Genomic DNA, 72,089 nt, shown 5'->3' on the forward strand with positions numbered 1-72,089 from the left:
GCCAGGCCTCTGTCAGGATCCCACCCCTGACAGGGACCCTACCGAATCTTCCCCTGCAACACCCTCTGCCACAAGGTGTTGCCTGGTTCCAACCCAGTCAGCGTTCTCCCTAACTTCCTGCCTGACCCCCAGTTTTACCAGTATGTGAGGAGTGGCCTAATGAATAGTACCCTTAGCTCCCCCTGGAGGCCCGACTGTGAAATGTATTGGTGTATGTGATACCTGGTCAGATGAACTCCTTCAGTGCCATCAGACGTACCATAGCCCCCCTTAGCGGCGGAGCCACAGTACTGCAACGACCAGGTCTCTGGGGCGCTGCATAATGACTGCACATGATGCCCCATACTGTATAATGACTGCACATGATGCTCCATACTGTATAATGACTGCACATGATGCCCCATACTGTATAATGACTGCACATGATGCTCCATACTGTATAATGACTGCACATGATGCCCCATACTGTATAATGACTGCACATGATGCCCCATACTGTATAATGACTGCACATGATGCCCCATACTGTATAATGACTGCACATGATGCTCCATACTGTATAATGACTGCACATGATGCCCCATACTGTATAATGACTGCACATCATGCTCCATACCGTATAATGGCCGCACATGATGCTCCATACTGTATAATGGCCACACATGATGCCCCATACTGTATAATGACTGCACATGATGCTCCATACTGTATAATGACTGCACATCATGCTCCATACTGTATAATGGCCGCACATGATGCTCCATACTGTATAATGGCCACACATGATGCCCCATACTGTATAATGACTGCACATGATGCCCCATACTGTATAATGACCGCACATGATGCTCCATACCGTATAATGGCCGCACATGATGCTCCATACTGTATAATGACCGCACATCATGCTCCATACTGTATAATGACCGCACATGATGCTCCATACCGTATAATGACCGCACATGATGGTCCATACTGTATAATGGCTGCACATGATACTTCGTACCATATAATGGCCACACATAGCTACTCCTACACATGCGGCTGCGCTCCGTACACTTTGCACACGGCTCCGCTCCGTACACACGCGCTCCGCTCCAGACACCTCGTACACACACGGCTCCGCTCCAGACACCTCGCAAACACACACGGCTCCGCTCCGCACACCTCGTACACACACGGCTCCGCTCCAGACACCTCGCGCACACACACGGCTCCGCTCCGCACACCTCGCGCGCACACACACGGCTCCGCTCCGCACACCTCGCGCACACACATGGCTCCGCTCCGCACACCTCGCACACACACGGCTCCGCTCCACACACCTCGCACACACAGGGCTCCGCTCCGCACACCTCGTACACACGCACACCTCGTACACACACGGCTCCGCTCCAGACACCTCACGCACACACACGGCTCCGCTCCGCACACCTCGCGCGCGCACACACACGGCTCCGCTCCGCACACCTCGCGCACACACACGGCTCCGCTCCGCACACCTCGCACACACACGGCTCCGCTCCGCACACCTCGCACACACACGGCTCCGCTCCGCACACCTCGTACACACAGGTCTCCGCTCCGCACACCTCGTACACACACGGCTCCGCTCCGCACACCTCGTACACACACGGCTCCGCTCCGCACACCTCGTACACACATGGCTCCGCTCCGCACACCTCGTACACACATGGCTCCGCTCCGCACACCTCGTACACACTCGGCTCTGCTACATCCACACTGTACACCTCCTGACCCCATACAAGGCATTATTTACGTCCTGCAGGACCATGTGGCAACTGGCAAGGTGGCAGCAACCAGCAAGTCCTGCAATCCACAGAGGTCCCGATCTGCCGATCATGTGACCGCTGACTCCTCCCCTCCTGTGACCTCATCACAGGTCCTGTGCGCAGAAAGCAGGCAGCCATACAGAACTTAGGGTAAGGGCCCGGGGCATGGCTTAACTATACAAGGGGGCGTGTCGGTCCTGCTGTCTGCGCGCGGGATTAGAGTGCCCCGTGCGGGAGTGCGGGGCAGAGGCTGAAAACCGGGACAATCCCGCACAATGAGGGACGGTTGGGAGCTATGAGTATTACCCCCAGACGGGGGCTCCTTCTGTCCCAGACGGGGATCCACTTATGTCACAGATGGGGGCTCCTTCTGTCCAAAGTGGGGACCCACTTATGCCCCAGACGGGGGCTCCTTCTGTCCCAAGCAGGGACACACCTGTGCCCCATATGGGAACACACATCCTGCCTCAGGCAGTCCTGCCTGGGCTCTGACCTGACAGGGACTTCCTGTCTGCTTGGTGGCTGCTGACCCAGCCCATTAACTTAACCCTTTACTAAGCTACAGGCAACATACAGTAATACACAATACATGGGATAAAGTAACATCACAGCGATACAACATCAAGACATGGCAAACACAGCACATAAATTCAGTAGACACATTAATACATATTAACGCATAACCCACCGGCCGGGTGCCGCATGGGGGGACACATACAGGAAAGGAGAGAGGAAGCACTGAGGGTCCCCACCACCTCCTTACACTCCTCCCTCCTAAAATATGGTCGTCCCTGACCATAACGGCTCCTGAAACAAAAGGTGACATAATCTCTTAAAGCGGTCCGGGTGACCCTGATCCCTTTGCTCTGAGGACCTATGAAACAGATATCTTGGCCCGATGGCCACTTAACACAGTTCTCACAGTCCTGATCTGGCTCGCACCTCGGGTCCTCCTGATTATCTTCCCCCCTCCCTCCTTTGACCAGACCATGGGTCCACTAGCATATTTGTGTGCTGCGCTTAACAGGGGAAAACAAAAAGTGCTTGCCCTTAAGAGACGTGGTACAGTCTCTTCACATTTTCCTTAGGTGCAACCGGCACAACACACTTTTTTTTTTTAAAGGGGCAACATCAATTAATGCAGGGTCGCAATCTGGCCTCAGATAACAATAAAAGTATGGCCCAAAGATCCACTGGAGGACGACTCACCACTACTCCTCTGGCTTCTTTCCTCCACCAACGGCTGGCTCAGCAAACTTGGAGCCTCCTGCTCCCATGGCCCGACTGTGGCCACTGCTTCCCTTAAGGGCGCCTCTGCCCTCTGGCTTTCTGTAGGAGGTGCGGTCTGTCATGATCTCTGCAGGCAGAGATCATAGCAAGCCTATAGAGGGACAAGCTCTCGGAAGATGGAACTATACTGACCATGAACTAAGCCTGCCGCGCAACTAGAAATAGCCAGGTAGCATTTCCTATTTATCGCTAGATGCCCAGCTCTGGCCTAAGACCTAAATAGCTAGCAGAGGGAAATATAAGACCTGGCTCACCTCTAGAGAAATATTCCAAAGAAGACAGTAGCCCCCCACATATAATGACGGTGAGTTCAGATGAAACAACAAACGCAGCAGGAAAATAGTCTTAGCAAATTTGAGGTCCGCTTACTAGATAGCAGAAGACAGATAGTATACTTTCATGGTCAGCAGAAAAACACTAACAAAACACCATCCAGAGATTACCTTAAACTCTGGCATTAACTCATAACGCCAGAGTAGCAATCCCTGATCAACGAGAGCTTTCCAGACACAGTAACAAAACTTCAGCTGTGAACTGGAACAAATAGGCAAAACAAAACATGGACAAAAGTCCAACTTATCTAGTAGTAGTCTAGAAGCAGGAACAAGCACTGAGAGGCATCAGATAACATTGTTGACCGGCAAGAAACCACCAGAGAAATGAGCTTAAATAGCGACACCCACTACTGATGGAATCAGGTGAAACAGGAAAGAGGATGACAAGTCCAATTCCACAAGCGGCCACCGGGGGAGCCCAGAATCCAAATTCACAACAGTACCCCCCCCTCAAGGAGGGGGCACCGAACCCTCACCAGATCCACCAGGGCGACCAGGATGAGCCCTATGGAAGGCACGAACAAGATCAGAAGCATGAACATCAGATGCATTGACCCAAGAATTATCCTCCTGGCCGTAACCCTTCCAGTTGACCAGATACTGGAGTTTCCGTCTGGAAACACGAGAGTCCAAAATTTTCTCCACAACGTACTCCAACTCACCCTCAACCAACACCGGAGCAGGAGGCTCAACTGAAGGTACAACAGGTACCTCATACCTGCGCAATAACGACCGATGAAAAACGTTATGAATGGAAAAGGACGCAGGGAGGTCCAAACGGAAAGAAACAGGATTAAGAATCTCCAATATTCTATAAGGGCCGATGAACCGAGGTTTAAACTTAGGAGAAGAGACCCTCATAGGGACAAAACGAGAAGACAACCACACTAAATCTCCAACACAAAGCCGAGAACCAACACGACGATGACGGTTGGCAAAACGCTGAGTCTTCTCCTGGGACAACTTCAAATTGTCCATAACCTGCCCCCAAATGTGATGCAATCTCTCTACCACCGCATCCACTCCAGGACAATCCGAGGATTCCACCTGACCGGAGGAAAATCGAGGGTGAAACCCCGAATTACAGAAAAACGGGGACACCAAGGTGGAAGAACTGGCCCGATTATTGAGGGCGAACTCTGCCAAAGGCAAAAAAGCAACCCAATCATCCTGGTCAGCAGAGACAAAACACCTCAGATATGTCTCAAGGGTCTGATTAGTCCGCTCGGTCTGGCCATTAGTCTGAGGGTGAAAAGCAGACGAAAAAGACAAATCTATGCCCATCCTAGCACAGAATGCCCGCCAAAATCTAGACACAAATTGGGTACCTCTGTCAGAAACAATATTCTCAGGAATACCGTGCAATCGGACAACATTCTGAAAAAACAGAGGAACCAACTCAGAAGAAGAAGGCAACTTGGGCAGAGGAACCAAATGGACCATTTTAGAGAAACGGTCACAGACCACCCAGATGACAGACATCTTCTGGGAAACAGGCAGATCTGAAATAAAATCCATCGAGATGTGTGTCCAAGGCCTCTTAGGAATAGGCAAGGGCAACAGCAGTCCGCTAGCCCGAGAACTACAAGACTTGGCCCGAGCACAAACGTCACATGACTGCACAAAGACTCGCACATCTCGTGACAGAGAAGGCCACCAGAAGGATCTTGCCACCAAATCCCTGGTACCAAAAATTCCGGGATGACCTGCCAATGCAGAAGAATGTACCTCAGAGATGACTCTGCTGGTCCAATCATCCGGAACAAACAGTCTATCAGGCGGACAACGATCCGGTCTATCCGCCTGAAACTCTTGCAAGGACCGCCGCAGATCAGGAGAAACGGCCGACAAAATTACTCCCTCCCTAAGGATACCTGTGGGTTCAGAATTACCAGGAGAGTCCGGGTCAAAACTCCTAGAAAGGGCATCTGCCTTAACATTCTTAGAACCCGGTAGGTATGACACCACAAAATTAAAGCGAGAAAAAAATAAAGACCAGCGCGCCTGTCTAGGATTCAGGCGTCTGGCAGTCTCAAGATAAATCAAATTTTTGTGGTCAGTCAATACCACCACCTGATGTCTAGCCCCCTCGAGCCAATGGCGCCACTCCTCAAACGCCCACTTCATGGCCAAAAGCTCCCGATTCCCAACATCATAATTCCGCTCTGCGGGCGAAAATTTGCGAGAAAAGAAGGCACAAGGCCTAATGACGGAGCAGTCGGAACCTTTCTGCGACAACACTGCCCCAGCTCCGATCTCCGAAGCGTCAACCTCAACCTGAAAAGGCAGATTCACATCAGGCTGACGCAACACAGGGGCAGAGGCAAAACGGCGCTTAAGCTCCTGAAAGGCCTCTACAGCATGAGGGGACCAATTAGCAACATCAGCGCCTTGTCTGGTCAAATCAGTCAGTGGTTTAACGACATCCGAAAAACCAGCAATAAATCGGCGGTAAAAGTTGGCAAAGCCCAAAAATCTCTGAAGACCCTTAAGAGAGGAGGGCTGAGTCCAGTCACAAATAGCTTGCACCTTGACGGGATCCATCTCAATGGAAGAGGGAGAAAAAATATACCCCAAAAAGGAAATTTTCTGGACCCCAAAAACGCACTTAGACCCCTTCACACATAAAGAATTAGACCGCAGAACCTGAAAAACTCTCCTGACCTGCTGGACATGAGAGTCCCAGTCATCAGAAAAAATCAGAATATCATCCAGATATATTATCATAAATTTATCCAGAAAATCGCGGAAAATATCATGCATAAAAGACTGGAAAACTGAAGGGGCATTAGAAAGACCAAAAGGCATGACCAAATACTCAAAGTGGCCCTCGGGCGTATTAAATGCGGTCTTCCACTCATCCCCCTGCCTGATCCGCACCAAATTATACGCCCCACGAAGATCAATTTTAGAGAACCACTTTGCACCCTCTATACGAGCAAACAAATCAGTAAGCAATGGCAATGGGTATTGATACTTAACAGTGATCTTATTCAGAAGCCGATAATCAATACATGGTCTCAAAGAGCCGTCTTTTTTTGAGACAAAGAAAAACCCAGCTCCCAAGGGAGAAGAAGATGGACGAATATGTCCCTTTTCCAAAGACTCCTTTATATATTCCCGCATAGCAACATGTTCCGGCACAGACAAATTAAACAAACGACCCTTTGGATATTTACAACCCGGTATCAAATCTATGGCACAATCGCACTCACGGTGCGGAGGTAACGACCCAAGCTTGGGTTCGTCAAAGACGTCTTGATAATCAGAGAGGAACTCAGGGACTTCAGAGGGAATGGACGACGAAATAGAAACCAAAGGTACGTCCCCATGAATACCCTTACATCCCCAGCTCAACACAGACATTGCTCTCCAGTCCAAGACTGGGTTGTGAGACTGCAACCATGGCAATCCCAGTACCAAATCGTCATGTAAATTATACAGCACCAGGAAACGAATAATCTCCTGGTGATCCGGATTGATACGCATGGTTACTTGTGTCCAGTATTGTGGTTTATTATTAGCCAATGGGGTGGAGTCAATCCCCTTCAGAGGAATAAGAGTCTCCAAAGGCTCTAAATCAAAACCACAACGATTGGCAAAGGACCAATCCATAAGACTCAGAGCGGCGCCAGAGTCAACATAGGCGTCCGTGGCAATGGATGACAAAGAGCAAATCAGGGTTACAGACAAAATAAACTTAGACTGAATGGTGCTAATGGAAACAGACTTATCAAGCTTCTTTGTACGCCTAGAGCATGCTGATATAACATGAGTAGAATCCCCACAATAGAAACACAATCCATTCTTCCGTCTAAAATTCTGTCGCTCGCTCCTGGACAGAATTCTATCACACTGCATACTTTCTGGCGTCTTTTCCATAGACACCGCCAGATGGTGCACCGGTTTGCGCTCCCGCAGACGCCTATCAATCTGAATAGCCATTGTCATGGACTCATTCAGACCTGCAGGCAAAGGGAACCCCACCATAACATCCTTAACGGCATCAGAGAGACCTTCTCTGAAAGTTGCCGCCAAGGCGCACTCATTCCACTGAGTAAGCACAGACCATTTACGGAATTTTTGGCAGAAAACTTCAGCTTCGTCTTGCCCCTGAGATAGTGCCATCAAAGTTTTTTCTGCCTGAAGTTCCAAATGAGGTTCCTCATAAAGCAAGCCCAAGGCCAGAAAAAACGCATCCACATCGCGTAACGCAGGATCCCCTGCTGGCAATGAGAAGGCCCAATCTTGAGGGTCACCCCTGAGCAAGGAAATCACAATCCTAACCTGCTGAGCAGGGTCTCCAGCTGAACGAGACTTCAGGGACAAATAAAGCTTACAATTATTTCGGAAATTCTGGAAGCTAGCTCTATTCCCTGTGAAGAACTCCGGCAAAGGAATTCTCGGCTCAGATACCGGAGCATGTACCACAAAATCTTGTAAATTTTGCACTTTCGTGATGAGATTATTCAAACCCGCAGTTACACTCTGGAGATCCATTATTGTCAGGTGCACACAGAGCATACAGAGATTAGGAGGAGAGAGAGAGAAAAGACTGCAGCAAGGCAGACTGGAGGAAAAAAAAAAAAAAAAAAAAAAAAATTTCAGCAGACTTCTTATAACTCTCCTTTCTCAACCTGGGTCTTTAACACTTTATGGGCCGGTCAAACTGTCATGATCTCTGCAGGCAGAGATCATAGCAAGCCTATAGAGGGACAAGCTCTCGGAAGATGGAACTATACTGACCATGAACTAAGCCTGCCGCGCAACTAGAAATAGCCAGGTAGCATTTCCTATTTATCGCTAGATGCCCAGCTCTGGCCTAAGACCTAAATAGCTAGCAGAGGGAAATATAAGACCTGGCTCACCTCTAGAGAAATATTCCAAAGAAGACAGTAGCCCCCCACATATAATGACGGTGAGTTCAGATGAAACAACAAACGCAGCAGGAAAATAGTCTTAGCAAATTTGAGGTCCGCTTACTAGATAGCAGAAGACAGATAGTATACTTTCATGGTCAGCAGAAAAACACTAACAAAACACCATCCAGAGATTACCTTAAACTCTGGCATTAACTCATAACGCCAGAGTAGCAATCCCTGATCAACGAGAGCTTTCCAGACACAGTAACAAAACTTCAGCTGTGAACTGGAACAAATAGGCAAAACAAAACATGGACAAAAGTCCAACTTATCTAGTAGTAGTCTAGAAGCAGGAACAAGCACTGAGAGGCATCAGATAACATTGTTGACCGGCAAGAAACCACCAGAGAAATGAGCTTAAATAGCGACACCCACTACTGATGGAATCAGGTGAAACAGGAAAGAGGATGACAAGTCCAATTCCACAAGCGGCCACCGGGGGAGCCCAGAATCCAAATTCACAACAGCGGTCGTTGCAAGCGATTGCCGGACACACTGCGCCTCCTGCGCCTGCCTCTCCTCGATGAAGATCACTGTGGCCGCCACAGCATCCGGTCCTCAGGGCAAAATAGGTTCGGGGACTAGGGTGAGGGTAAGCGTCGCACTCACTGTGACTGCATCCGGCCGCGATGGTCCTCCACTGCACACGAACTCAGGATCAGGGCCATGGCAGTCCTTCTTTCCACCGTTTCCGCTTTCTTGACTGCTCCTTTTGACTTAGGCTCCTCTGCATCCGCAGCACTCCGCACTGAGGGTCCCCACCACCTCCTTACACAGGCTACATGTACAGCAGTAAGATAGGGTTGCTGCCCCTTCACTGGCCCAGAGCAGAGCCGTGAAGGTTAGATGTACAGCAGTAAGTTAGTGCTGCGTCTCCTTCACTGATCCAGAGCAGAGCTGTGTAGGCTAGACATACAGACGCCTCTCCATTACTACCGTAAGCCATGGGTTTTATGTGACCAGACAATACAAAGATGAAATCAACCCCACAAATATGAACAGGCATGCGGATTGCTTGCGTTGAGAAACACGTGATGGTGTCTCCGCGGCTTTTCTACATGCATTTGCATATTTCCCTTTAGGGATGGGAGCAGTGTTCTGGATCACTGCGTTGAGAAACTCGTGATGGTGTCTCTGCGGTGTTGGATGTTTTGATCTCCCCGAGGTCATTCATCCTTATGTTTATAGTCCTTTCACTAGGCACTGCTCCTAATAGCCAGTTTCCTACTCCACACTGATGAGGGGCAAATACCCCGAAACAGCTGTATGTGGATGGATACCATGTTTTGGTATAGGTGGTTTTCCTTTATTGGATGCTGCCCTTCCCGTGGGTGTTCCTTCCCGGTGAAAGACCTGGTTATTCATTGCTTGCGTTGAGAAACACGTGATGGTGTCTCCGCGGCTTTTCTACATGCATTTGCATATTTCCCTTTAGGGATGGGGGCAGTGTTCTGGATCATTGCGTTGAGAAACACGTGATGTGTCTCCGCGGTGTTGGATGTTTTGATCTCCCCGAGGTCATTCATCCTTATGTTTATAGTCTTTTCACTAGGCACTGCTCCTAATAGCCAGATTCCTACTCCACACTGATGAGGGGCAAATACCCCGAAACAGCTGTCTGTGGATGGATACCATGTTTTGGCATAGGTGGTTTTCCTTTATTGGATGCTGCCCTTCCCGTGGTTGTTCCTTCCCGGTGAAAGACCTGGCTATTCATTGCTTGTGTTGAGAAACACGTGATGGTGTCTCCGCAGCTTTTCTACATGCATTTGCATATTTCCCTTTAGGGATGGGAGCAGTGTTCTGGATCACTGCATTGAGAAACACGTGATGGTGTCTCTGCGTTGTTGGATGTTTTGATCTCCCCGAGGTCATTCATCCTTATGTTTATAGGCTAGACATAGAGACGCCTCTCCATTACTACCGTAAGCCAAGGGTTTGATGTCACCAAACAATACAAAGATTACATCAACCCCACAAATATGAACCGGCGTGGGGACCCCTCTATTCTTGATAACCAGACTTGCTGAAGCTGACACCTGAGAGTTATGCTACTGTTGCAGACAACTCTTACAGCTAAGTAAGGTTCACGGGTCCCGAATTCGGTATTCTATCAGTCAGAAAAGTTTCTTTCCAGATATTTCATGCAGTTTTCCATGTCACGATGATATATTTTGATGTCAATGGAAGTAAATGGAAGTAAATTCCAAATGACAAATTCAGCTCTGCTATATCTCAATAGGAATGGCAAAAATTAAGACCCTTCAAGGGAAATCCCATTTAAATTGAAGTTTCCACGTCATATAGACAGGTCATTTATAGACACAGTTTCCTTCACCCGGTGTAAAGATTTAAGTTATTGCGCTCTTTTAGCTTCTAAATACCCTGGAATGGTACAGTGAATTGGATGAGTTTGAACCCATAAAAATTTTCCTAAAGAGAAAGGCCACTTTGCTCTATACTAAAGAGCCTGAGCGCCTTTGGTCTTGTGCAGACAGTTTATCACTAAAAGTCTTTTTCCTTGGTGTGTGATTATTATGTCGTAAAGATGTATAATGACTGCACAGATTTACTTCATGTAGCGTTGCCCTTTAAACGGCATTCAGACATTGTGCACATTTGGTTTTGGATCTCACATAGAAGTGACTTTAGAGAGCCACATATGTGCCGTCACCTCCTTTCAGGAGCCCACAAGATAGGGTCCTGTTCTCAAGACGGGACCCACATGGATGTGCCATAAATGTTTGAGATGGAAACCCTTTTATTGCATGAATTCCCCCTCATACCGCCCTACACTTACTATATGACCCCAATGTCTGACATCAATCCATAGTGTTTTATCAAAAAGAGCTGATTTGCAGTTTTATCCTTAAGGAACTGGGAAGACTCCATTGCTTATATCTATGCAAAAGCTGAAATGCCAGTGCTGCATATGACAACAGTGATTTCTGCCATTTGTGATTTGTGTGGCCCAAACTCGCCAACATTTTATGCAACCACTGCTTCATAAATAAGCAAATATAGCAAAATTGCATTGTTAGGCATTTTCTGCTGCCAACCCTCCCCTAATTCTCTAATCATTACCATAAACCTCCTGCGGCCGCACATCACAGCACATGCTAAAGTGAGGATCGCAGACTGGTATCCCAGCGACATCTGGTGGTCATTCCAGCATACTACATAAGCTAGGAACGTGTATACAAATCATTCAAATTATTAGAATTTTCCATCTACAAATCTGGAAATAATGTTAGTAAGGAATCACATTCTTATGAATTCTGCTATTCGGTTGGAACATCGGGTCGTCCATTTTTGCTAACGGATTCACATGACCCCGGTTCCACTGATTTGGGACCCTGACATAGAGTGTCCAAGTTCTTTGCAACACATCAACAGCTCCAGTTCATAAAGTCCTGACCCAGCTCGGACATCGGGTAGTCCATTTCATCCCCTCCCCCTTTTGTGAACAACAGTCCCTTTAAATTGCACAATACTGCCCACATACCAGGCTCACGGTCCATTGGGGCAAACTTCATGGAAAATATAGGGCAGAGTCAAGGAAAAAGGTGACAAAATTCATGAGGGTCATGTGCACAGCCCTTAGGGGCAAAAAGGGTTTGGAACCCTTAAACAGTTCACAATACCTCAATCCAGCAGGGGTATGCGCAAACGTGCGCAAAGCAAACTGGGAGGGGAAAAACACAAAAACTTTGGCCATTCTGGTCAACAGCGGTTCCCAGTTAAAACAGGGCCTTCTGCCCACAGAAACGCAGAACAGTTCAATTTTTTTGTTAGGTGCAACGAGCACCATTGTAGTAGTTCAGGACTGACCTGTTCTCTTCAGTCTTTTCTCGAAAATCAGGTGTGCTGTGAGCGCCGACCACAGCTGCCGGGGATCTGTAACCATAGAGGTCTCAAGGACCTCTATGGTTACAATGGAGAAGCATCGCCAACCTCCGATCATGTGACAGGGGTCGGCGATGCGCTCATATCCGGCCGGATGCGGTAGTTAAACGCCGCTGTCTGCGTTTGACAGCGGCATTTAACTAGTTAATAGCGGCGGGTGAATCGCGATTTCACCCGCCGCTATTGCGGGCACATGTCAGCTGTTCAAAACAGCTGACATGTCCCGGCTTTGATGCGGGCTCACCGCGGAGCCCTGCATCAAAGCAGGGGAGCTGACCTCGGACGTACTATCCCGTCCGAGGTCAGTAAGGGGTTAAGAAATGAAGGTCAGTCAGTCCGAAAAATTGGGAAAACTTTGAAAGTGTCCCAAAGTGCAGTGGCAAAAACCTTCAAGCGCTACAGAGAAACTGGCTCACATGAGGACCGCCCTAGGAAAGGAAGACGAAGAGTCACCTCTGCTTCTGAGGATAAGTTTATCCAAGTCACCAGCCTCAGAAATCGCAGGTTAACAGCAGCTCAGATTAGAGACCAGGTCAATGCCACACAGAGTTCTAGCAGCAGACACATCTCTTTCTGCAGCAGGCCTTCATGGTAAAATAGCCAGACACATCTTTTGCACAGGGGCCCCAGGGTATTTGCTCATATTGTTTTTATCTTGGGTTCTGTCTGTTGCCTCAGTAGTAGCACCAAACAATCTGACTGGCATGGCTGAGCTGTGGTGCTCTGGATCTGTACATCTACTATATAATTGTCTAAGGGTCACTTCCGTCTGTCTGTCTGTCTGTCACGGATATTCATTGGTCGCGGCCTCTGTCTGTCATGGAAATCCAAGTCGCCGATTGGTCGCGGCAAAATGGCCACGACCAATCAGCGACGGGCACAGTCCGGCGGCAAAATGGCTGCTCCTTACTCCCCGCAGTCAGTGCCCAGCGCCTGCTCCATACTCCCCTCCAGTCAGCGCTCACACAGGGTTAATGGCAGCGGTAACAGACCGCGTTATGCCGCGGGTAACGCACTCCGTTACCGCTGCTATTAACCCTGTGTGTCCCCAACTTTTTACTATTGATGCTGCCTATGCTATTCTCACCCTCCGTAGTCCGCCGAGTCGCACGCGGCTGCCGCCATCTTCCATTCCCAGAAATGCATTGCGAAATTACCCAGAAGACTTAGCGGTCTCGCGAGACCGCTAAGTCTTCTGGGTAATTTCGCAATGCATCCTGGGAACGGAAGATGGCGGCAGCTGCGCGCCATCGCCAGAGCTTCAGTGGATCCCGGTGGGTGAGTATATCACTATTTTTTATTTTAATTATTTTTTTTAACAGGGATATGGTGCCCACACTGCTAAATACTGTGTGGGCTGTGTGATATACTGCGTGGGCTGTGCTATATACTACATGGGCAGTGTGATATACTGCGTGGGCTGTGTGATATACTGCGGGGGCTGTGCTATATACTACATGGGCAGTGTGATATACTGCGTGGGTTGTGTGATATACTGCGGGGGCTGTGCTATATACTACATGGGCAGTGTGATATACTGCGTGGGCTGTGATATACTGCGGGGGCTGTGCTATATACTACATGGGCAGTGTGATATACTGCGTGGGCTGTGTGATATACTGCGGAAGCTGTGCTATATACTACATGGGCAGTGTTATATACTGCGTGGGCTGTGTGATATACTGTGGGGGCTGTGCTATATACTATATGGGCAGTGTTATATACTACGTGGGCTGTGTGATATACTGCGGGGGCTGTGCTATATACTACATGGGCAGTGTTATATACTACGTGGCCTGTGTGATATACTGCGGGGGCTGTGCTATATACTACATGGGCAGTGTTATATACTGCGTGGGCTGTGTTATATACTGCGTGGGCTGTGCTATATACTACATCCCCTGTGTTATATACTGCGTGGCCTGTGTTATATACTACGTCGCCTGTGTTATATACTGCGTGGCTGCTATATACTGCGTGAGCTGTGTTATATAGTACGTGGGCTGTGTTATGTACTGCGTGGCCTGTATTAACGCATTGGGTATTCTAGAATATGTATGTATGTATATAGCAGCCACATAGCATATAGTAAAGGCCACGTAGTATTTGTCTGCTATATACTACATGCCTCCTATATACTACGTGGCCTGTGCTATATACTACGTGGCTGCTATATACATACATACATATTCTAGAATACCCGATGCGTTAGAATCAGGCCACCATCTAGTTGTTAATATCTGCCTGCCGCCGGAGCTACTTTCAGCTGATTGTGGAAGTGCTGGACGTCAGACACCTACAGATCTCATATAGATGACCTACCCTGAGCAATGAGTCTCTGCCTCTTAATCTCGACAGCGCTGATGTCACTTCGACAACACTGGATCTAGTAAGTGAGCTCAGCATCTCTGCCTGAGCTGATGACACGAGCTGCTTAGAGCTGCTGAACTCACTCATTGTCTGCAGCGTAGGGGGACAGGGTTTTTTGAAAGCCGTTTAACCGCTTCACCCCAAAGCCTGTTTTCACCTTCCTGACTAGGCCAAATTTTATAATTCTGATCAGTGTCACTTTATATGGTAATAACTCTGGAACGCTTTAACGTATTCCAGTAATTCTAAGATAGTATTTTCGTGACATATTGTACTTCATGATAGTGGTAAAGTTTGTTCGATATAAGTTGCATTTATTTGTAAAAATATCAAAAATTTTATTTAAATTTTATGTCACACAAAGTAGTTGAACCTCTTCAACTGCATTACCGCAAATAGCAATACTAGCACGGTGAACCGATCACGTGGACTCATGCTGAGCGCCGTGGCAATTGGGTTCAGGTGTTAGATGTATGTGAAAGCTGACACCCCGCAGCAATGCCCACCGTCAGATAACTGCTCCTTCACCCCAATCCCACTGCCACCCTCTGTTACCCTCCCTTCCTTTGAGGTGCACTCTGTGCGCATCTACTCCCCCTCCAAATGGCTGTCATTTACCGCCCCCCCAGGGTCAGCCACCACCTTCTTTGACCACTTCACCACCTGGCTACTTAATTTCCTTCCCGCGGACATCCCCACTATCATCATGGGCGACTTCAACATCCCCATTGACACTTCCCTCTCAGCTGCCACTAAACTTCTATCTCTCACTTCCTCCTTCGGCCTCACTCAATGGTCTTCTACAGCCACCCACAAAGATGGTCACACACTGGACCTCATCTTCACCCGCCTCTGCTCCTTATCTAACCTCTCTAACTCACCTCTTCCTCTCTCTGACCACAACCTTCTCACATTCTCTTCCCTCTCCACTCCATGTCTACAATCCCGACCCCACAAAGTTTCACACCCTCGCAGAAATCTTAAACATCTTGACCTACATTCATTCTCTGAATCCCTCCTCCCTCTCACAGATATAAGTTCCTTACACAATGCGGATGACGCTGCCGCTCTATATAACAGTTACCCAATTATACAGACCAACAGATAAAATATGGTGTACAACCAAAATATGATATATACCCAAAAAGGGAAGTACCACTCAAATACGTCAGATATGAAATACTTTATTAATATATTTTCATTAAAAAGAGCAAAGATAATAATAAGTAAATAAATACGATACTCAAAGACAAGAGGGCAAGGCAAAGTAACCAAAGCAATCCAATGCATAGAAGATGGTTATACATCCAAGGTGATGGTATGAAAGTTAAATACACTGTGTCCACCAGCAGGTGTCACTAGAACCACCATCATGGTATAAGGCTAATTCAATAACAATATAAAGACTACTCGTAAGGATAAAGGGTGCCTGTGCATATATTTGCTACATCAGAAAGATATAAAAGTGTCGCTGCATATATGAATCAAGATCTAGATAAGAAGTAAATAAATAGATTCCTAGACGGAATAAAGTGTCTATGCATGTGCGAATCTAGGGATCAGATAGGTCAATACATGAGAACCATAAAGGTATAATATAGCAACAAAATTGTCCTGTGTAAATACCTGCTGGGAGATGGATTGCAGTGGGCGGAAAAACCCCAAAACATCCCCATTGACACTTCCCTCTCAGCTGCCACTAAACTTCTATCTCTCACTTCCTCCTTCGGCCTCACTCAATGGTCTTCTACAGCCACCCACAAAGATGGTCACACACTGGACCTCATCTTCACCCGCCTCTGCTCCTTATCTAACCTCTCTAACTCACCTCTTCCTCTCTCTGACCACAACCTTCTCACATTCTCTTCCCTCTCCACTCCATGTCTACAATCCCGACCCCACAAAGTTTCACACCCTCGCAGAAATCTTAAACATCTTGACCTACATTCATTCTCTGAATCCCTCCTCCCTCTCACAGATATAAGTTCCTTACACAATGCGGATGACGCTGCCGCTCTATATAACACCACAATAGCTGTAGCTTTGGAATCTGCTGTCCTACTTACACATACCAAAGCTCGCAAAATCAACAGACAGCCCTGGCACACCAGCCTCACCAAAGAACTGAGGCGAGCTTCTAGGGCTGCTGAGCGCAGATGGAAAAGATCCCACTCCAACGAGCACTTCATCGCATTCAAACAGTCCCTCACTACTTTCAAGACCACACTCGCCACAGCTAAACAAACCTACTACTCATCTCTCATATCCTCCATCTCACAACCCTAAACAGTTATTCAACACCTTCAATTCTCTCCTCCGTCCCCCAGCACCTCCTCCCTCCCCACTTATCTCAGCTGAAGACTTTGCCTCATTTTTCAAGCAGAAGATTGATAACATCAGAGACAGTTTTGGTCAACAACCCCCAGAGCTCTTCCTCCCGACTTCCCAGCCCTCCACCTCCAAAACCAACTTCTCCACCATTACAGAAGATCAATTCTCCACTCTACTCTCAAGATCGCATCTCACCACCTGTGCACTTGACCCGCTCCCATCCCACTTCATCCCAAACCTCACCAGTTTTCATCCCAACCCTAACCCATCTCTTCAACCTATCGCTAACAACTGGTGTTTTCCCCTCAAGCTTTAAACATGCCTCCATCACACCTATCCTCAAAAAACCTTCTCTTGACCCATCCTCTGTATCTAGCTATCGCCCTATATCACTTCTCCCCTATGCCTCCAAACTACTGGAACAACACGTCTACCTTGAACTGTCCTCCCATCTCTCTTCTTGCTCCCTCTTTGACCGCTTACAATCTGGCTTCCGGTCACACCACTCCACTGAAACTGCCCTAACAAAGGTCACCAATGACCTCTTAACCACCAAGAGCAAGCGACACTACTCTGTCCTCCTCCTCCTCGACCTGTCGACTGCCTTTGACGCAGTGGACCATTCCCTATTATTACAGACCCTCTCATCCCTTGGCATCACAGACTTGACCCTATCCTGGATCTCATCATACCTAACAGACCGGACATTCAGCGTCTCCCACTCACACACCACCTCCTCACCTCGCCCTCTATCTGTCGGAGTCCCACAAGGTTCAGTCCTAGGGCCCCTGCTCTTCTCCATTTACACCTTTAGCCTGGGACAGCTCATAGAATCTCATGGCTTTCAGTATCACCTCTATGCTGATGACACACAGATCTACATCTCTGGACCAGATATCACCTCCCTACTAACCAGAATCCCTTAATGTCTGTCCACTATTTCATCCTTCTTTTCCGCTAGATTTCTGAAACTTAACATGGACAAAACAGAATTCATCATCTTTCCCCCATCTCACGCGACCCCCCCAACGAACCTATCCATTACAATAAATGGCTGCCCACTCTCCCCAGTCCCACAAGCTCGCTGCCTCGGGGTAATCCTTGATGCTGATCTCTCCTTCAAACCACATATCCAAGCCCTTTCCACTTCCTGCCGCCTTCAACTCAAAAATATTTCACAAATCCGTACATTCCTCAACCAAGAATCTGTAAAAACCCTAGTCCATACCCTCATCATCTCTCGCCTTGACTACTGCAACCTCCTGCTCTGTGGCCTCCCCTCTAACACTCTCGCACCCCTCCAATCTATTCTAAACTCTGCTGCCCGACTAATCCACCTGTCCCCCCGCTATTCCCCGGCCTCTCCCCTCTGTCAATCCCTTCACTGGCTCCCCCTTGCCCAGAGACTCCAGTACAAAACCCTAACCATGATGTACAAAGCCATCCACAACCTGTCTCCTCCATACATCTGTGACCTCGTCTCCCGGTACTTACCTAAACGCAACCTCCGATCCTCACAAGATCGCCTTCTCTACTCCCCCTTATCTCCTCTTCCCACAATCGTATACAAGATTTCTCTCGCATATCACCCCTACTCTGGAACCCTCTACCACAACACATCAGACTCTCGCCTACCATCGAAACCTTCAAAAAGAGCCTGAAGACCCACCTCTTCCGATAAGCCTACAACCTGCAGTAACCACCGATCGACCAAACCGCTGCATGACCAGCTCTATCCTCGCCTACCGTATTCTAACCCATCCCTTGTAGATTGTGAGCCTTCGTGGGCAGGGTCCTCTCTCCTCCTGTACCAGTTATGACTTGTATTGTTTAAGATTATTGTACTTGTTTTTATTATGTATACCCCTCCTTACATGTAAAGTGCCATGGAATAAATGGCGCTATAACAATAAATAATAATAATAATTTGACCCCTCTGATGCTGCTGTCAGTAATGAAAGTGACATAGAGGGGCATCATGCATGGAGGGGGCTCCCTGTACATTTCCATCAGGACACTGCATTGAGATCGTGTTGTCCTGATGGTCTCCATGGCAACCCTCAGCCCCAACATGGCTGCGGGGTCCTTCCGGGTCCTGCAGGGATGGTGACTTGTAAGCGCCTGCTGGAAGCATGCCTCCTTCCCTGCCTGTCAGATTCTGATGTAAAAATATATTTTTTTAAATCCCTAAATAAAAAAATAAATAAATATTTGTCCATCCAATAAATACATTTATTTATGTAAATTAAACAATAAAAACAGTAAAAGTACACATATTTTTTATTGCCGCGTCCGTAACAACCCGCTCTGTAAAACTGTCCCTCTAGTTAACCCCTTCAGTGAACACCGCAAAAAAAAAAAAAAATTTAAACTGAGGCAAAAAAACAATACTTTATCATCATACTACCAAACAAAAAGTTCAATAAAACGCTATCAAAAAGACGGATGTAAATAAAAATAGTACCGCTGAAAATGTAATCGTGTCCCGCAGAAAACAAGCCACCATAAAGCTCGATCAGCAGAAAAATAAAAAAGTTTTAGCTTTCAGAATAAAGCGATGCAAAAATTATTTTTTCTATAAAATAGTTTTTATTGTGTAAAAGGGCCAAAACATTAAAAAATTATAAATGAGGTATCGCTGTAATCGTACTGACCAGAAGAATAAAGCAGTCTTACCAATTTTGCCAGACGCAGAATGGTATAAAAAAAAGCAATTCCTGTAATTGCTGGTTTTTGTTCATTCTGTCTCCCAAAAATCAGAATAGAAAGCGATCAAAAAATGTAATGTGCCCGAAAATGCTACCAATAAAAATGCCAGCTCGTCCCGCAAAAAAACAAGCCATAACATGACTCTGTCGACCGAAATATGAAAAAATTATAGCTCTCAAAATATGGTGACGCAAAAACTAGTTTTCACAATAAAAAGCGTTTTTTTGTGTGTGGCAGTTGCCAAATATAAAAACCTGATATACATCTGGTATCGCTGTAATTGCACCGACTCGAAGAATAAAGTCACCTAATCACTTATACCGCACGAGGAACGGCGTAAAAAATAAATAAAACCAATTCTTCACATGCTGATTTTTTCATTCTGCCTCCCACAGATCGCAGTAATGCCCGACGCTCTATGCTGAGCGCTTTCACCGGGGTTTCAGTGTGAATCTCTGAAATACGTGATTCAGACCGCCGGAGCCCACATCAAAGCGTGGGTTCTGACCTCGGGCGTACTATCCCATCCGAGGTCAGAAAGGGGTTAACGGTGTTCATTGAAGGGGTTAACTAGTGGGACAGTTTTATAGGTCAGGTCGTTAGGGGTTTACGGTGTTCACTGAAGGGGTTAACTAGTGGGACAGTTTTATAGGTCAGGTCGTTCTGGACACAGCTATACCAAATATGTGTACTTTTTTTTTTTTACATAAATAAATGTATTATTTGGATTAACATTTTTTTCTTTTTTTTTGTTCGTTATTTTGTGATTTTAAAAAAAATATTTTTACAATTTTTATTAACTTTTTTATTTTACTTTTTTACATTGTCCCAGGATAGGACATCAACTTCACACTGACATATCGCTGACCTAATACTCTGCAATGCTTCTGCACTACAGAACATTAGAGCAGGGTCTGACATACAGGGAGGAGGTGTATGAGCTTGTGCTCTGAGCATGACAGGCCATCATTCGGCTCGGGGTCACCAAGGCAATCATCGGCATAATGCAATTGAATCGTGTTGTGCCGATGGGAGCACAGAGGGAGCTCCCTCCTTCTGCAATGCCCCGTGATGTCGCTGTCACTATTGAATGCGGCATCACAGGGGTTAAACGCCTGCGATCAGTGCTAGCACCGATCATGGGTGTTCCTGCAGGGTTTCAGCTCTCACATAGAGCTGACATCCGCACTCGATCACAGGTGCACTCAGCGTGAGCCCGAGCGATCACGGTGCCGTATATACACGGTGGTCTGCGGGAATGCAGCTCCCGCGGCGCCGTATATAAGCGGAACATGTCTGAAAGGGGTTAAGCTGAATACCCTACTCACTCCTCCGCTTTTATAGACTGAGGCTAAACAGCAGTGAAAAGGGGATTGTCAATACAAAATTCACTCACGGCCGAAAATATTGACACATTGTAATTGTTCCAGAAAATGAAGTATTTCTCCTAGAAAACTATTGCAATTACACGTTTTGTTATACACAAGTTTATTTGCTTTGTGTGTTTTGGAACGACACAAAAAAACAGAGGAAAAAAGGCAAATTGGACATAATTTCACACAAAACTCTAAAAATGTGTCGTACAAAATTGTTTGCACCCTCAGCTTAATATTTGGTTGCACACGCTTTGGAATAAATAACTGCAATCAGTCGCTTCCTATAACCATCAACAAGCTTCTTACACCTCTCTACTGGAATTTTGGACCACTCTTCTCTTGCAAACTTCTCCAGGTCTCTCATATTTGAAGGGTGCAGTCTCCCAACAGCAATTTTAAGCTCTTTCCACAGGTGTTCAATGGGATTTAGACTCATTGCTGACCACTTCCAAACTCTCCAGTGCTTTGTTTCCATCCATTTATGGGTGCTTCTTGAAGAATGTTTGATGTCATTGTCCAACTGAAAGACCCATGACCTAGGTGTTATGATCCCAATGGCAGAGGATCTCTGATATTCCGGCAAGATAGCAAAAATATAAATACTGCTCTAGGGAGGTGGAAACTGGGCTAACCGCATACCTGATCCTGACACAAACAACTAAAAGTAGCCGGTGAACGTGCCTACGTTGGTTCTAGACGTCTCGAGCCAGCCGGAGAACTGACTACCCCTAGAGGGAAAAAATAAGACCTCGCTTGCCTCCAGAGAAATTGAACCCCAAAGATATAGAAAGCCCCCAACAAATAATAACGGTGAGGCAAGAGGAAAACACAAACGTAGAGATGAACTAGATTCAGCAAAGTGAGGCCCAATAGTCTAGATAGCAGAAAATAGATAGTGGACTATGCGGTTAGCAGAAAACCCTACAAAACATCCACGCTGAACATTCAAGAACCCCCACACCGACTGACGGTGTGGAGGGAGAATATCAGCCCCCTAGAGCTTCCAGCGAGTCAAAAATCAAATGTAAAGCAAGCTGGACAAAAACACTGAATAATGCAAACGATCCAAATTGTACAAAAACAGACTTAGCTTTTCTTGCATGAGGCAGACTGAAAGGAATCCGGAGGAGACTAAATAGGTCTGGATACAACGATGCCAGGCAAGAGACTGAGTCCAGAGGAGACTCAAATAGGAAACACCCGCTGCTTAACGACACAGCTGGAGCTCAGGCCTGCAACAAGACATACCTAACACAATATCGTTAGTGACCACCAGAGGGAGCCCAGAAACACAGTTCACAACAGTACCCCCCCCCCCTTGAGGAGGGGTCACCGAACCCTCACCAAGACCCCCAGGGCGATCAGGATGAGCAGCGTGAAAGGCATGAACCAAATCAGCCGCATGAACATCAGAGGCGACAACCCAGGAATTATCCTCCTGACCATAGCCTTTCCACTTAACTAAATACTGGAGTTTCCGTCTAGAGATACGAGAATCCAGAATCTTCACCACGTACTCCAACTCGCCCTCAACCAAAACTGGGGCAGGAGGCTCAACAGCAGGAACCATAGGCACCATGTACCGCCGCAACAAGGACCTATGGAACACATTATGAATAGCAAAAGACGCTGGAAGGTCCAAGCGAAAAGACACCGGGTTAAGGATTTCCAAAATCTTATAAGGACCGATAAAGCGAGGCTTGAACTTAGGAGAGGAGACTTTCAAAGGAACATGCCGAGAAGACAACCAAACCAAATCCCCAACACGAAGTCGGGGACCCACACCGCGGCGGCGGTTGGCAAACCGCTGGGCCTTGTCTTGTGACAATTTCAAATTGTCCACCACATGGTTCCAAATCCGCTGCAACCTATCCACCACAGAATCAACCCCAGGACAGTCAGAAGGCTCAACCTGACCCGAGGAGAAACGAGGATGAAAACCAGAGTTGCAGAAAAAGGGTGAAACCAAGGTGGCAGAACTAGCCCGATTATTAAGGGCAAACTCGGCCAGTGGCAAAAAGGTAACCCAGTCGTCCTGATCAGCAGAAACAAAACATCTCAAATAAGTCTCTAACGTCTGATTAGTTCGCTCGGTCTGGCCATTAGTCTGAGGATGAAAAGCCGACGAAAAAGACAAATCAATACCCATCTTAGCACAAAAGGATCGCCAGAATCTGGACACAAACTGGGATCCTCTGTCAGATACAATATTCTCAGGCCATGCAAACGAACCACATTCTGAAAGAACAAAGGAACCAAATCAGAGGAGGAAGGCAACTTAGGCAAGGGCACCAAATGGACCATTTTAGAAAAACGATCGCACACCACCCAGATGACAGACATCTTCCGAGACACCGGAAGATCCGAAATGAAATCCATGGAAATGTGCGTCCAAGGCCTCTTTGGGATAGGCAAGGGCAAAAGCAACCCGCTGGCATGAGAACAGCAAGGCTTAGCCCGAGCACAAATCCCACAGGACTGCACAAAAGAACGCACATCCCGCGACAAGGAAGGCCACCCAAAGGACCTGGCCACCAAATCTCTGGTACCGAAAATCCCAGGATGTCCCGCCAACACCGAAGAATGAACCTCAGAAATAACTCTGTTGGTCCATCCATCAGGGACAAACAATCTCTCTGGTGGACAACGATCAGGCCTATCAGCCTGAAATGTCTGCAGCCCTCGTCGCAAATCTGGGGAAATGGCAGACAAAATTACTCCCTCTCTGAGAATACCAGCCGGCTCAGAGACTCCCGGAGAATCAGGCACAAAACTCCTAGAAAGTGCATCAGCCTTCACGTTCTTCGAACCAGGCAGGTACGAGACCACAAAGTCAAAACGGGAGAAAAACAACGACCAACGGGCCTGTCTAGGATTCAGGCGCTTGGCAGACTCGAGGTAAATCAGATTTTTATGATCAGTCAAGACCACCACACGATGTCTAGCTCCCTCGAGCCAATGTCGCCACTCCTCAAATGCCCACTTCATGGCCAACAACTCCCGATTACCAACATCGTAGTTCCGCTCAGCAGGCGAAAATTTCCTTGAAAAGAAGGCGCATGGCTTCATCACGGAGCCATCAGAACTTTTTTGCGACTAAACAGCCCCTGCACCAATTTCAGAAGCATCAACTTCAACCTGGAAGGGAAGAGAGACATCCGGCTGGCACAAGACTGGCGCTGAAGTAAACCGACGCTTCAGCTCCCGAAAGGCCTCCACGGCCGCAGGAGACCAATTCGCAACATCAGAACCCTTCTTGGTCATATCCGTCAAAGGTTTAACCACGCTGGAGAAATTAGCGATAAAACGACGGTAAAAATTAGCAAAGCCCAAGAACTTCTGCAGGCTCTTAACAGACGTGGGCTGAGTCCAGTCATGAATGGCATGGACCTTAACTGGGTCCATCTCCACAGTAGAAGGGGAAAAAATAAAACCCAAAAAAGAAACCTTCTGTACCCCAAAGATACATTTTGAGCCCTTCACAAATAGAGCATTCTCCCGCAAAACCTGAAACACCATCCTGACCTGGTTCACATGGGACTCCCAATCATCAGAAAAAACCAAAATATCATCCAGATAAATAATCATAAATTTATCCAGATATTTCCGGAAGATGTCATACATGAAGGACTGAAACACAGAAGGAGCATTAGATAATCCGAAAGGCATCACCAGGTACTCAAAATGACCCTCAGGCGTATTAAATGCCGTTTTCCATTCATCTCCCTGCTTTATGCGCACAAGGTTATACGCACCACGAAGATCTATCTTGGTGAACCAACTGGATCCCTTAATCCGAGCAAACAAATCAGACAACAATGGCAAAGGATACTGAAATTTAACAGTGATCTTATTCAGAAGACGATAATCAATACAAGGTCTCAGAGACCCGTCTTTCTTGCCCACAAAAAAGAATCCTGCACCAAGAGGGGACGAGGATGGGCGAATATGTCCCTTCTCCAAAGACTCCTTTATATAACTCTGCATCGCGGCATGCTCTGGCACAGATAAATTAAAGAGTCGTCCCTTAGGAAACTTACTACCAGGAATCAAATCTATAGCACAATCACAGTCCCTATGAGGAGGAAGGGCACTGGACCTGGCCTCATTAAATACATCCTGAAAGTCTGACAAAAACTCAGGGATCTCAGAAGGAGTAGAAGAAGCAATAGACACCAATGGAGAATCGCCATGAATCCCCTGACACCCCCAACTAGACACAGTCATAGCTTTCCAATCTAAAACTGGATTATGGGCCTGTAACCATGGCAGACCCAAAACGACAACATCATGCATTTTATGCAGTACCAAAAAACGAATCACCTCCTGATGTACAGGAGTCATGCACATGGTCACCTGCGTCCAATACTGAGGTTTATTCTCTGCCAATGGCGTAGAATCAATTCCTCTAAGAGGAATAGGATTTTCCAAAGGCTCCAGGACAAAACCGCAGCGCTTTGCAAACGACAAATCCATCAGACTTAAAGCAGCACCAGAATCCACAAAAGCCATAACTGAGTAAGAAGATAATGAACAAATTAAAGTCACAGACAAAATAAACTTAGGCTGAAAAGTACCAATGGCGACAGGATTAACTTTTTTCTTTAAACGTTTAGAGCATGCTGAGATAACATGTGTTGAATCACCACAGTAGAAACACAACCCATTTTGACGTCTATGATTTTGTCGCTCGGCTCTGGTCAGAATTCTGTCACATTGCATAGAATCAGGTGACCGTTCAGACAGCACCGCCAAAGGATTATCAGATTTGCGCTCCCGCAAACGTCGATCAATTTGAATGGCTAGAGCCATTGAATCATTTAGACCTGTAGGGATAGGAAACCCCACCATCACATCTTTAATGGCTTCAGAAAGACCATTTCTGAAATTTGCGGCCAGTGCGCACTCATTCCATTGAGTAAGCACGGACCATTTCCGAAATTTTTGGCAATATACCTCAGCTTCGTCCTGACCCTGAGAGATAACCAGCAACATTTTTTCAGCCTGATTTTCAAGATTAGGCTCCTCATAAAGCAAACCAAGCGCCAGGAAAAACGCATCAACATTCACCAATGCAGGATCTCCTGGCGCCAGAGAGAAGGCCCAATCCTGAGGGTCGCCGCGCAAGAAGGAAATAACAATCTTAACTTGCTGAGCGGAATCACCACAGGAACGAGGTTTCAGAGACAGAAACAATTTACAATTATTCCTAAAATTCAGGAATTTAGATCTATCTCCAAAAAACGGCTCAGGAATAGGTATTTTTGGTTCAGACATAGGGCTATGGATAACAAAATCCTGAATGCTTTGCACCCTAGCAGCAAGCTGATCCACACTAGAAGTCAAAGTCTGGACATTCATATCAGCAGCAGAGTTTCAGCCACTCAGAGAAAAAGGGGATGGAAGAAGCTAGGCAAACTGCAGCAGCAAAAAAAAAACAAAAAACTCAGAACTTCTTTTTAATCCCGCTTCTGCGATGCATTAAACATTTTCTTTTGGCCTGGCATTCTGTTATGATCCCAATGGCAGAGGATCTCTGATATTCCGGCAAGATAGCAAAAATATAAATACTGCTCTAGGGAGGTGGAAACTGGGCTAACCGCATACCTGATCCTGACACAAACAACTAAAAGTAGCCAGTGAACGTGCCTACGTTAGTTCTAGACGTCTCGAGCCAGCCGGAGAACTGACTACCCCTAGAGGGAAAAAATAAGACCTCGCTTGCCTCCAGAGAAATTGAACCCCAAAGATATAGAAAGCCCCCAACAAATAATAACGGTGAGGCAAGAGGAAAACACAAACGTAGAGATGAACTAGATTCAGCAAAGTGAGGCCCAATAGTCTAGATAGCAGAAAATAGATAGTGGACTATGCGGTTAGCAGAAAACCCTACAAAACATCCACGCTGAACATTCAAGAACCCCCACACCGACTGACGGTGTGGAGGGAGAATATCAGCCCCCTAGAGCTTCCAGCGAGTCAAAAATCAAATGTAAAGCAAGCTGGACAAAAACACTGAATAATGCAAACGATCCAAATTGTACAAAAACAGACTTAGCTTTTCTTACATGAGGCAGACTGAAAGGAATCCGGAGGAGACCAAATAGGTCTGGATACAACGATGCCAGGCAAGAGACTGAGTCCAGAGGAGACTCAAATAGGAAACACCCGCTGCTTAACGACACAGCTGGAGCTCAGGCCTGCAACAAGACATACCTAACACAATACCGTTAGTGACCACCAGAGGGAGCCCAGAAACACAGTTCACAACACTAGGATGCAAACCCAGGTTTCTGACACTGAGCACTACATTTGGACTCAAAATCCTTTGGTGATTTTCAGATATTATGATGCCTTCTACACAGTCAGGAACATCAAAAAACTGACTGTCACATCCAAACACAATCAGTTTTTTGATGTTCATGTGCATTTGCCTTCTGACTGAGCACTCTGCCCCTTAGCCTCAGGCGTTTTTAATTGCAGCAGAATTCTACCCCTCCATTGAGATATAGACTTTAGTCCAGAGAGGATTCATATTTGGTTCTCAGAGAGATGTAGACTAAGTGAGGATTGGCATTAGGTACTGGCAATGAGGATTGCCTTAACGTGGCTGCCAGGTACACATGAATTGGCCAATTTATGTGCTAAGCATTCTCAATTTTTTCATATTTCTAGTGCAGTAATGCACTTCAATTTTCATATTTCATGTTTGCATGCTATAGCGCTACAAAGTGCTACCTTTTGGTTTTATTGCACACAGTCAATGCACCCAGTTTCAGAGGCAGCAAAACAACCCCAAATTTGAACCTACACCATATTTGACTGTAGGTACTGTGTTTTCTTTGTAGGCCTCACTCCATTTTTGGTAAACAGTAGAATGATGTGCTTTACTAAAAAGCTCTATCTTGGTCACATCTATCCACAAGACGCTTTCCCAGAAGTATTTTGGCTTACTCACTTACATTTTGGCAAATGGTAGTCTAGTTTTTTTATGTTTCTGTGTCAGCAGTGGGGTCCTCCTGGGTTTCATTTCATTCAAATGTCAACGGATAGTTTTGCTGACACTGATGCACCCTGAGCCTGCTGGACAGCTTGAATTTCTTTGAAACTTAATTGAGGCTGCTCATACACCAGACTATCCTGTGTTGCAATCTTTCATCAATTTTTCTCTGCCGTCCACGTCCAGGGAGATTAGCTACAGTGCCATGAGTTGTAAATTTCTTGATTATGTTGTGCACCGTGGACAAAGGAACATCAAGATCTCTGGAGATGGACTTGTAACCTTGAGATTGTTGAGATTGTTCAATAATTTTGATTCCCAAGTCCTGAGACAGTTCTCTTTCTATTCTCCATGCTTGGTGTCGCACACACAGACACACAATGGAAAGATTGAGTCAATTCTCCCTTTTTTATCTGGTTTCAGGTGTGATTTCATATTGCCGACACCTGTTACTTGCCACAGGTGAGTTACAACGAGCATCACATGCGTGAAATAACGTTGTTTACCCACAATTTTGCCCAACATATTTTTGGGGCTTTGTGTGAAATTATGTCCAATTAGACTTTTTTCTCTGTTTTTTGTGTTGTTCCAAAACACACAAAGGAAATAAACGTGTGTATAACAAGGAATGTGTAATTGCAATAGTTTTCTGGGAGAAATACTTCATTTTCTGAAACAATTTGAAGGGTGGCAACACTGTCGGCCATGACTGTATGTGGAAAGTGGAGGAATGGCCTAAATATGAATGATCAATTTAAAAAATGGAGGGAAATTGTCCATAATTACTCCTAATGGAGCGAATGAGCGTCAAGTCTGTTAGAAGGGCGCTGTCTGCACCATTGATGCAAATGGCAGCACCTTCACCAGTGGAAGATGGAGGCGCCAACTCTTCAGCTGGAGGACTTATATCTACACCACACACAGTTACCCCTCAGGGGTCAGGGCGGCAGCAGTAGACGGAGGACGGATTTATTGTCACACAGTTACTTTATTACCCCGTAATATATAATAACACCCGGAATTGTAACATTGCAGGAAAATGACTCTTATTGCAGCAGCGAGCGGACACCTCCCCTGATTCCCTGTCACCATGTGCCAAGGGCAGCAGCACGGAACCGTCTGCCTTACCGAGAGGAATGCCGGGTATTGTAGTCTTCACATCTTAGACGCTTAAGCGGGATAGATGATTTCAGACTACAAATACCGTGGTGCAGCGCGCCGGCGACCGGCCAATAACTTTCTAGTCTAGTGAAGGACAGAGGTTACGCATGCGCAGAAAGCTGCGTGGCTCATGTGGAGGTCAGACTCGCTTTGAGGAGGTGAGTGCAGGGAGGCCGAGGAGGCACTGGGGGGGAATAATGCTGGGTCATGGGGGTCTTATATCGGTAGGAGGTCCATGCAAGGGGCTGCGCTGTGTATGTGTATACCCTGATAATCAGACATTTGTACGTTCCCCACATACATAATAGGGGAACCCCTGGGACTGGTATACAATGTACAGTTGTGGGCTCTGCTCCGTTAAGTGCTCACCAGTCATTCAGACCCCATAACCCTTTAAGGAAAGTATTGGTTCCCTTTTAAGTAGATCTTTCTTCATGGATATTAATGGTGTCCTGCTTTGGAGAACCACTGCTCCCAGCATACTGGGAATTGTATGTGTGAAACAGCCACAGAGTGCTTCACTGAGCAATACTATGGCACCGACCCCAGAGATGTTTGTGGGGTCCTGGTGCGTCCGGCTGCCCCCAGTTTCATATGGTGCCTCCATACGTGCCCCATTAGGTGGCGTTATCCCCTGGGAAGAATAACTGTGAGGGCACAGAGCCTCCATCAAGCCATAGTGACTGGGGGTGAGGGGCCGCCGCTGTGTGTGGGGGTGGGGGCTGCTGTTGTTGGGTAACTGCGAAGAAAGATTTTATGCTTTAAGGGTTATTCCTGTCTTTATCATTGCCATAAAATAGGACATAAGTTGCTGGGGGTCCGACTAGTGGGAACCCCACCCATCCCAATAATGGGTCTCTGTAGGTTTTCAACTGAATGGAAAAATGGCCGAATATTCATACTTGTGGTCCATTCACTCTCTATGGTAGGGGTGGGGAACCTCAGGCCCATGAGCGATTTATGGCCCGCACTGACTTTCTCCAGCCCCTGGGCAGATTCCTGGGGACCCCAGTGCTTGGGCCGACAGATGGGTTTTGATGACCGCCTGCCTGTTAATTTCTTCTTGCTTTGTGCACATGTGCCCAGAGGACTCACTATGGAACACTGAGGAGCATGTAGTGAGATTCCGTCCTGACACCAGTGCCAGCATCAGGACGTACTTTGTGGGGAGTTAACGAGTGATTTGTACGGCCCCGAAGGATGGTATAAATATCCAAATAGCTCTTGGCAGAGGAAAGATTTCCAGCCCTGCTCTGTGGGACAGACAGCAAGAGCAAAGTACAGTGCCGCCTGGTTTCTTGACAGTCCCTTAGAGAGAATGGGAAGGAGGTGCCATTTCTCATGACAGCTGTAGATCTGTAGAATCCCTTGTCTTTGAGATGGGTGGGCGTCGTAGTGTTTGGATCCCCAGTGATCAGTAAGTTATCTTCTGTCTAATAGATGTGGGGTAACTTATCATTTGGAATAACCGTGGGAACTTCCCATCATGCTCATTTGATCATCTTGTTTCTGGTAATAAGACGCCTCTGGTAAAACGGCTTTTCTTCTGAGATAGATATATATATTCTCTCTCTCTCTCTCTCTCTCTCTCTCTCTCTCTCTCTCTCTCTCTCTCTCTCTCTCTCTCTCTCTCTCTCTCTCTCTCTCTCTCTCTCTCTCTCTCTCTCTCTCTCTCTCTCTCTCTCTCTCTCTCTCTCTCTCTCTTTCTCTCTTTTTCTTTTTCATTTTCCCCCACTTTTTTATGTAACTGATTGTAATAAAGTGTTACCCTTGACAGCTGTCTATTGAGTATCACAAGCGTTCCAGTCATAAAATACATGGAAACGTGCCACCTGCAGTCAGTTTGCTTTCTGCGCAGCCTCATAATACTGTATTAGTCTGATGCTCTTATTGCACATGTTTGGCCTCTTTCACACTTCAGTTTTTTGGCGTCAGTCTAAAACCGCCAGTTTCCTCAAATAACGGATCCGCCATTTTTTTTTTGGCGGATCCGTTATTTTCCCATAGACTTGCATTGGCAACGGATTGTGATGGATGGTCGTCAGTTCCATCCGTCATGCGACGGATCCGTCGAAATTTGGCGGACGTTGTCTAGACATAGACGGACATTGAAACGTTTTTTGTCAACGCCGAAATGACTGTTCGCCGCGGATCCGTCGCGTCCGTCATTCCATAGAATGGCTGCCTATGGGCGGCGGATCCGTCGCGTCCGTCATTTCGGCGGAGCCATCGCCCCAATCCGTTTTTTCAGTTGCGCATGCTCCAAAAAGTAGATACTTTTCCCAGACAACCCCCAAGTAACGGATCCGTCAAAAAAACGGATCCGTTGGAACCGTTTTCTCAACAATTGTGACGGATCCGTCACTATGTCGGAAGTGACTGATGCCAAACAACTGAAGTGTGAAAGAGGCCTTTGCATTACTCTTGCACTAATATATTGATCTCTTAGTAATATCTGATACTTTGTCATTGCAGGCCCCATATTAAAGAAAATGGCAGCAAAGTTGTTTGAATCAATTGGAAAGCTTGGTCTGGGGTTGGCCATTGCTGGAGGTGTTGTAAACTCTGCCTTATATAATGGTAAGTTCATTTTGCAGTTTTCATGCACTCAACTGTAGATAATATTATGCATTATTCTATTTACTCCATGGCGCTTTACATGAGAGGAGGGGTATACATTATAAAAAAAACAAGTACAGTAATATTAAACCGTAAAAGTCATGACTGGTACAGGATCAGAAAGGACCCTGCCCGCGAGGGCTCACAATCCACAAGGGATGGTGAGGATACATTAGGTTAGGGTAGAGCTGGTCGTGCACGGTATAGTGGTTACTGCAGGTTGTGGGCTTGTCAGTTCCATGTCAGCTGATGAGCCAAAGCTTATGAACCCGTGGTGTACAGAAATACAACTTGCCAGTAGATGTTTAGACAAGATCTGATATCTTCTATCCTTAGAATAGGTGAGAACTTCCTGACCGCTGGGACACCCGGTGGTCCCCAAAATGGAGCTTTGAGCATCTAGACATTCCCTCCATTCATTCTCCAACTGACCAATATATGTTTTCTTATCTTGGCAAGCTATGGGTGATGAATTCCTATGCTGTCTGAAACAGGCATTTATTAAGCAGATATGTTGTGTATTTCAATTGCTTTTCATGACCTATCGGTTTAATGGATGCCCTATGTAGCCTTCGGTGGCAGATGCGTTAAACTGATGCCTAATAATGGTATCAGTCATCCATAAGCTATTATGGCATCTGTCTCCTGGATTCGTTGGGCTGAGTTTGTTTTCATACCTCAAGTAATGTCTTTGTTTACCTCTTCTTATGCTTTTGTTCTATGTACTGTTGTACATATTTGTCTCCACACCTTTCTCATTCCTATGTTGTTGTTTTGTATTCCTATGTTGTTGTTTTGTATTCATCCTCTAGTGGACGCAGGTCACCACGCTGTCATTTTTGACAGATTTCGAGGTGTTCAGGATCTGGTGGTGGATGAAGGTACACACTTCCTTATTCCCTGGGTCCAGAAACCAATAATATTCGACTGCCGTTCACGTCCCCGTAATGTCCCTGTAATAACAGGAAGCAAAGGTGAGCATGAAACCTCAGCACCATGTCACAAAACTGTAATCTGGATCTGTATATATAATATGTATGTAGAGGTGGTATTTATTAACCACATCCATCCCTCCACAGATCTGCAGAACGTGAACATCACCCTGCGTATTCTCTTCCGGCCCATTGCCAATCAGCTGCCCCGAATTTACACCAGCATTGGAGAGGACTATGATGAAAGAGTCTTACCATCCATTACCACTGAGATCTTGAAGTCTGTGGTGGTGAGTGTGAACACAAATGTAAACTGACTGCAGGGAAAAGTATCATTACATTGAAGGATTCTCAGCGCTTCCCTCCCGTCTAGCATGACTCTGCCATAACAGGACATGGACAGGGGTTATCCTCATAAGACGACCCCTTAAATGGAATCTGCAATGTGAGAAAACCTTGCATTTCCCTCTCTACAATCTGTGAGTTTTAATTCACCTAAAATTGGGGTGAGGAAAAATTTGCAGCATGCTGCAATGTGGCCTTGTGAAATGGCCGAGACTCACCAATACAAATCAGTGGGTGCGAGAAAAGAATCGCGGACGAAGAGTATTCTGTGCGGGGTTTTTTTTGTTTTTTTTTTTTGTTTTTTTTTTTTTATGCATCCATCTATTAGGAAGCCCTGATGTGTATGTCGTGCATGGTGACTGTAAGACAAATTGATTTAAAAAGCCTTTGTTTATTGGAAATAATTGGATCCCACGTCCTTTTTTTTTAAAGGAGTTACCCCTTGTTAATAATCAGTAAAGGCTAAGTAGACAGCTATGAGCTGAAATTAATAGCCTGATAAGCCCCATGTTCATTACCCCCTTCTCAGACTATAAACATGAGCCCCCAGCTGTCGGCTTTCCCTCAGCTGGTTATGAAATTTAAGGGGGACCCCCACGCCATTTTTTTTTCTTTAATTATTAGCTAAACACCATATACCGTAAGCCACACACGCACTGCACTAATGATATACAACCCCTGGCAATAATTATGGAATCACCGGCCTTGGTGGATGTTCATTCAGTTGTTTAATTTTGTAGAAAAAAAAGCAGATCACAGGCGTGGCACAAAACTAAAGTCATTTCAAATGGCAACTTTATGGCTTTAAGAAACACTAAAAGAAATCAAGAACAAAGAATGTGGTAGTCAGTAATGGTTACTTTTTAACCAAGCATAGGGGAAAAATTATGGAGTCACTCAATTATGAGGGAAAAAACTAGGAATCGCCCTGTAAATTTTCATTCCCAAAACGAACACCTACATCAAATTAGATCTGCTCGTTGGTCTGCATCTAAAAAGGAGGGATCACACCTTGGAGAGCTGTTGCACCAAGTGGACTGACATGAATCATGGCTCCAACAGGAGAGATGTCATTTGAAACAAAGGAGAGGATTATCAAACTCTTAAGAGGGTAAATCATCACGCAATGTTGGAAAAGATGTTTGTTGTTCAGTCAGCTGTGTCTAAAATCTGGACCAAATACAAACATGGGAAGGTTGTTAAAGGCAAACATACTGGTAGACCAAGGAAGACATCAAAGCGTCAAGACCAGAAACTTCAAGCAATATGTCTCCAAAGCAGGAAATGCAGGAATGGGAAACTGGAGTCAACATCTGTGACCGAACTGTGAGAGACCGCCTAAAGGAAATGGGATTTACATAGAGAAAAGCGAAATGAAAGCCATCATTAGCACCTAAACAGAGAAAAACAAGGTTACAATGGGCTAAGGAAAAGCAATCGTGGGCTGTGGATGACTGGATGAAAGTCATATTCAGTGATGAATCACGAATCTACATTGGGCACGGTGATGATGCTGGAACTTTTGTTTTATGCCGTTACAATGAGATTTATAAAGATGACTGCCTGAAGAGAACATGCAAATCTCCACAGTCATTGATTATATGGGGCTGCATGTCAGGTAAAGGCACTGGGGAGATGGCTGTCATTACGTCTTCAATAAATGCACAAGTTTATATTGATATTTTGGACACTTATCACATCAATTGAAAGGATGTTTGGGGATGATGAAATCATTTTTCAAGATGATGCATCCTGCCATAGAGCAAAAACTGTGCAAACATTCCTTGAAAAAGACACAGAAGGTCAATGTCATGGCCTGCAAATAGTCCGGATCTCAATCCAATTGAAAATTTTTGTAAATTGAAGAAAATGGTCCCTGACAAGGCTCCAACCTGCAAAGCTGATCAGGCAACAGCAATCAGAGAAAGTTGGGGCCAGATTGATGAAGAGTCCATGCCTCAGAGACTGCAAGCTGTTATAAAAGCCAGAAGTGGTGCAACAAAATACTAGTGATGTTTTGGAGTGGGGTTTTTTTTTTTTTTTTTTTTTTTTTTTCATTCATGATTCCATATTTGTTTCCCTTTTTTAGATGCAGATCTAATTTGATGCAGGTGTTAGTTTTGGGAATGAAAATTTACAGGGTGGTTCCTAATTTTTCCCCTCATAATTGAGTGACTCCATAACTTTTCACTATGCTTGGTTAAAAAAGTAACCATTACTTACCAACACATTTATTGTTCTTGATTTCTTTCAGTGTTTCTTAAAGCTATAAAGTTGCCATTTGAAATGACAGCTCCCACCCCCCTACTCCTACACAATGACCTTTGTCCAGGTCACATCATGCCCTGCACAAGACAATGAGTCGGAGCCTAAGGGTACTGTCACACAGTGAAATTTCCATCGCTACGACGGCACGATTCGTGACGTTCTAGCGATATCGTTACGATATCGCAGTGTCTGACACGCAGCAGCGATCAGGGATCCTGCTGAGAATCGTACGTCGTAGCAGATCGTTTGGAACTTTCTTTCGTCGCTTGATCACCCGCTGACATCGCTGGATCGTTGTGTGTGACAGCGATCCAGCGATGTGTTCGCTTGTAACCAGGGTAAACATCGGGTAACTAAGCGCAGGGCCGCGCTTAGTAACCCGATGTTTACCCTGGTTACCAGCGTAAACGTAAAAAAAACAAACACTACATACTCACATTCCGGTGTCTGTCCTCCGGCGTCTCAGCTTCTCTGCACTGTGAGCGCCTGCCGGCCGGAAAGCGAGCACAGCGGTGACGCGGTGACGTCACCGCTCTGCTTTCCGGCTATGGCGCTTACACAGTGGAGAGAAGCAGAACGCCGGGGGACAGACACCGGAATGTAAGTATGTACTGTTTGTTTTTTTTACGTTTACGCTGGTAACCAGGGTAAACATCGGGTTACTAAGCGCGGCCCTGCGCTTAGTAACCCGATGTTTACCCTGGTTACCCGGGGACTTCGGCATCGCTCCAGCGCCGTGATTGCAAAGTGTGACCGCAGTCTACGACGCTGGAGCGATAATCATACGACGCTGCGACGTCACGGATCGTGCCGTCGTAGCGATCAAAATTGCACTGTGTGATAGTACCCTAATGTTATGTCCAGTGGCCAGTGAGAGAATTTTATGTTTTATTTAATGACATGAAAAATAGCGGAGGGGGGAGGGGGAGACATAAAAAATAACATAAAACTGACTTAAGCGATGATATTTTCTTGAAGTGTTTTCCTAAACTACTTCCGGACCGGTCGTAGGCTATAATAGAGCTGCTGCATGTCATTGCTGGCTGTCACACATCTGGACTTCCAGCAGAGAAGGCAGACATGATTTATCAGGTCTGCCTTCTCAATCGCCATATACTCAGTACTGTGCATACAGGTTAACGTGCTTCTTTGTCTGACCACAGAGATTGTGAAACGCTGCTTCCAGTCTTAATTGCAGTTTATAGACCTGCCCCCATCAAAGTGGAAAAAAAGTCCACTAAATAAAAATGAAAAATGTTTACTGAAAAGAGAACACAATTTAAGCTTAATTTTTATGCCAGAAAGCAAAAAAAAAAACAGCTGGGGGAGTTGTGCTCTGCATAAATAACTTTTGTGCATCTAATAGTTGTTGGTCCAGTAGTTCTCCTCTAGTATATTGATCCTTAGGCTGTTATCAGTACCATATTGGTGGGCGTTTGGAGCGCCTTCTGATTTGCTCCACCATGGACTAGATATGTACAGCACTGCTCCCGTACTCTTTAGGAGCCGTGCCTATTCGGATGAAGTGGGGATATGTCAGGTGCTGTTCTGTACACGTCTTACATCTGATATTGATGACCTAGCCATAAGACCGGTAGAAAATCCCTTTTTAAGGGGGCAGACATGCATCAGTTGCTTTGCCACAAGCTGTAATTGTTGCCATTTCAGCAGGAGAGTCTGCTTTTCTCCAGTTAATGTCTCCGAATCTACCAACACAGGACTTGATGACTTTATACCTAGATTGTCCTGGCCAAGCTGTTCTTTGATATAAACCTGTATTTATCATGACCTTTCACTACTTGTCTATGACAGGCCCGGTTTGATGCAGGAGAACTGATTACGCAGAGAGAATTGGTTTCAAGGCAGGTCAGTGAAGATCTGATGGAGAGAGCGGCTACATTTGGTCTCATCTTGGATGATGTGTCACTGGTAAGTTCATACAGGGGCTTATAAATTCCCGTGTCTTATGTCACTAATGGCTTTATGTAGTCAGAGACTCCTAAACTTAAAGGAAAGTCCAGCTTTATAAACTAAAATAGATTCGAGTATAAGCCGAGAATTTCAGCCCATTTTTTTTTCTTAGGCTGATATTGCCCCTCTCGGCTTATACTCGAGTCATACCCAGGGGTCAGCAGGGGAGGTGGAGCAGCAGCTACAGTATGTAATCATACTCACCTGCTCCTGGCACAGTCCTTGGTTCCCCGGCGCCGGCAGCTTCTTCCTGTAGTGAGCGGTCACATGGTACCGCTCATTACAGTAATGAATATGGACCTCACACCACTCACATAGGGGTGAAGCCGCATATACATTACTGTAATGAGCGGTACCATGTGACCGCTCATTACAGGAAGAAGCTGCCGGCGAACCAGGGACCGCACCAGGAGCAGGTGAGTATAACGCAGTGTGCGATATTCACCTGCTCCCTGTTCCACCGCCGCTGCGACTTCCCCGTCCTCTGCACTGATGCTCAGGTCAGAGGACGGGATTAGTGTGCGTGCCGCCCTCTGCCTGAACAGTCAGTGCAGAGGACGGGGAAGACATAGCGGCGCTCAGTGGTGGAACAGGAAAGGTGTGTATAGCAAGTGCCGGGGGCCTGAGCAACGAGAGGTGAGTATGTGATTTTATTAATTTTTATCGCAGCAGCATATGGGGCAAATGTCTACATGGAGCATCTTATGGGGCCATAATCATTGTTTGTGCAGCTTTATATGGGGCTAATGTCTGTATGGAGCATCTTATGGGGCCATAATCCGCATTTGTGCAGCATTATATGGGGCATCTTATGGGGCCCATCATAAACTGTATGGAGCATTATATGGGGCTCCTGATTCAATATGGATATTCAAAAACACTTAACCTACTGATGTCTCAATTAATTTTACTTTTATTGGTATCTATTTGTATTTTTGACATTTACCGGTAGCTGCTGCATTTCCCACCCTAGGCTTATACTCGAGTCATTAAGTTTTCCCAGTTTTTTTTTTTTTTTTGTTGTTGTTGCAAAATTAGGGGGGGTCGGCTTATACACAGGTCAGCTTATACTCGAGTATATATGGTACTTATAAAATGTAACCAGAAGCTGCTCTGCAAGTAGCCATGATTAAAAAATATTCTTCCTTTTGTGTCTACAGCCCCTGTACTGAGCTACATAGGGTTACAGCTGGAGACTGTCTGATGTTACTGTTATACTCCCTGTTACCTGTCCGTAGACCTTGCTAATGTACAGTCTGCAGATTGGCTCATAGTATGCGACAGACAAGACAGCATAGCTGCAGTATCAGACTACACATGGCTTGTTTGTGGTCTGGTGCTATGGAGACAGACATGTCTTAATTGCAGTAGTCCAATTGTATTTCTAGTTTCACTAAATCTCTAGCTACAATGTGCAGCCAAATCTTCTTCCCATCACGTAAACATGAAAAATTTGGTGAAAGAACCTCTTTAGCTAGAGGGATGATGTAATTGAAGGGGCCTCTTTTTTTTTTTTTTTTTTTTTTTTTTTTTTAAAGCCCCTTCAAGACTCTCTGGATGTATGTATGCGTCCAGGTTGATAAGTACTTACCGACCTTGGACGTATGGATACATTAGCTGACTCCCGGCACTCACCAGGAGCTGTGCCCACACCTCTCTCGGCAGTTTAACCTGCTAAATGCTGAAATCTGTCGATCGTAGCATTTAGATGGCAGGCAGACAAAGGGGACTCCCTCTCCCCTCCAATGGGAGTCATCGTGGGGGCCCGAATGTTGCCATGTTGACCCGATGTCGTCATGTTAGTCAATTTGACTGTCATGTATGCTTGAAAAAGACCCTTGAGGTTGAAACGTTGCATTTATGGCACAATAAAGAATTTGTGGTCTTCACCTGGATTGGATGCTGTCCTTCACTTTAACCCTTGGTATGTACTCCTCCACTTGGGTCCAGTGGAGATAGGACGGGCAACCGCTTTGGTCAGTAGTGCTGTCAGCCGCCATTGTATTATTTTGGACCGACCTATAAAACTGTCCCACTAGTGAACAGCGTTGAAAAATAAACGAGCTGGGCAGTACACTGTACGGGGAACTACAAGGTACTGGGCACTATAATGGCAGATTACCAATTTTCACAATCAATATCCACTGCTGTTCGCTACTGGAAAACACCCATGGAGTCAAAATCATCACTACTCTTGTAGATAAATTCTTAAAGGGAATTTCTAAAATGGGGTCACTCGGGGGGGGGGGGGGGGGGGGATTCTGCTCTTCTAGCACTTAGGGGCTCTGTATATGGAGTCTGCAAACTATTCAAGGAAAATCTGCGCTCCAGGAGGTAAATAGCGCTCCATCTCCTGAGTACCGCCATGTGGCTTAGGCTACTTTCACACATCAGTTGTTTTTTTTTGCCTTCAGGCATAATCTGTCTATTTTTGAAGGATCCGGTTCAAATTGTGAAAAACTGATGCGCTGGGTCAGTTTTTTTTCTTTTTGTTGGATCCATTTTGATTTATCGGGCATAGAATTCCTACTTTCTGTTCCGGGGATGAGAACGAGAGACTGAGAAAAAAAACGGGGTATCGGGCACTCAGGAGAAATTGACAACAAATCCTATGGTGCAATTTCTCCCATTACCCTTGTGAAAATAAAATTAAAAAAAATGGGGGCTAAAATCATGTTTGTGGGAAAAATGTTTTTTTCTTTTTTTTTTTTACAGCTCAACTTTATAAACTTTTGTGAAGCATCTGAGTGTTTAAAATGCTCAGCACATATCTAGAGAAGTTCCTTGATGAGTATAGTTCCCAAAATGGGGTCACTTGTCTGGGTTTCCACTCTTTACGTACATCAATGGCTCCACACATGAGATGGCATCTGCTAATGATTCCAGAAAATTTTGCATTCAAAAAGTCAAATGGCTCTCCTTCCCTTCCAATCCCTGCCGTGTGCCAAAGTAGTAGTTTTCCTCCACATATGGGGTATCAGTGTACTCGGGAAAAATTTAATTATTTTTATTTTTTTTTCCCCATAAATAAGTGCAAGTCATATCGTGCAAATTTTACCACTATCCTGAAGTGCAATATGTCTCGAGAAAAAACTATCTCTGAATCTGTGAAATCCATTAAAGAGTTTCAGAGTTATCTCATAAAGTGACAGTGGTCAGAATTGGCCTGGTCAAGAAAGTGAAAATGGGCAAGGGGGTGAAGGGGTTACATTTTGCCTCTCCATTGCAGAGATATTTGGCACCTAATGAGTTAAGTCAAGGTGAGTGTTATTCGGTTTCACTGGGGGGTGTACTTCTCCCTGTATGATGCTGACTTGTGATAAGCAAAGTGCTTGGATAAGGTGTTATCTAAGCATGCTCAGGTGCTAAGTGTCTTTAGCGTGCTTGAGTCCCTGCGGCTGCACTTCTCGCGGCTGCAACACGAGCAGGGAATCCCCGCACTTACTCAATGCTCCTCTTTGTGGTGCCGTGATTACTTGCTATAGCAGGTTCAAGGTTCCCTAAATTAGCCTGGTCAGTGTCAGCAGAAAAACACTGACTTTAACAGGTGGAGCAGATGTCACAATACTTTGCACATTGCATTAGCGCAATCCATTCTGATAAGTTTATATTGTGTAAAAGGAACCTCTTTTCTGCTGAGGGCTTTTGTTGGGAGTTTTACTTCCTTTTTTTTCTCTATTATATCTGATCATTCTTCTTGGGAAGTGTCGTGGCTCTATGTAAGTACCTTGGGTAATCTTCTTCTTCTTCATAGACTCACTTGACATTTGGTAAAGAGTTCACAGAAGCTGTAGAAGCCAAACAAGTGGCCCAGCAGGAGGCGGAGAGAGCCCGGTTCATCGTGGAGAAGGTAAAGGCTTTTATGGGGATGTATATGCCTGCTCAATTTAAGGGACTGTCTGGATTTTTAATAATTTTGCGAATATGAACTTGGTAAAAAATACCCCACTATACTTGCCTTTCTCGAAGCCCCTGCCACTAAAGTGTTTCACAACAGCCATGCTGCAGTCATGTGCCAGGCATAATTGTCATGACCACTACACCCAATCGCTGACTTCATTGGTGAAGCTGTCGTGTGACCATTGAGCTCAATGAATAATTGCCGGGGTCATGTGTTGTACATGGTCTATACAGGAAGCAGGAAAAGACCCCTTAAGCTGTTTCAGCTTCAACAAGCTTTTAACTATTTGCTCAACCAATGCATACTGCTATATCTGTGCATGTCCCTCACTGATCACCAGAACGGGGGTTTTCCACCAGCCTAAAGATTGCAGCTGGAAGAAGTTGACTGTAGACGTAGGTCATCCATATGAAGATGGCATGTGCGAACTGCAACTCCTGCATCACTATCACCATTCACAATAGTCACAGACCACCGAATGCGGACGTGTGACTTCTGCCTTGACTAAGCTGCAGTACCGGGCTACACTAATTATCTTTGACCCTTCTACAGTTGTCTCATACTGTGTGTTTTTAAATCTGAGGAAGGTCCTGGTCAGGGATGGGGAAAAAACTTGTGGGATGTATCAGTAAATGGACAGCTCTGCAGGGAGATCCAGAATTTATTAATTTTAATTATTTCATGTGCCAGGTACAATCTGAGATGATTAAAGATTGTTTGCCATTGGGTAGACTGGATGCCATGGCATAGGATAGCTGTGTTTACCATGGAGACAGTACAGTGGCCACTTACATTTATGGCCTTGGAAACTTCCTAATGTATCTGACATGTAAACTTGCAGCATCTAACTTTGTACATAATTTCATCTCTACTTCCTTTATTTACAGGCTGAGCAACAGAAAAAGGCTGCCGTTATTTCCGCTGAAGGAGACTCTAAGGCAGCTGAGCTGATTGCAACATCGTTGGCAGAAGTCGGGGACGGATTGATTGAGCTGCGCAAACTGGAAGCTGCTGAAGACATCGCCTACCAATTATCTCGGTCCCGTAATGTGACATACTTGCCCTCAGGACAGTCCACACTACTACAACTGCCGCAGTAGTCTCCCCAGTCGTTGTCATTGTCCCCAGTAAGGTCTTAATCTACAGTTCAGGAAGCAGTGGACTGTCCGAGATTCCCCATCATAGAGGAGGCAAGTGACCTAACGATCCTCTATCACATGGAGGAGCCAAATGTAGTAACACATGACATTAATGTGCAGATATTGGTAATCCATAAGGCATGCAGTCTTGGTTCTCTATATTGTGATATGTTGGTGTTCTGTCACTTGACTCTGATATGGAGTTGACTCGCACAGCATCCTAACCAATCTGTGCCTCCTCTGTTACACCACAAGGCCAAGATGTAACCTAAAGAGAGCGCGCACCCTTGGTTCTCAAATTTCAGGATTTTCATTAATAAAAAGAAAGAAGTAAGAATACATTGAGTGTGTTATTGTCTTCAGTCTAGATTTGACGTTATAGTAGTTTGTATTTCCCATGAATTGTCAATGCTTCAGCACATCGACGGTGTGTTTATGACACTTATTGTGTGGTAAAAGTAACCAGGCATCATAATTCTTTAAAAGAAGCCAGTATGATTAGTCTTGATGCCAGACACCACAGATCATTACTGTTTTGATGGTATTAGGGGAGCCAATGCAATATCAGTGAGGTGGTTTCGATGTTTTGTCTGATTGGTGTATTAATAGGTCATTCTCTTACAGTCTAGTTTATGCCACAGGATACAAGAAGGGGGACGGTATCTTCCAATATAAAAATTGGAGTTTACTAAATATGTAACAAAATATGCATATTGGACAGACAACAAAAACTCCCCAAAGAATCACAAGTTTATGTGCGGGTCTATGTGACAGCTGACACCCTGCAGCAATGCTCACGATCGGTGCCAGCGCCGAACGTGGGCATTTAACCCCTCTGATGCCGCTGTCAATCGAGCAGGGAGGGGACTTCCTGTGCTCTCCCACTGGAACAACGTGATGTGATCGCGTTGTTCAGGTGGTCTCCATGGAGATCCCAGATCCAAAATGGCCACTGGAGTCCTTCCGGATCCTTCAGTGAGGTGGCTTGTCAGCGCCTGCTAACAGCAGGCGCCGGCAAGCCTCCTGCACTGCCTGTCAGATCGCTGATCTGACACAGTGCTATGCAAAGTGTGAGATCAGCGGTCTGACTTTCTCAGGGTGGGACATCACTATATAATGTCATAAAGTAAAAAAAAATTAGAATGTATAAAAATACTTAAAATCCCAAATAAAGAAAAAAAATAAAAGAAATATTTTTCTAATAAATCCACTTATTTATTTAAATAAAAAGCAAACAAAAGTACACCTATTTGGTATCGCCGCGTCCGTAACGACCCGCTCTATAAAACTATCCCACTAGTTAACCCCTTCAGTGAACACCGTAAAAAACAATGCTTTGCCATCATACGCCGAACAAAAAGTGCAATAAAACGCGATCAAAAAGACTGATATAAATAAAATGGTACCGCTGAAATGTCATCTTGTCCCGCAAAAACAAGCTGCCATACAGCTCCATCAGCAGAAAAATAAGTTATAGCTCTCAACAAAATGATGCAAAAACAATTATTGCTTATATAAAATAGTTTCTATTGTGCAAAAGCGGCAAAACATAAAAAAATTCTATAAATGAGGCATCGCTGTAATTGTACCGACCCGAAGGATAATACTGCCTTATGAATTTTACCACACGCGGAACGATATAAACGCCCCCCCCCCCCCAAAGAAATGCTGGAATTGCTGGTTTTTGTTCATTCTGCCTCCCAAAAATCTGAATTAAAAGCTTTCAAAAAATGTCATGTGCCCGAAAATTGTACCAATAAAAACATCACCTCGTCCCCCAAAAAACAAGACCTCACATGACTCTGTGGGCCAAAATATAGATAAATTACAGCTCTCAAAAACTATTTTTTGCAATAAAAAGCGTCTTTTAGTCTGTGACGGCTGCCAATCATAAAAATCTGCTATAAAAACCCGCTATAAATAGTAAATCAAACCCCCCCTTTATCACCCCCTTAGTTAGAGAAAAATAATAAAATTTGAAGTATTTTTATCGGTCGTCCATGACAGCACTACGGAGAGAGGGGATCCGCCATTAAGGAACAGGAAACCTACAGATACATAAGGGCGGCACCTCTCCCACGCATCAGTTGGTTTCCTGTTCCTGGAGGACAGATTTGCAGGTGGAGGAAAAGATTCTGGCCACACACCTGCACATGTTCCGGATTCGTGGGTGGGCTATATATAGCCGAGCATAACGCTGCAGGGCTGCTTGTGAGCCCATCTGCAGCTATGGATGAGCCGGAAGCTGCCGTCGGTCTGCTGGAGCAGGAGCAGGACAGATCCTCGGAGAAGTCCCATGCGAACCCCCAGCCGAAGGCCCGCGGACGCAGTAACCAGCCCGGTCGCAGATATAAACAGAAGGATCTGGACCGACCCCCCAGTAATCCGGTACCTACCGCTACTGCCTGGGTAAGAGATCTTCGTGAATGTACCCTGATGCAGTCTTTTCCTATGTTTATTTCCGTAGGGGAAAAAAAGCGCTGGTAAAACAAAAAACAAGGAGTGCGCGCTATGCGCTTGCCCTTTGCCAGACGCCTACCCTAAGAGACTTTGTCAGTCGTGTGTACGGCAGACGGTAGGAAATAAATTGATGGGGACTCTGATAGCGGTAGCGCCAGATAAATTACATAGCCTTTTTCTCCGCTCCCATAGGTGGCGGAAGAGTCTCCTGATTTCACATCAAACCTTAGGTAGATTATCAGGAAGGAGGTGAAAGATTCCCTGAAATCCCTGTCCCGGGAGCCTTCCAAAAGAAGAAGGGAGCCTAGCGCCTCAGATTCGGATTCGTCCGCTGGCCCTAGTAGGGAGAATGAGTCAGACGCCTCTGTCTCCTCAGCGTCCTCTTCGGAAGAGTTTAACCGGTTCTGTTTCCCATTGGACCAAATGGACAAACTAATTAAATCAGTTAGATCCACCATGGGGGTGGCTGATGAAAGGCCAGAACTCTCTACACAGGACCTAATGTTTGGCGGTCTAGACCCTAAAAAACGTAGGTCTTTTCCGCTCAATGACAAGGTCCAGAACCTCATCAAAGGGAATGGAAAAAAACAGAGAAGAAAGGCTCTTTTCCACCTGCCTTTAAACGCAGATATCCCTTTGAGGACCCCATGGTGAATACATGGGATAAGGCGCCGAAATTGGACGCAGCGGTGTCTAAGGCGTCTAAAAAATCATCTATCCCCTTTGACGACATGGCTTCCCTAAAGGATCCTCTCGATAAGAAGGCTGACTCATTCCTTAAAGGGACATGGGAGATGTCGGCGGGTGCCCTGAGACCTGCTGTAGCCGCAACATGTGCAGCCAGATCGATGATGGTCTGGCTGGATCAGCTAGGGTCTAAGTTGGAAGGCGGTGTTTCCAGAGACTCTGTTGAAATTCCTGCCAACAATTCAGAATGCCGCTGCCTTTCTCGCAGACGCATCTGCGGATTCGGCAAGAATGGCGGCTAGGGCGGCCGGACTATCAAACGCAGCACGCAGGGCCCTATGGCTGAAATGTTGGCCGGGTGACCTTCAATCCAGATCCCGTCTGTGCTCTATCCCATGCCAAGGGGAATACCTGTTTGGTCCAGTCCTAGACGAACTGCTGGAGAAAGCTGGAGACGAGAAGAAAAAGTTTCCCAATCTACCAACTACCTCTTACAGGCGTCCCTTCGCAGGGAAGAGATTCTTTCGGAGGAGACCAGCCAGAGACCAGAGCAGATGGGATGAGAAAAAGAAGAAAGGTACTGGATTTATGTTTGGAGGTGGAGGACGTCAGGAGCCATCCCGTGAGGTCAAAAAACCACCCCAATGACTAGTCGCCCCGGTGGGAGGTAGACTATCTGCCTTCTACCCGGCCTGGTCCAAAATCTCCAGTAGTGATTGGATTTTGGGGTTAATAGCTACGGGTCTGCGGCTAGAGTTCTCTTCCATCCCTCAGAACTTCTTCAGAGTTACCCCACTCAGGTCCTCTCCAGCAGAACAGGCGGCCCTGGAAGCAGAAGTTCACGACCTGCTCAATAAGAATGTCCTGTCAGAGGTTCCGGAAGGAGAACAGGGTAGAGGATTCTACTCTCCTCTATTCCTAATAAGTAAACCTGATGGCTCCTTCAGAACAATTATTAACCTTAGGGCTCTTAATAATTTCCTGACCGTCCAATCATTTAAGATGGAAACTATTAACACCGCAATAAAGCTGCTGTTTAAAAACTGCTTTATGGTAGTATTGGATTTGAAGGATGCCTATTACCATATCCCTATTTATGCAGGTCACCAACGATACCTGAGGGTGGCGGTAAGGTTGGATGGGGTAATCAGACACTTCCAGTATAGGGCCCTCCCCTTTGGTATATCGGTCGCTCCTCGAGTGTTTACCGAAGTTATGGCACACCTGCATGAGTCCAACATTCTAATAATCCCCTACCTGGACGATCTCCTTATCGTAGGTAAAACGGCGGATCACTGTCTGGAACAGTTACATAAAGTGATGTCTGCTCTGGAGCGTCTGGGGTGGATGCTAAATGTTAAAAAATCACGCTTACAGCCCATGACGGTGCAGCGATTTTTAGGCCTGACCCTGGATTCCCAGGTTCAGGAATGCCGTTTGCCTCATGAGAAAATTGATCGCCTGCACCTTCAGGTGCTGAATGCCTCTAAAAACCCCACCATGTCCCTTAGAAGAGCCATGTCTCTGTTGGGCTCTCTCTCGTCCTGTATTCCAGCGGTCCGATGGGCCCAGTATCATACGAGGATACTTCAGGGCGAGGTGCTGTTACAACAAAAAAGGTTGGGGGGATGTCTGGAGAGCCTGATGACCCTATCCCAAGACGCTATTATGTCCCTCGGATGGTGGCTAGACCAAGAGAACCTGTCCACAGGGGTCCCCTGGGAATATAATGTAACTCGTATAGTCACCTCGGACGCTAGCCCTTCTGGGTGGGGGGCTCACATGGGGGATACGTTGGTCCAGGGGCTTTGGGATCGGGATCAGATAGAAAAGTCTTCCAACCTAAAGGAGTTAACGGCTGTGGAACAGGCAGTTAAATCACTCCTTGTCTATCTACAGGGCCACCACGTGCGGGTATTCTCGGACAATCGGGTCGCCGTGGCGTACATAAATCACCAAGGCGGGACTCGTTCCAAATCCCTAATGTGCGTAGCAGATCGTCTATTCCATCTAGCAGAGCAACATCTTCTCTCATTGACGGCTCTTCACATAAGAGGGGCAGAAAACACTACGGCGGATTTCTTAAGCCGCAACACATTGAGGCAGGGAGAGTGGTCCCTGAACGACTCCATCTTCAACCTCATCGTGGAAAGATGGGGTCAACCAGAGGTAGACCTGTTTGCCACAAAAGAAAACAGGAAAGTGGCACAATTCTGCACTCTCAACCCCAGAGAAAATCCTCTGTCAGTAGACGCCCTCCTCATAGACTGGAACTTCAGACTAGCCTACACCTTTCCTCCCCTGTCTCTACTTCCTCTGGTGGTGAGGAAAATCAGGAAGGACAAAGCCACAGTAATAATAATTGCCCCCTTCTGGCCCAGAAGGACGTGGTTTCCATGCCTGAGGGCTATGTCGATATCCGACCCATGGGTCTTGCCAGACATCCCGGATCTCCTATCCCAGGGCCCAGTCTACCATCCTCGGGCGGTTGGCCTTCATCTGACGGCGTGGATTTTGAGCGGGCGCTGTTAAAGGATAGGGGGTTCTCTCCGGGCCTCATTAACACTCTGCTGAAGAGCAGAAAAATAATCACCACAAAGATTTATGTTAGGATCTGGAAGAAGTTCCTTCAAAACTCGGGGGTAATAGCTGGTCAGTCAATACCAATAGACCAGATTTTAGAATTCTTACAGAAGGGGTTGGATATGGGGTTATCCCCAAATACACTTAAAGTGCAGGTATCAGCCTTAGGGGCCCTCTTTGGCTGCAACATTGCTGAGAATCACTGGGTCAGCAGATTCATCAGAGCGACAAAACGGTCTAGGCCAATGGTGAAGAATAGGGTCATGCCATGGGACCTGAACCTAGTCCTCTCGGCCATGACAGAGGCCCCATTTGAGCCAATTGCATCAGCCTCTATTAAAAATGTATCCCTTAAAGTAGCCTTCCTGGTGGCCCTAACATCGGCGCGTAGGATAAGCGACATCCAAGCATTATCCAGGGTTCCCCCTTACATGCAGCTTAGGGATGATAGAGTGATACTATCCCCTGATCCAGCATATCTTCCTAAAGTAGTGTCCAGGTTCCACAGAACACAGGAAATAGTTCTTCCATCTTTCCTCCCCAATCCTACTAACTAAAGGAAAGGAAGCTACACACTTTAGATGTAAAAAGATGTATCCTGGAATATCTGGCAGTAACTGATCCCTGGAAGATAGATAACGCCCTATTCGTGTCCTATCAGGGTAGTAGGAAGGGTCATAGGGCATCAAAATCTACTTTAGCTAGATGGATCAGGGAGGCTATCTCGCTGGCATACATCTCAAAGGGCAAGCCGGCGCCTGAAGGTCTGAAAGCGCATTCCACTAGAGCTATGGCGGCTTCGTGGGCGGAAAGATTGGAGGGGTCGATCGACCAAATTTGTAAGGCTGCTACTTGGTCTTCCCCAAACACATTCTATAACCACTATAGATTGAACTTGGGTGCCTCTTCTGACCTTTCCTTTGGTGTAAGGGTGCTGCAAGCAGTAGTCCCTCCCTAGTTAGTTACTCTCTGTAATTCTCTCCGTAGTGCTGTCATGGACGACCGATAAAGTCTAAGTTACTCACCGGTTAACGGTGTTTTTCGGAGTCCATGACAGCACCTGTACATACCCTCCCGTCTTCTTAAGTTCTGGGTGTACACCTCTTCCTTTATTTATATAATTCACGGGTAGTGAATAGTTAGTTATTGTATCATTGTTTATTATGTATGCTATTAACCTTGGTGGTCCTCTTGTGCTCTGTAAACCAACTGATGCGTGGGAGAGGTGCCGCCCTTATGTATCTGTAGGTTTCCTGTTCCTGAAGGGCGGATCCCCTCTCTCCGTAGTGCTGTCATGGACTCCGAAACACCGTTAACCGGTGAGTAACTAAGACGATTTCCATTTTCCCGTTAGAGTTGGGGCTAAAGTTGGGGTTAAGGTTTGGATTACGTTTACAGTTGGGGTTAAGGGTGTGTCAGGATTAGGGGTGTGTTTTAGGGTTGGGATTGGGGTTAGGGGTGTGTTGGGGTTGGGATTAGGGGTGTGTTGGGGTTAGGGTTGTAGTTAGAATTGGGGGGTTTCCACTGTTTAGGTACATCAGGGGCTTTCCAAACACGCCATGGCGTTCGATCTCAATTCCAGCCAGTTCTGCATTGAAAAAGTAAAACAGTGCTCCTTCCCTTCCAAGCTCTACCATGCACCCAAACAGTGGTTTACCCCCACATATGGGGTATCGACGTACTCGGGACAAATTGCACAACAACTTTTGCAGTCCAATTTCTCCTGTTACCCTTGTGAAAATAAAAATTTGGGGGGCTAAAAATCTCTTTAACGCTCTGCGTTATAAACTTTAGTGAAACACTTGGGAGTTCAAAGTTCTCACAACACATCTAGATAAGTTCCTTGGGGGGGGTCAAGTTTCCAGTATGGGGTCACTTGTGGGGGGTTTCCACTGTTTAGGTACATCAGGAGCTCTGGAAACGCAACATGACGTCCGCAGACCATTCCATCAAAGTCTCCATTCCAAAACAGCGCTCCATTCCAAAACAGCGCTCCATCCCTTCCGAGCTCTGCCATGCACCCAAACGTTGGTTCCCCCCGACATGTGGGGTATCGGCGTACTCAGGATAAATTGCACAACAATGTTTGGCATCCAATTTCTCTGAATACAATTGGCAAAATAAAAAATTGCGGGCTAAAAGATCATTTTTGTGGAAACATGATTTTTTTTTTTTTTTTTAATTTTCACGGTTCTACATTATAAACTTTAGTGAAACAATTGGGGGTTCAAAGTGCTCACCACACATCTAGGTAAATTCCTTGGATGGTTTAGTTTCCAAAATGTGGTCACTTGTGGGGGGTTTCCACTGTAAAGGCCAGGGCTGTGGAGTCGGAGTTAGTTTTGGTTGGAGTCGGTAGAAATGTACCGACTCCAGCTTTAAAAAAAAAAAAAAAAGTGTTAATATTTCATAATTGAACTTTAATATGAATTTTATAAATGTTACTCAAATATATATATATATGTTCTATCAAATATATATGTTCTATCAAACTATGAACAACCGTGATAAGCAGTTCTGCTGGAGATGGAGACATTTCTTACTTGTGTGTCACTGTTCTCCACTGCCCTTATCTAATCTTATACTTGGTTAACCTCATGCTGCCCCAACCCCCTACTTACAATGTATGAAACTGAAAGTGAAAATATGTTGCAGATTCTTAGTAGTAAAGCTCCTCCTCTAGACTAGATGTTTACTAGGTGTGCGTCTTCCAAGCATCTCACAGCTGCTACTCAGAAGAGGAAGACTGTAAGAAGTATTATCCTTTCAACAAACTTTGCATCAGTTAACTGTGAGTACATGAGGAATAACAGTATTACTTACCACTATATCAGTTGTACGACCTGGCACTAATTTTGTACAATTGTTTTTAGGAAAAACAATTGTCATTTGGATTGTGAATGCAGAATTAAAAACCTGAGTGTCAAAGAAGCGTCACATTAAATCAGCTGTATTTGAACATTTCACCATCACTCAAGATAGAAAACCTTGTGTCTGTCAGTGTATGACAAATGATCCAGACGAAAACAAATGCTGTGAAGCCAAGATCAGTGCATATTCAGGCAAAGATAAAAATGCTCCTACCAGAGCTTCTAATCTAAAGAGACATTTACAGCGCTTTCATCCAGAAGTACTGAAAGCAGTGGATGAGAGAGACTGCATCCAAACCAATGAACCAGTGCCCAGCTCTTCCAGCCAAACAAAGGAGCAGAGAACTTTGCAGCCATCAGTTCCAAGATATTTTGTCAGTGAGAAAGTTACTGTGACAATGACAGTAGATACATTTAAAAAACAGATCCTAGAGCTTGTTGTAAAGGATAGTGTGCCTATTTCATTATTTTCACGACCAGCTTTTATGTGTCTGAATGGGGAAATGGCCCGCAAGCTTGGTGTTTCTCTGGAGAGAGAGAGAGTATTAGAAAATTAGTAATCGAAGAAGCTTTTAAACAAAAGGAAGAACTTAAAAAAACTCTCAAGGGATGCTTTATGTTTCTTAAAATGGATGCCTGCACACGTCAGAGAGGGAACTATTTTGCCATCAATGTCTGATTTGTTTGTGACAAAAATGAAATAGTTACCAAGACATTGGCAGTAAAAGACACCAAAGCTCATCACACCAGTGAGTTTCTCCAGGTCTTGGTGGAAAAGGTTCTGCAAGACTATGAACTTAAAGAGCAAGTTCTGTCGTAACTGACAATGCTTCAAATATGATAGGTACTATTAAGCTAATGAATGCGAGTAATGATGGTGACCAGCAGCTAGAACAACATTCTGGGTCCACAGACCCAGAAATGTTTGAAATAGAGGAACACAGTATTGTAACTGAGGAGCAAACTGAAGTTGCTTCAGATGAACAGCAACATGATAGTTTAGATGATCTTGTTGAAACGGTCAATACGTTCTTTCATCACATGCACTGTGTTGTGCATACGCTACAGCTGGCTATAAGAGACAGTCTGCAAGAAGGACATGCTGCTGCACTGATTGGCAAGGTGAGAAAATTGGCTACTGTTGCCAGAACCCCTAAAGTTGACTCAATTTTGAAGAGACGTGCTGGAAAAGGGGCAATTATTGATCAAGCCACACGATGGGGCACTACTTAATGATTCAGCGCTTGGTTGAACTGAAAACCTTTCTTGTAGACATGGCTAACCCTCAACTGAAACTAAATGAAAGTCAGTGGAATCAGGTGACTGAGCTGGAAAAATTGCTAGAGCACCCATTTACAGTGACTAAAAAATTACAAGCAGAGGACTTAACTCCAGGTATTTTCTTAAAGGAGTGGAAGAACCTGATGTTTCGCCTGTCCCAAAGAGGAGGGTTAATTGCAAGTGGCATTGCTACATCAATGAAACTGAGAGAGGAGCTACTATTACAAAATAACATTCTTTTGGCAGCTGTTTATGTAGACCTAATGCATCGGATTCTTTTAGATGATCAACAGCTAACTAAAGGAAAAGGAGCTCTGTTTGAAATGGCAGTAAGGATGAAAGGGTTGCAGAACAGTCAGGAGGAACAAGAAGAATTTGGTCGTCCTGCCACATCTTCACCCTCATCAACTGATGAATTTAATTTCGAAAAATATTTGGATCACAAGGACCGTGCAAAGCGTTCCCGCATAGAAGAAGAGTCATCCCCATCAAAGAACACAGCCAGTACATTTTAGCAGAATTTTTCATGTGCACTAAAAGAAATTGAGAAATTTGACCGTTCATCAAAAATAACAGTGCAACAAGCGATTCCTCTGTATCCTGACATTGTCAGAGATGTTGCCCGGGTGGTTACTGCTTTGCCACCAACCCAAGTTAGTGTAGAGAAGTTGTTCTCTGCTCTCAAAATAATTAGATCAGATTTGAGGGCATCCGTCAAGGAGGATCTGACAGAGGCAATACTTTGTCTGAGGATAAATTTATAGATTTATTCTTATTAACTGCATAACTGTTTTATTGTATATTTACTTACAAGAGTTTAGAAAAGTTTATAAAAGTTATTTGCTATATTTTAATTGTATTCTAATAAATATAGTTTTTGCTCTGAGTGGTCTGATTACTTATATGGTGAGAAACTGAATAAGCACGATGTTAATATTTTACAACAGTAAATTTATTGTTACGAATTGGCCATTTATGAAGGAGTCGGAACCGGAACCTGATAAAATCCAGGAGTCAGAGTCGCAACTATGGCTTACCGACTCCACAGCCCTGGCTAAGGCACATCAGGGGCTCTCCAAACACGACATGGCGTCTGATCTCAATTACAGCCAATTCTGCGTTGAAAAAGTAAAACTACTCCTTCCCTTCCGAGCTCTGCCATGCGCCCATACAGCGGTTTACCCCACATATGGGGTATCAGCGTACTCAGGACAAATTGCATAACAATTTTTGGGGTCCAATTTCTCCTGTTACCCTTGGTAAAATAAAACAAATTAGATCTGAAGTCAATTTTTTGTGAAAAAAAGTTTTTGTTTTTTTTCTTTAAACATTCCAAAAATTCCTGTGAAGCACCTGGAGGGTTAAACTTCTTGAATGTGATTTTGAGTACCTTGAGGGGTGCAGTTTGTAGAATGGTGTCACTTTTGGGCATTTTCTGTCATATAGGCCCCTCAAAGTCACTTCAAGTGTGAGGTGGTCCCTGTAGAGATCAGACTGAACCAAAGAATCCATTTTGTCTTCCTCCTGAGAAATCTGATAGATACAGCAAGAAGTATATTTCTGCAAACTTGACATCTTCTTTGTTTTGTTAGTAATCACGCGCGCATTCCTCCTTGAAATTGTAGCTTTTTTATCCACATACCAAATAATTGTAACTCTACACTAGAATAGACTTGCTTTGTAAGTGATTATGAAATATGAGCGCTTGTGCGCATGTCTGAAAAATGTCTAAACTTTTTATCTATATAAAGAAGGGATCGTGCCCAGTGAGGAGAGGCGTGCTCTGAGGCCATCCCTATGTATGAACACACAACCTTTGTGCTGCGTGTCATTTATTTGGATCCCATCCAGGAAGTCAGGGACGGAGAGGACTCAACATTCTTTGGCGCCTGAACAGGGACCCGAGGCGAGAGTATCTACTCAAGATTCACCTGTGGATACGGACAACGGAGATCTGGGATAATGGACGGCAAATGAACTGAAAAACCTGGCCAGGTAAGAGACATTATTAGTTCTCTTTTATCTGCCCTGTATTATCCGAAAGATCTCTATGAGCCGTGTCACGCTGGGTTAGTCTAGTAGTGAGTAGATACCTATAAAACTCGGGTTACCATATTGTATAGATTTATAAGTCCTGTCCCTGGCAGTGTGTGAACAGTGTGAAGGTTGTGGCATGTTGTGAAAGAAGAGCAAAAGTACGTAGAAAATAAGCCGAAATAGTTGGGGTATAAGCCTTATACACGGAAGTCAGCCTAACTGGGTCATGTGTTTGCGTCCTTTCGAGGAGACCTCCGCCCATGCTTGACTATTCATTAAGTGCTTAACCTCCTTCATTTCTGGATAAGGTTTGATAGAATGAGCCCAGGACGCGGTTTCATGAGCCTGGGACAAGTATGCTAACTGAGACAGAAAGTTTTGTGATCTGTATGGTGTTGCTGAGTCTGTTTGCATGTGCAATAGCACTCAAGTACGTCCTGCATATTAGAAGAAACGGAGCAGACGAGCCTTTCAATATTTTAGCTCCCTAGGAGAGAAGGCAACGAGACATCACCACAGAGTAAGTGGTTGTCCAAACGTCACCTAGGGTAGTCATAGCTAATATTGAAAAGAAAAATGGGAAATAAACAGACAAAAACTGTCTTAGGACAAGTGGAAGCAGCAGATATCATACAGGAAAGATGTGGGAAGACAGTCAGAAGACAGATTAGAAGGGTAAGAGAAAAATTGGGAATTTCAGAAGCACTTGTGTTCAGCACAGAATGGGAAAGAATGAGCAAGGAACGAGGTAATAGATGGATTTTTGTAAGTTTGATTGTCTAGACAAAGGAAATTGTTGAGTTGCTGGAAGATTATTTCTTTTTGGCGCAAAGCCAATTTTTTAGAAATCCTTATAACTTTTTGTCTGAACATAATTTTGAAGTTCTGTTTTTATCAAAGTGATATGTTTTGATTGATAATTCTTCGTGCAAAAAAATTAGCATTTGGCATTTTGCCAAGTTTTTGTTACAATGTTTGAGAAACAAAAGGAAAAGTTCAAAGCCGCTACTCCAGACTGGAGGACGTCAGAACAACCAAATATTGTGAAACAACGATGTTTAGGAATAGCCATGGATATAAAAGAAAATCATAAGCCTGTCAGAATAGCTGAGGGTTATGATGGGGTAATTCGAACACTGCCATATACTGTGCCCCTAGAGGTCTCATTAGGACCTAAATGTTTTGCATCCAGATTTTTGTATGCCAGAGGTGCCCCAACATGTTTGTTGGGAACTGATGTCCTAAAGAAATTAGAAGCTAATATCAATTTTAGGAAAGATGGCACAGTTATGTTGACTATCCCTGATGATGCAGAATCATTAGAACAATATGTCAGAATTCAGGCTTTTGAGGATTTTACGGAAGAGAAAGAATACACCACAGATCTAGACCTCTCAATGATCCCAGAAACACTGTGGGCACAGGGTGACACTGATGTGGGATTATTGCATATCTCTCCTGTAAAATTATCTGTGCAACCAGGAACTGTTCTCCCACAGCTCAGACAATACCCTGTGAGTGCCCAACAGGAACTAGCGATTACAAAACAGATAGAGGAATACAGAAAGAAAGGAGTTTTGGTAGAGATACAATCACCTGCTAACACTCCTCTGTATCCAGTCAAGAAGAGAACTCTTGATAAGAGTTCTACACCCAAATATCGTATGGTACATGATCTAAGAGAAATAAACAAGGTTCTAGATCCAATCACCCCAGTTGTACCCAATCCTCATACGTTATTATCACAGATACCAGTCAGTTCTCAAGTATTTACTGTAATAGATCTTTCAAATGCATTTTTCTCGGTTCCTTTACACCAAGATAGTTGGCATTTGTTTGCATTTACATTTAAGGGCAAACAGTTGGCGTGGACACGCCTTCCACAGGGAATGATACACTCCCCTACTCTTTATTCAAATGCCCTACAAACAGTCCTTCAGAGGTTTGAACCTGAACCACAGGTAGTAATTTTGCAGTATGTGGATGACATACTACTTTGCTGCCCAGATCTAGAAACCGCAGAAAGGTCCACTGTAAGTTTACTATGTTTTCTAGAAAAAGAAGGGTGTAAAGTGAATAGACAAAAGCTACAAGTTTGTCAGATCAAAGTGGTCTTTCTAGGTCATTGCATTTCTCAAGGTAAAAAGCATCTTACACCTCAAAGAACTGAAGCAATAAGACAGATGAATGAGCCTAGAAATCATAAACAGCTACGAGCATTTCTAGGAATAGTGTCTCATTGTAGACAATGGATTATACATGCCAGTCAACTAATGCAACCACTGTATGACTGTGTAAAAAGTGAACCTTATTTGTTGACAAAAGAAGGTCAGATTTCGTTCCAACAATTAAAAGATGCCCTTGTTTCAGCTCCAGCGTTAGGGCTACCAGACTACACCAAACCATTTCAGCTTATGGCTGCAGAAATTGATTCTCATGCTACAGGAGTTCTTACTCAGAAGCATGCAGGGAAACAAAGACCAATTGCATATCTTTCAGCAAGGTTAGATCCAGTAGCTAGGGCAGCGCCAACCTGTGTACGTGTAGTTGTTGCTGTCTCACTATTGTTGGACAAAGCATCAGAAATTGTCCTAGAGTATCCACTCACAGTTCAAACTACACATGATGTTTATGGGATATTAAACCAGGTCCAACCAAAACACATTTCCATGGCCAGACATTTGCGGCTACAGTGTTCTTTGCTGCTCCCCTCTACTATCACATTTGCAAGGCTTCAGACTCTTAATTTAGCAACACTGCTACCTCTCGAGTCTGAAGGGGGGAATAAGGACACTGATCCACACGCAAATTTTTTCCCTACAGACACACATGATTGTACAGAGCTCATTTTACAAGAAACGGTAGGCTTACCCAATGTATCCGAAACACCACTTCAAAATCCAGATTTAGAGCTGTTTATAGATGGTAGTAGGTTTGCAGATGACACAGGTAACTTCCATACAGGGTATGCAGTTGTGTCAGAATCTGAAACTCTCAAAGCAGAACCGCTTCCACCGAAACAGTCTGCACAAGAAGCAGAACTAACAGCATTGATTGAAGCGCTAAAAATAGCTGAGAATCAGACAGCTAATATATACACTGATTCTAGGTATGCACATGGTATTGTGTTTGATTTTGGAGTAATCTGGAGAGCTAGAGGTTACATGACAGCGTCAGGACAACCTGTAAAACATGCTTCTCTGATCAAACAGATCTTAGAGGCTGCACAAGAAACAAAAGAAGTAGCAGTAATTAAGGTAGCTGCACATGTGAGACTCGACACTAGGGAATCTAGGGGAAATGATAGGGCTGACAAAGCAGCCAAAGCAGCGGCAGTTAAACCCTTACAACAGGTCCATACTGTAAACCCCACAGAAAATACTGAAGATAGACTAAGACAAGCACAGGAAGATGCAGGAGAAGAGGAGAGGGACAGGTGGAAAAAGGAAGGGGCAGAAAAACAAGCAGGAATTTGGAAGAAAGATGGACTAATATGTCTACCTAGAGCCTGGTACCCGATTGTAGTTGGTGGACTGCACCACCCTACTCATGTGTCTGCAAATGCAATGACACTGCTGGCAAAGCAAGTCTGGTTGGCTCCAGGTTTTGGCAACTATGCAAGAGACTATTGTGCTGCATGCGCTATATGCCTGGCACATAATCCCGGACAGACAACAAAGACCCCTATGAAGCACCACGTCCGACCTCTCTACCCGTTCCAGCGATTACAGATAGACTTTATCCAGCTGCCAAAAAGTAATGGGTATGAGTATGTGCTGGTGTGTGTGGACATGTTCTCAGGGTGGCCAGAGGCCTATCCAGTTCGGAAGGCTTCAGCTAAAAACACTGCTGTAAAGCTAGTTGCCGAACTGATACCCCGTTACGGTCTCCCTGAAGTGATCGAGTCAGATAGGGGTACTCATTTTACTGGAGAAATATTTCAAAATGTACTGAAAATGTTGGGTGTTGAAAGTCAGTTACACACTCCGTATCATCCTCAAAGTTCTGGTAAGGTGGAACGCATGAATGGAACTTTAAAATTAAAAATACAGAAAGCCATGGCTGAAACAGGAAAGCCTTGGACAGAATGCCTTCCACTGGCCCTGTACTCAATACGCAATACCCCAAGGGGTAAGACTAAACTGTCTCCATATGAAATTTTATTTGGCAGGACTGCCAATTTAGGATGTTATTTTCCACAACAACTTGTATTAAATATTGAGTCATTGACTTCTTATGTACAAAATCTTCAGAAACAATTAACTAAGGTGCATGCACAAGTTTTTGCTTCCCTTCCAGATCCTGACAACACTGAAGGAAGTCACAAGTTGGAACCAGGTGATCAAGTCTATGTAAAAAGACACACCAGAAAGGCTCTTGAACCAAGATTTGACGGACCCTTCCAAGTCCTGTTGACAACACCTACATCAGTCAAGCTTGAAGGAAAGGCATCATGGATACATGCAAGCCATTGCAAAAGAGCAGTATAAAACTCATGATATTGATGTTAATAGTATTAACCACAACGAAGGCATGGGAAAGACTAAATTCTCTAACCCCTTTGAACAATAGATTCGTACAACATCATAGAAAATTAGTGCATGATTTGTTAAATAATATGCAACCTTTGGCAGATTGTTGGATCTGTACCCATTCACCAGTATCAGCTACAAGTATACCTTTTCTAGCAGTTCCCGTGTCAGCAGAAGAAATATTCGCTTGGCCTGATTGTTCAGACAAACTGGCCAACAACCAAACTGGTAATACTAGGCTGTGGAATACTACAATCGCCATACCAATTGTGGGATGGGTAGAATTTCCTTGGTGGCAGGGTAATCTCTCAGGGAGTAATACACATCTACAATATTTAGCATTCAGGGGAGGAAAATGGGTACCTAGAGATAAGACTAGATTAACTGATTTAGGACAGGTCCCCACAGAAAATCTACAGCTCAGTTTCAGTACAACCGTCCCTTCCTCTGATGCTTTTAAACCTGTAGTATTGGAAAGATACATACATAATAGAAAATGGGAACATTCTGAGTTGTTCCCCCAAGGTGATGCAAACAGTTGTACAAGTAAGCCAGGGAACCTGATTTGTAATGAATCCGATGAGTATGTCAAAGGAATGCCTGTATGTGGGAATCCCGCAGCCGGGTACTGTAGTCCTTTGGGACAAAAACCCTCTTGGTGTATGCTTCAGAATGTATCTAGTTTTGTGGATTTGGCTCATAGATTGGTATTACAGCACTCAGCTTTATGGGATCTGCCTGAAGGTACATTTTGGATATGCGGAGAAGGAGCATATAAATGGCTTCCCGTAGGTATAAAGGGTACTTGTACATTAGGACGCCTAACCCCGGCTACTTTCATAATTTCAAATAAACAAGTGAATATGCAAGCCGTGCCCAAGCACACACTGTATAAAAGAGCTGCAGACAATTCACCACGTCCTTCGGGAAGGCCACATATAGTACAGATGGGAATTTCTAACAAAATTGCTAGTACCATTTTTATTTAACCTATGTTAACACAAATGTGGGATAAATTAGTTAGAGCCACGGATTATCTAGATGATCAAATTTGGGATATATTGGATATACTAAACACTAGTATAGCTGTACAGAATCAGCTTATAATAGTCATCAACCAACATACTCTGGTATTGGATTACCTAACTGCCTCACAAGGGGGTATGTGTCAAATCATTGGACCCACCTGCTGTCATTATATAGACCCGAATAGTATTATGAGTATGACATTTAAATTAAAAGACGTACAACGGCTCAGAGATCAGTATGACAAAGACAATGACCAGAACAAGGATAGCTGGTGGTCTGATACCTTCTCATTTCTTAACCCAGCCAACTGGTTCAGAGGGATCAGTGGGTGGATTGCTGGGATTATGCAGAGCATAATACATATAGCTATAATTATTGTAATTATATATGTATTATTCAAGATTGTGCTCAAGGGTATCTCAGTATGCACAGATAAATTTTGTGTAATAGATGCAAGAGTATAAATTTTCTTCTTTATTCTTATGTTATCCTCTAGTGATTCTAATTAATATTACCGTACTAATTTTTGTTTTTATATTTTAGTATACTGCTAAAGAAGAAAATAATTTGCGATAGAAGAATTACTACTAGATTTGATTCTCTTATTAAAATATAAGCATATATATGTGTAATACCAAAAATAAAGGCTTTGTCTTTGGCCCTGTGGTAATATATAAAAAGAATATGTCAAAGGGGGGAATTGTAGAGATCAGACTGAACCAAAGAATCCATTTTGTCTTCCTCCTGAGAAATCTGATAGATACAGCAAGAAGTATATTTCTGCAAACTTGACATCTTCTTTGTTTTGTTAGTAATCACGCGCGCATTCCTCCTTGAAATTGTAGCTTTTTTATCCACATACCAAATAATTGTAACTCTACACTAGAATAGACTTGCTTTGTAAGTGATTATGAAATATGAGCGCTTGTGCGCATGTCTGAAAAATGTCTAAACTTTTTATCTATATAAAGAAGGGATCGTGCCCAGTGAGGAGAGGCGTGCTCTGAGGCCATCCCTATGTATGAACACACAACCTTTGTGCTGCGTGTCATTTATTTGGATCCCATCCAGGAAGTCAGGGACGGAGAGGACTCAACAGTCCCTAAAATAAAAAAAAATGGTTTTGCAAATTTTGTTGTAAAAATGAGAAATTGCTGGTCAACTTCTAACCCTTATAACTTCCTAACAAAAAATTTTTTTCCCAAAATTGTGCTGATGTAAAGCAGACATGTGGGAAATGTTACTTATTAAGTATTTTGTGTGGCATATCTCTGATATGGGCATGAAAATTGAAAGTTGGAAAATTGCTAAATTTTCGCCAAATTTCCTTTTTTTTTTCACAAATAAATGCAAGTAATATCAAGGAAATTTTACCACTAACAATATGTCGCGAGAAAACACTGTCGGAATCACTGGGATCCGTTGAAGCGTTCCAGAGTTATAACCTCATAAAGGGACAGTGGTCAGAATTGTAAAAATTGGCCTGGTCATTAACGTGCAAACCACCCTTGGGGGTAAAGGGGTTAAGGGCTTAAAAACTAAAAGTTTGAAAATGGCAAAATTTTCGAAATTTTTGCCAAATTTTGAATTTTTTCACAAATAAACGCAAGTCATAGCGAAGAAATTTTACCACTACCATAAAGTACAATATGTCAAGAGAAAACAGTCTCGGAATCACCAGGATCCGTTGAAGCATTCCAGAGTTATGACCACATAAAGTGACAGTGGTCAGAATTGAAAAAAATGGCCCGGTCAGGAAGCTGAAAACAGGCTTCGGGGTAAAGGGGTTAAAACCGAAATATACACACTGACATCCTGAAATCATTGTACACATATATAATATATTCAGGTATACTTAGTGTCTTGGGAAAGGTAAAAAATCACGGGGGTGAATACTATTTCTTGTTACATTACAACCTGCTTTAAATATTTTTGTAATCTGATTTGTATTTGATGCATCAGCTCTATAGATGGGCAGGCACCTGGATGTTCGGATCCGGTGGGTTCGGCCGAACAGTTACAAAAGGTTTGCTGCACTGTAATGTGCATGACGGCGCGTGAAACACAGCTTCTGATCGGCGATGAAATTATCCCCGCCGGTCAGAGAGCCGCGGTTCCCATGCTGTAAAAAAAAATAGCGAGCGCTCAGCTGTGCTCGGAGGTATAAAGTTTACTTCTGGTCACTGGTGTCAGCTGATGGAACAATTGCTCTCATCATCCGACACCTGCTGCCGCTAATAACAGCGAGAGCAGGATTAGTGGATGGAAGTATTCATCAGCCACTCCTGGGCTGTAAATAAATAATTTAAAAAAAAACCTGTGTGGGTTCCCTTGTATTTTTGTTAACCAGCTGGGGACAGCAACCCTCAGCTGTCAGCTTCAGCAAGGCTAATTATCAAGCATAGAGGGGTCCCCACGCCGTATTTTTTAATTATTTAAATAATTTTAAAAATGATGTGGGGTCCCCCTCATTTTTTGACAACCAACCTTGCTAAAGCAGACAGCTGGGGGCTGGTATTCTCAGGCTGGTAAGGAGCCATGGATATTGGGGGGCCCCCAGCCTAAAAATAGCAGCCCACAGCTGCCCAGAAAAGGCACATCTATTTGCCTGGCTCTTTCCACTTGCCCTTTAGCAGTGGCAAGTGGGGTGATAGTTGGGGGGTTGATGTCACCTTTATATTGTCTGGTGACATCAAGCCCCAAGGCTATTAATGGAGAGGCGTCTATAAGACGCCCCATTACTCACCCCCCATAGTCACATTATATGAAAACACAGACACCGAAAATAAATATGGACAATTGCTATGCGATAAAAAATCGCATAGCACTCGGACCAATCTATGGGGCAACTCCCATCATCCATTTTTTTTTCTCGGCCGTTTTATACGTGCAAGGGAAATCTATGGGTGCGAGAAACTTGCACACCACTTGAAACATCAGTATGACTTGCGAGAAATACACATCGGTGTCCTTTAGAAACGCCAGCAATTCAGTGCGGTGTAATGTAAAATCACACTGATAAGTTAGAATAGAATAGATAAAATAAATGTATACGCATAGTATATATGTGTGTGTGTATATATAGTTATATATAATTTTTTTTTTCCATGCAGAGCTAGATAGCAGAATAGCCGATAAACCTATAATGGTTAATAATGGAGAGGTGTCAATAAGACACCTATCCATTATTAATCCAGTAGTATGAAAGGGTTAAAAATACACACACACATTAAGAATAAAGTCTTATAATGAAACACAAGTTTAACATCGTTATTACACTCTCAATCCAAGCGAAGCCCTCGTTCTTCTGTAAAAAAAAAAAAAAAAAAAGCAACAATATTCCATACCTGTCCGCTGTTCAGTCAAGTCCCACACTGCAATCCATCCCAAGGAGTTAAATAGTTTGCAACCCAGAGCGCTGCTAATGCTACCTGCTGGGCTATAAACAACAGAGGAATGAATGAAAAGCTGCCTGCGCAATAATGGATAGGTGTCTTATTGACACCTCTCCATTATTAGCCAGGCTTAATGTCACCTTACAATAGCAAGGTGATATTAACCCCTTATTACCCTGTATGTCACCACTACAGGGCAATGGGTAGAGAGGCTAAGTGCCAAAGTAGGCGCATCTTACAGATGCAACTTTTCTGGGGTGGTTGGGGGCAGATTTTTTTTTAGCCGGGGGAGGGGGGGGGCAATAAGCATGGTCCCTCTCCAGGCTGTTAATATCTGCCCTCAGTCACTGGCTTTCCCTCTCTGGTGGAGAAAATTGTGCGGGAGCCCACACCAGTTTTTTCTGTGAATTAATCCTTTGATACCTACAGCTCCAAAATTTTACACACACACTCACTACTAACATTATTAGTGAGGAACATATAAATCTAATGGATATGCAATGGTTTACTATGTGTGTGTGTAATATATATATATTGTAGACTAAATATGTTCTCACGAATACCCTGCCTGACAGAAGTTATGTCGCTTATCCATGTTATGTACATAAAAGCTTATAGCCTGACGTTAAATTCATCCATTGGTTGTATAAATTATTCTTTTGAAAGCTGAAACCCTCCGAAATGTGTTTTAGGTTAAGAAAATAAATTGGCATCAATGCAGAAATACTGATCATTTAATGGACATAGAATGGTCAGATTTTGGCAGGACAAAAGTTTTGTCACCCACAGAAAGTAATGTGATATTCAAACAAATAATTAACTTAAAATACAAATATATGTTGCATAACATTGATGAATGAAGTTGTGGTGCTATTAGTCATATTTAATATTTCGTGTAACTTCCATGAGCTTGTAGGACTGCATCCATGTGGTTCAACAATGATTCATACAATTTATTAATGAAGTCATCTGGAATAGCAAAGAATGCAGTCCTACATGCCTCCCAGAGTTCATCTAGATTCTTTGGTTTTGTCTTCCAAGCTTCCTCTTTCATTCTACCCCAAACATGCTCAATGATGTTCATGTCTGGTGACTGGGCTGGCCAGTCCTTGAGCACCTTGATCTTGTTTGCCTGGAGGAACTTTGTTGTAGAGATGGATGTATGAGATGGAGCACCATCCTGCTGCAGAATTTGACCCCTTTTATGATTTGTAATATAAGAGCTAGCTAATACTTCTTGATATTTTAGGCTATTGATATTGCCTTCCATCTTGCAAATGTTTCGCACACCCCCATACTGAATGTAACCCCAGACGATGATCTTTCCACCACCAAATGTAACTGTTTTCTGGGTGTATTTTGGATCCATACGGGCTCCAGTAGGTCTCCTGCAGTATTTGCGGCAGCTGTGGTGTAATTCTACTGAAAATTCGTCAGAGAAATCCACCTTCTGACACTTTACCAGCGTCCATCTGTTTAGCAGGCTGTGGGACTTTGCAAATGCCACACGGTTTTTTTATTTGCCTTTTGTTTAGTGCTGGCTTCTGGGCACTGATTCGATCATAGAGGCCATTTCGAGACAGAATCCTACAAACTGTTCTAGTTGACACAGGGAGTTGAGGTGAACAGGCCTGTTGGAGCTCTGCTGTAGTGGAAGAGGGGCTTGCTTTGGATTTTCTAGCCAACAAATGTTCCTCCTGAGCAGCTGTCTTGCGGGGTCTGCCAGACCTTGGCTTGTCAAACACATCTTCAGTCTCTTCAAATCTGTTTTTAATTCTTTGTACTTGACGCTAAGACACCTTAAAGGTGCCAGCCACCTCTGCAGTGGATCTGGTCTTCAGCCTCTTCATAATCCAGGCTATGGTCGCAGGGTGGGTTTTTGACATGTTGTCAGAGCTCAAGTTGCAGTTCAAGTGAAGGTCTGGGGTGCTGGGTTTCTTTTTATACACACTAATTAACCAATCATTTACTGAGCACAGGTGAGGATGTAAACTAGGATTAGGGGTTGCGCCCCCAGCTGTGAGTTTTGCCTGGCTGGTTAAAAAAACCCAGCCTGGGTTCCCCTGTATTTTTGTTTCTAACTTTATTTACAGCACAGGAGCTGCTGATGAATACTCTCATCTGCCACTCCTGCTCTCGGTGTTATTTGCAGCAGCAGGCGTCAGCTCTCAGCTGCCACAGAAAAGGTGCATCTCTAAGATGCACCAATGCTGGCACTTAGCCTTGCTCTTCTCACTTGCCCTGTAGTGGTGGCAAGTGTGGTGATAGTGGGGGGGGTTGATGTCACCTTTGTACTGTCAGGTGACATCAAGCCCTAGGTTAGTAATGGAGAGGTGTCAATAAGAAAAAAACCATTACTAACCCCATAGTCACATTGTTAGAAAACACAGACACCCAGAAAAGTATTTTAATTGAAAGAATGACACAGACTCCATTAATATTCTTAATTAAACCATACTTACGACCTGTTACCCTTATGAAAATGCAAATTTTGGGGCAAAAAAAATATTTTTGTGGAAAAATGTGATTTATTTTCATGGCTCAACATTATAAACTTCTGTGAAGCACCTGTGACCAGGCCGAACGTTCCCTGCTATCCACCCCCGCACGGTGTCTGCAGCTGAAGGAATTATGACACACACCGGTCTTGGGGATAACAGTTGCTTTTACTTCAGCAGTAATGGGAATTATAGCTTGGAACAAATAAGGAACAGTCTCTCATGGGTAGTCCACAGCAATTACAATTCACACTTAGATGCTGAGATGTGATTGGGGTCTGGAGCTTTAAGAGCAGTCGACAGTGTATTTTGGGAGTTTACAGAAAGAGGTAGATTCAGCAATTATTCTACGTTCACATTAGCGTTCGGCGCCGCAGCGTCGTCGCCGCATGCGTCATGCGCCCCTATATTTAACATGGGGGCGCATGGACATGCGTTGTGCTGCGTTTTGCGACGCATGGCCGCAAGCGTTGGGCGCAGAGAACGCAACAAGTTGCATTTTTTTTGCGTCCAACTTTCGGCAAAAAAGGACGCATGCGTCGCAAAACGCAGCGTTTTAGCGTGCGTTTTGTTTGCGTTGCGTCGCCGACGCAGCGGCGCACAATGCAAATGTGAACGTAGCCTTAGAGGTTACAGACCTGTCCTCGGGGTTAACTCCACAGTGTGTTATGGCACTTATAGGTGATTGTAAAAACTGTGGTGAATCCAGTCAGACTTTATAATGACGTCACTTATAGGTGAATGTAAAAACTGGTGAATCCAGTCAGAAAGACTTTAGAATGATGTCTGTACAGGTTAGAGAGGGAACCCAGGCTCTTAGGCCTGCAGGAGATCTTGTAGTGAAAACAGCCTCCACGTATATTCTGCTCTCCCTGAAGGAATCCCTCAGACTAAAGGAGAACATTCTAGACTTGCCTGGAAACAGCTCCTCCTATTGACCGTGTGACTAGGAGCTGGCCAATAGGACACCGAATTCACATCTCAGATCCTTACAAAACAATAATTTTGAGTCATTGTACACTTTCACCATTAGATGGCGCCAGAACACAGCAAATGAGAAATGCATTGCATCTAAAATTGAGGTGACTAGAAATGGAGAATTACAGCTCACAAATACAGGGGATAATGTAGAGGGGCAGTTAGAGAGTGAGCTGTACTGTACAGAAGCTACTCACAATGCAAGATTACTTAAAGGGAAGGGCACAGTCTGGACTGGGTCACTACACCTGGGTCTTCATTGTGCCTACCACACATTTAGATAAGTTCCCTGAGGGGTATAATTTCCAAAATGGTGTCTACTGTATATAGCACCCGGCTAACAATAAGTAAGCATAGCTTTAGTGTATTGGGCTAGACAAATCATAAATATCCTGTGTAGAGCAAACTAAAACATTTAGTGTTGAGAAAAACTATACACACCTAGTTGGAATTATATTATATTACATATCAGGAAATATTATTAGTGATAAAAAAAAATCTGGTTCCTTAAAATTAGGTAAATACAATCTTAGATAAAATACAACACTTGTCAAATTATGTGCCATTATCTACAAAAAACGAGGCCAAAATGCGGAAGCAGTGTGTGCAAATGTAAGTACACTCTTACTGCTTCCATATGATTTAAGCCAATACGTTAGCAGCCAGGTGCTGCTGTCAAAGTTCCCTTGGTTAATTGTTCATCAACAAGTGTGACCACCTCTATAAAAGCAGAAGTTTTGGTAGTTTGCTGGTCTGCAGTATTCAGGCGTGTGTTAACAAAATGCCGAGGTGGAGAGACATCAGCAGTGATCTTAGTGCCCATCAATCTGGGAAGGTTTTCGTGGTACATCATTCAATAGTGAGAAAGATTATTCAACAGTGAAATACATTCAAGACAGCTGACAATGTTCCCGAAAGTATACATCACAGCAAATCTGCACCAAGGTCAGACTGTATAATGCTGAGAGAAATTATATATAAAAGAAAAACAAAAGTTACAACTTAGACTCCTAAGGCCTGAGTTAGACTGTTAAATGTATAAGTTCATGACAATAAGCAAAAGACTGAACAAGCATGGCTTATTATGAAGAGTTGCAAAAAAAACCTGAAAATTGGCTAAAGTCTGCAAAGCTGCATCTGAACAAAAGCACAAAACTTTTAAAACAATGTCCTTTGGACAAATGAAACCAAAGTGGAGATATTTGGCCATAATGCCCTGCACCTCACTTAGGTGGAACCACTGGAACAGTGCCGACACGGGAGGTTAGTTTAGGCTTTTTTATTTTATTGGGGCTAAATATTTAGGTTTCAATATGTTTATTTGAAAGATTTCCGATACAACATAACAAAATATAAATGCTCCTCTAAACATAAGAGACAGCAGATTTTTGAAAAGTAGAATATTTGTAAAGGAGAGGAGTCAATTTAACATTGGATGAAACAAAGATAAAAACTTAATAGATACAATACAAAACGGACAAGGTGTACTACAAAACAGACAGTACAGACAAGGGATAAGGACACGAGGACCGTGAACTTCACTACTGTATACATCGTTGCATAAGTAACACAGAGAGGGGGAGAGTGAAATAGATCAAGACCCAGATGCACTCAGGTTTGTCGGGCGAGAGCGTCTGGGGCAGTAGAGATTTTACACATAGAAGAGTGCCTCCAGGTCTCATGAGGTCACCATATAGCAAGAATTAACAGGATTAATCTCTTATCCGTGCACTTATAAATATTTACGGAGATAGCGAGAGGGCACGAGCTAGAAGAGCGCCAGAGCCAAGGCTCATCCAAGGACTCCAGGTCTTAAAAAAAGTCCCATTCATCATTCCTGGTAGCCTGGATTCGTTCGCATAATAAGATCTCATCTACTCTATCTCTGACTAGTGAGACAGACAATGATGGGGTTCTCCACTTGGTGGCTATATGAATTTTGGTAGCCATACATATAGTGGCCACCAATTTCTGTAGACATTTTGGAAACCCAGGGTGTTTCTTGCCCAACAAGAAAACAGTGGGATCCATGGGGATGGTTTTGTTCAACGATCAATTTGACCTCCCTCCATAGAGCCTCGACTGCTGGACACTTCCACCAGATGTGTAGAAAGTCACCCGGGACCGTACAACCCCTGAAGCAGTTTTCAGAGATGTGAGGAAATATGGCATGGAGTTTTGTTGGAACATGATATGTTCTATGTAGAACTTTGAGTGATGTTTCGGTCAATGACGTCTGATGACTGCCTTTTGATAACGTGTCGCAGCAAGCGTGCCAAGTCTCTATGGGCATAGTGAGTCCCAGATCCTTCTCCCACTGTAACATGTATTTTAATTTTCCATCTACGTGTGGTTTGTTGAACATAGAGTATAGGAGGGAAATCATTCCATTACCCATAGGATCGTCAATACACCTCTGTTCAAAATTAGTTGGACTGAACGGAATCCCACAAGGTGAATTCCGCCCGGCGAAGTGAAAAACCTGGTTTATGCATAGGGCTTCCTTAGATGGTGGCTCATATCGCCGGACAAATTCCTGTCTGGTGAGTAATAGATTAAACGGAGAACAAAGATGTTTCAACATGGAGATTCCTTTCAGGGACCACCGGGTAAAGTGTGCTGTCTCTAACCCCGGAGTGAACATAGGGTTATGAAATAGAGAAGTGAGGGGGGACAATTTGGACTGTAGACCGTATTTAAATCTCGCTTTTCTCCATAGGATAAGGGAGAGGGCTGAAAAAGGGGCCATAATTAGAATATTTTGCGGTAGCTTTTCAGTAGACCACAAAAGGCCGCGAAGTGAGTAAGGCCGTAGAAAAAAGGATTCTAGTTGTACCCATCTGGGACTATGACTATTAGAATTGAGCTTGGCCATTTGGGCTATTTGGGCAGACTTAAAGTATAGCTTAAAATTGGGTAGTGATAGGCCATCTATCTTCCTATGCAAGAACATGACATTTTGTTTAATGCGGGGTCTCTTACCGTTCCAGATAAACTTAGAGATAGTTGACTGGATATCTTGAAGGCACTTTGAGGGTACCATTATAGGAAGGGACCTAAATAGATAGAGAAATCTTGGGAGACAGATCATCTTAATGGTGTGTAGACAGCCCAGCCAAGATAATGTCATGCGCGACCACTTGGCAATATCTGCTTGAAAGTTTCTAATTAGGGGAGAATAGTTCCATTTAAAAAGAGATGATTTGTGGGTCGTAAGATTAATTCCCAGATAAGTTAGGAAGTGTTCTTTCTTTGTGAATCCGAATTGTGAGACTAAGTTATCCTGCTCATCCCTGGGGGTATTGATAAACAAAGCCTCCGACTTATCTACATTAATTTTAAGGCCAGATATTTTTTCAAATGTATGAAGGAGAGAGAACAGGTTAGGGAGCGTAGAGTAGGGGTTAGACAGTGTCAGAAGAAGGTCATCGGCGAAAAGACTAACTTTATATTGTTCGCCTAATCCTGAGGGACCTAATATATCCAGATTATTTCTTATAGCTTCGGCTAACGGCTCCATAGCTAATGCAAATAATGCAGGGGACAATGGGCATCCCTGTCGAGTGCCGCGTTGTATAGCTATAGGGGTGGGTTTAGTCGAGGGGAGTTTAAGATAGGCAGTTGGTTTATCATATATGAGCTGTAGGCATGAAATTAGCTTTTGTGGAAAGCCATATTTAGCTAATACTGTAAAGAGGTAGGGCCAAGTAACAGTATCAAACGCCTTTTCAATATCTAAGGCTAATACCATGAGTGGTTTTTGGGAGCAATTAGCTGAGTGGATGACATTAAGATTTCTACGTATATTATCAGGGCCCTGCCTCTTGGGAATGAAGCCTACCTGGTCTTGGTGAATTAGCATAGGGAGAATTTTATTAAGTCTATCGGTAATGAGTGAAGTAAATATTTTTAAGTCGACATTTAATAATGAGATGGGTCTATAATTTTTAACTAATAAGTGGTCTCGTTTTGGTTTGGGGATAACCGTCACATGAGCAACGTAGAACTCGGGCGGCATCTGGGAGCCCGTAAGGAGTGCATTACAAAAATTTTCTATGTGAGGTAAAAGGAGGTGTCCAAATTTTTTATAATAGAGAGCGGAGAGACCATCAGGCCCTGGTGCCCGGCCTGCTTTTAATTTTTTAATTATTGAATTAATCTCCTCGGGCGAAACCTCTGACTGGAGCTGCAATGCTATAGGATCCGTAATTCTAGGGAGATTTATGCCCTGAAGGAAGGAATTCAAGAGATCAGTAGGGGGCGCTGGGGGGAAAGAGTATAATTTCTGGTAATATTCTTGAAAAACTTTATAGATGGTCTCAGGGTGGGCGGATATATGTCCCATGTTATCCTTAATGGAGGGGATGGTATTTATAAATTCTCTTGCTCGCAGTTGGCGTGCTAGCATTCTGGAGGGTTTGTTTGCCTGCTTATAAAAAGTGGCTCTGGTCCAGGCTAGGACTTTCTCCGTTCTATTAGTGAGAATAGCATCCAGTTGTTTTTTAACGTCGTGTATTTGTTTTATTAAATAACGGGACGTGGATAGTTGATTCGCCTGTTCTAGCTTGAAGAGTTTGGTCTCTAATTTATTTTGGAGATCAGTTCTGCTTTTTTTGCGGAACGAAGCTATTTTAATTAATGAGCCTGTGATGAACTTTTTATGGGCCATCCAAATATTTCCGGGAGTAGAGTCACCAGTCTCGTTAGTTTGGAAGAAAAGTTTTAATTCCTCAGCTATTTGGGATTTAATTGTGGGGTCTATGATTAGGGACTCATTGAGTCGCTATTTGAACAAGTTGGACGTAGTAATGTCAAATTTAAAGACTGACATGACGAGGTCATGATCTGACCATATCGAAGGGATGTGTCGCGAATATAAAACTGTTGTGAGCAAGCTCGCAGTTGTGATGTGTAGATCAATACGCGAGTATGATTTATGGACTGGTGAGAAGATTGTGTAGCCTTTTGTAGACCCGTTTGTCTCCCTCCATATGTCCACCAGTCTATTCTCTCTCATCATGTGCAGGATTTTTTTTCTGTCAGTCTTGGTGAGATCGGATCTTCGCGTTGCAGTGCTATCTAGACTCGGATTCAAAGTTAAGTTGAAATCACCACACCACACAATGTAGTGGTATGAGATTGAGGAAAGTTTAGATATTATTTTTTTAAATACTAACAATTGGGTGTTAGCAGGTATATAACTATTTACAATACAGAAGTTTTACCTTGTAGAGTCCCTTGTAAGATTATGAACCTACCCTCAGGGTCTAAATAGGAGTCAGTTAAATGAAAAGGGAAGGTATTTTTGAGAAATATAGCCACACCCCTAGTTTTACGGTCCCAGGATGCCAAATAGAAGCGGGAGTAACCA

General features: G+C 44.4%; 1 protein-coding gene across 2 annotated transcripts; it reads left to right on the top strand.

The window, feature by feature from the left end:
* Positions 1-28,878: 28,878 nt before the first annotated feature.
* Positions 28,879-42,707, top strand: PHB1 (prohibitin 1). Of its 2 annotated transcripts, none has more exons than XM_077252583.1 (7): positions 28,879-29,351; positions 31,669-31,773; positions 32,625-32,786; positions 32,892-33,034; positions 37,170-37,286; positions 41,083-41,178; positions 42,117-42,707. In XM_077252583.1, the coding sequence occupies exons 2-7, from the start codon at positions 31,686-31,688 to the stop codon at positions 42,327-42,329; spliced, it is 819 nt and encodes a 272-aa protein (XP_077108698.1). In that variant the 5' UTR covers positions 28,879-29,351; positions 31,669-31,685; the 3' UTR covers positions 42,330-42,707. The 2 variants fall into 2 exon arrangements, with proteins under 2 accessions (XP_077108698.1, XP_077108699.1); XM_077252584.1 differs by lacking the exon at positions 28,879-29,351 and adding an exon at positions 30,499-30,610.
* The last annotated feature ends 29,382 nt before the right edge of the window (positions 42,708-72,089 follow it).

Source organism: Ranitomeya variabilis, chromosome 4, assembly GCF_051348905.1.
Source record: "Ranitomeya variabilis isolate aRanVar5 chromosome 4, aRanVar5.hap1, whole genome shotgun sequence".
Classification (NCBI taxonomy): domain Eukaryota; kingdom Metazoa; phylum Chordata; class Amphibia; order Anura; family Dendrobatidae; genus Ranitomeya; species Ranitomeya variabilis.

Bases quoted from the DNA above. Each gene is read 5' to 3' on its own strand.
- PHB1 (XM_077252583.1), top strand. From the start codon at position 31,686: ATGGCAGCAAAGTTGTTTGAATCAATTGGAAAGCTTGGTCTGGGGTTG. The intron at 33,035-37,169 runs GTGAGTGTGAAC...TGTCTATGACAG, and splicing joins AGATCTTGAAGTCTGTGGTG to GCCCGGTTTGATGCAGGAGA. The intron at 41,179-42,116 runs GTAAAGGCTTTT...CTTTATTTACAG, and splicing joins CCCGGTTCATCGTGGAGAAG to GCTGAGCAACAGAAAAAGGC.